This window comes from Osmerus mordax, chromosome 6 (assembly GCF_038355195.1).
Source record: "Osmerus mordax isolate fOsmMor3 chromosome 6, fOsmMor3.pri, whole genome shotgun sequence".
NCBI classification, from domain to species: domain Eukaryota; kingdom Metazoa; phylum Chordata; class Actinopteri; order Osmeriformes; family Osmeridae; genus Osmerus; species Osmerus mordax.
In genome coordinates, this window is record NC_090055.1 from 21500745 (window position 1) to 21572087 (window position 71343).

Genomic DNA, 71343 nt, shown 5'->3' on the forward strand with positions numbered 1-71343 from the left:
TCCCCCCCCCCCCCCCCCCCCCAGGCAGATAAGGCTGCTGCTTTTTAGCATTGTTAAAGTTTAGCATCGCTAAAATGGAGGCAAGGGAGGCGCAGAAAAGTTAAGGGAGAAAAATATAAAAAATCTTCAGGCGAATGCCACAAAATGTGCCAAAAATTCGAACATGTTTGGGGGGCCTTTAGCTGCTTCAACATCAGCACCTGTAGAGGAAGGAGGAGAGGTAGCTGTCTCAGAGTGGCCGAAACATACTGACAGGGTCAGGAAAGATGCCAAGGAGGAGGAGAGTGACCAAGACTGGGCCATGGGAGCGAGTGAGGAAAAGATGGAAGAAACAGAGTAGCCTAGTTGACGACGTGGTAAGGAGTGGGCAAATTAAGAGACTCAGGAAGGGAGGCTGTGTGTGTGTTTCTGTATTGTATTTAGCAGACACTTTTGTCAAAAGCGACAACATATGAATCTTACAATTATTAAAATGAACAGTAAACTGTTTTAAAAGTTGCTAAGCCAATATTAAGCAAAATAGTAATAATAACAATACAATATCAAATATCAATATGTATATATTCTTTAATACCATAAATATACAAATCATAACTCTAAGAATTAGTTAATTATTTAAGTGTAAGATCAACAGAAAGTCTTGAGAACCTTCTGGAAGGATCCAGAACTATCACATGAACGCAGAACACTAGGCAACTCATATTTTAGAATGCATGCATATTTTAACGACTGTCTGCAGGGAATGTGTCTGACCAGTCACGATGGGTGTAGGCCGCCTGGGTCAAAAATGCCAGGGCCGATTTTTTGTCCCAGTCCAGCCCTGGCCAAGGTCAAATCATATAATATGACAGTGTCAAAAATCGGCCATTCTGTTAAACAATTAAAATGCTAATTTTAATAATGGATTAAAAATCGATATGCTCAGTTTAATAATGGGTTAATACGACAACGCGAACGTTTGCTGATAACACAAGCCCTCCGATAATTAATGTTAAGTAATCAATAATGGGAGACCAATGCCGGAGCTAAAATGCAGGCTTTAAACTACAGGACAGAAGATAACTTAATCGACTACACACAATAAAGGCAAATTGCTTCACAGTGACAAGTGGTTGTGATCACTTTTGAGGAGTTTAGCTCTACCTTGGATAGTTAGAGATGAAGCGCGAACGTTAGTTGCGCTGCTGCATGCATCCAACACATGACATTCCAGTAACTTCATTCCATGCTGTGTTCAAATGCTTCTTCATATTTGTTGTATTTCCTCCATTCGACGAAATAGACTTTTTACACGCGTTACAAGTGGCGATGTTGTCATTTTGTCGTGTGAAATACAACCAAACTTTAGAACGCTTCTGCCTCTTTGCCATGTTTGCTGCAATCTGTCTGAATAAACTATAAAAGTTTGCGCATGCGCAACGGCACAGAGAACCGAATCGTTAAAGAATTTGGCTATCGGTTAACTGGGAACCGGTTCTCGATACCCATCCCTAACCTCCATTCTTCTCCTCCCCGCATGTGAATAAAAGCTAAAACGGGTCCGTCCGGTTGCGAGGTCAGTTCACCTATGGAGTGACGAGAGTGTGGCGACCCTCCAGGACTGCTTTGACACCACTGACTGGCTGATGTTTAATGAGGCAGCAGATGGGGACATTAACGAATACACGGACACTGTTTCCAGCTACTAAAGAATATATTGTGCTTAGTAAAGTTATGCATTGTGCTTATTAAAGTTCTGTCTTATGAACTGAGAAGTGTGCTCAGGCTTAAACATGGTGTCTCACACAGGGTGTGGGAAGCAGGCTGTTCTTTGTGTCTCTATCTCTTCATTTTCAGAAACAACCTTGAAACCGGGTGGAGACGGCACCCGAGCAGGTGGGACGCGTAGGCAAGAACAACTCCCTGATGCACGAGAGAACAAGCTCAACCCTCTTTTCATCTTTCTGTTTTAATTGCACTGTATAAATATATATGCTGGGGAGGGACGGATAGCGAGTTGGACTTCGTGAACCAACCCAAACTCTGTTGCGGGTAGGGAAACGTAGACAACCCCAGAGCTCTGTACTTATTGATTTCCAACTGCTGCATTAAAGCTGATATTATGGGACCTCTGCGACTCCAGACCACTCTTTCTAGAACACAGATTTGTGTCATTGAATACCATCATTACATATTGGAATAGACACAAAATAATTCAATCCTTCACTACATCCAACACTGCATTGATGACGTCGTGCCCAAGAAGGTTGTCTGGTCTTTCCCCAATCAGAAGTCCTGGGTTGATTCCGCGGTCCGGGCCAACCTGAGAGCCCGGTCTGTTGCCTTTAACTCTGGGGACCCTGATCAATACAGGAAGTCCAGATACGACCTACTGAAGTAAGTAAGACTTTATTTATATAGGTCATTTTCCAAGCTGAAACTGATCAAAACATATCTCATAAGCTCCATGTCACAAGAGAGGCTGTCAGGTCTGGCCATCCTTAGCATAGAAAATGAATGTGCGCGCAGTTTAGATGTAGAGTGTGGTAAAAGACTTTGCACACAGATGCGCTAAAAAACGCGCACATGTGTAGGCTATTCACCTTCAAACCGTTTGAGCGTTTTTTTCTTATTGAATAAATTTCCCTCACAAGCTTGAGTTTTGATATCTTGCATTTATTACACGGCTCATCAGAATGTTCCAAAAAGTTCAGTTGATCGCGTCGGGGTCCTGTTCGTCCCGTCGGTATTTGTATTACATTATCCGTTACATATGTGGTGGTGGTGGGGGGGGGGGGGGGGGGGGGGGGGGGCTCTCAGGCTTATTCTGCGGGGGGGCCTCATGTGTTTCCGTTACGGGCCTGACCTTGTGCTATGCGGAATTAGTTTACTGTAGGAGTTCTTCCAGTCTGAAATACCACCTAAACACAAAGCATCCCTTAGCTAATGCGGAAGATGCCGGGCCAAGCACTGATGTAGCGCAGGGGAAGAGTCGTCGTCAAACTACGATGTTTGAGTGCAACCGAGGCAAGCCCGTCAGCACAGCTCTATCAGCCAAGCTAACTAATCTAATAAACAGTTAATAAACACAAGTACATCTTATTGAACATAATTTATTTTCCTCACCAATTATCATAGTAGAACAGCTTTCTCAAGCAGTTTGTGATGCATTTTGGAAACAGGAGATGAGCTCCTGGTCTAATGCGCCACCTGGCTTGAGAAACCCGTTCTCAAAGACTTACTTTTAGTCATTATTTGGGTAGCACACATATTCTGAATGCCTTTGGCGGAATTCAAATGAGCCATTTTAATCTAGGTTAACGCCAAGATTACAGTGAGATTAATCTAGATTTAAAAAATTAATCTATGCCCACCACTAAACGTAACTAAGTTACTTTTTCAAAGTAACTGAGGCAACACTGGTAAACACAACGATGGTTCGTTATGAACCTTTGGGTCATGTGAACTTAGGCAGCACAAGGGTTAAAGCAATTAGAGACTACAAAGGGAGAGGCTACAGTGAGACCCAGTCCTCTGTCCTACTGCCAGACGAGTTGAATTCCTTTTACGCTCGCTTTGAGGGGGACAGTGACCCCCTTGCAGTGGAACTACCTGAAGGCCTAGCCAGTTACCGTATAGTAACGCGAACCAGGAAATATACCCGAGTATGATTACCAAAAGAAATGTATTTTGTGTAGCATTCTCAAAGTATTTCACATGGCTCTTCATACTAATGTATAGGTTCAAAGGCATGCGATTTTAATGCAGTTAGCCTGCGCATAGGGTGGGTTACTCAGACAGGTCGAAAACAACAGCCTTCTGATCCAGAATTGATTTGATTCACATTACGTCACTGTAGCTTTGCGCCGCCATGTTACCTACCTACTCGGCCTTAGAAATGCCTGCAATATGCCTGATTTTTTCCTCTGTTTCGGTGAAGTTCATCTTGGTGAATTCTGCTCAGGTCAAGGAGGACAGCATTTAAGAGAGAACGCGATTCCCATTGATCTGTCGCATCAGAATTTTGATTTTGGTCACGAAAGTCTTGCAATTTGAGTGAGAATGCGTCGCCCGCATAGTAGTAGGCGGCAGCCATGCCTTGGTCCCCCGGTTTTGACGTTAGCCTCAGAGTCAGACTCGGGCGCTCACTGGCAGTGTTCACAATGTTGTATTTCACTCCATTCGACACCACAAACGTCAGGGAGGACTGCTTTTGGTAGATATGAGCCTACCGAAGATAGCCAGAATATTGGATTTCTTTAACCGAGCCTGTTTCATTCGTCATTTGCCTGAAAAAGCGACCTCCGTTAGCCAGGCTAGTTTTTCCCGTTTCACTAGGTCAGGCTATTTAAAGGTTTTGGACAAATGGCTTTTGTGCATAGAACGTAAGTGCCTCAAAAAGTTAATGTCGAGCCCTGCATCTGACATTAAAGAACATTGTCAAGATTAATGACAGCTAGCCGTGAGCTTAAGTGGCACTAAGATGAGTGCTAGCTAGCTGTTAGCCACTTAGCTAACAACTCGCTACCTAGTCAAGAGTAAACTGCACCAAAAACATACATTTGATTTCTTTCAAATAATAAATAACTTTCCCATGATTAAATATAAGTCCTTGGTGGCCATGTGCCGCACTTTCACGTCATTCACCCATCCAGCCACAGCATATTGATAAACATCCGTACTCTTGAAAGCCTTCAAGCTATCCCCACTGTATGGGGAGGGTTATGTACAAGATAAATGTTTATAGCTAGCTCTGTCATGGTAAGCCAATTGGGACAAGCCTGGGGCAGATAATAAGGAACCAAAGAAAACTGGGGGTAACAAATAGGCTATGGATCGGAGCTTAAAATTGATTTTTTCCCGACATATCTCTGTCTCACTTTCTCATTGAAATCGGCAGTACGGGCGGCCATGCTGGGCGAGATCGGTAGTGCATATGGCGGCGGTCTGTTTGGAAGTGACTTAGGTGGCATCTATGAATAGGCTATTCAGCTGTCCTGAAAAGGGACCAAAGGTTCACATGCCTACAGCCTACAAAAGACAAGTACTAAAACGATGTAGGCTATCAACTATGTATCAACATCAAAAGAAATGTTCTCACCATCCAATCCTTTTTTAAGATAGGAAATATTACTCTTATTGTTTAAGTCAATGAAATAAATGAAAAAATAAAACAAATATAGCTGCAAGCAGCGATGCGGGTTCCTTCGCAAATTGGCAAAATATTATAAACATGTACACTGTTGAAGATGGAAAGTTGGACAACAAGAGAGCAAAACTACTTCATGTTTGGCCAACAACAATAGGCTGAATGGGGATTTGAACTCATGAGCATAAGGTCACAAGTCAGTCTCTCTATCCTCTCTGCTACACACCAACTGCTGAGATGGCATGAGTAGAAAGGGCAGAGTATTAGCTTTGGTCAGCTTTGGGACAAAGGTTTAGAAACGGTTGACATTTCAAGGTAAAATTGCATAAAATTGCGCATGGTACATCAGAATGATGTCACCTTGAAGCCAATGGAAAAACCATCAGTCAAAATTATATTTGATTTATTGACACAAAGATATTGAGGCAATGTGGACACTTACATAAATACACCTCTTTCAGACATTTTGTATTGCATTTCTCATTCCATTTCACCCTATATAAAGACATCTGCCCGCACACTATCCCCATCCATGCTGTTTCCCTCTCTCCCAGCGCTGGTCATGCCAAAGCAGAAATGCTGCAGCAGCCGCATGAGGTTTAGATGTAGTCCAAAATGTTCTCCCACAAGACGTATCAACCGCAACATTTTTTTTCAAACTTGTCAAAAATGGCTTGAGAGGCACAGATATTGGCTTTCTTCAGTAGATCTCAAGATAAGCCTCATAGACGACTGGCTAGGGTATAGCCCATGTCCAGCTCCTTCCAAGTGTAGCCTCTGCAAGTTTGGTAACCGACTCTCTATTCCCATTAAACTACCCGACATGCACACTCAGGGTGACCAACAATATTATATTAACTAATAAACAATAACATTACAAACATCTAACTGAACGAACACAACAACTGAAATCCCTCGCATGGCCGTTGTAACCAAACAATTTTCCACAAGTCTTTGCGTTTTTTGACATGCCGCACTGCATGCTGGGTACTCAAGAGCGCTGACAGCTGATTATCTAGCTGTGCGCTGACTGCGTGATATGACGAGCTGCTAGTGACGTGCTAAGGTCTCTGAGTCTCCTGCATTAACAAGTTCTGCTCGATTAGCAAGGTATTTTTACTACTAGGTGTGTTCGACTTCATGCGGCGCCTGCAGCCGCCTGCCTTGAAGCTGAGAATGCCATTGGTTGCTTCAAGTCAGCCGGGCTGCAGGCGGCTGCAGGCGACGCCGGCGCCGCATGAAGTCAAACGCACCTAATGTTTTGTTAGCTATTGAATGGTAATGCAAGCTAGCTAAAAACAATGTTAGTTAGCTTGGCTGGTTTTCATAGCAACAGAAATCAACAAATCAGATCAGTCGAACTTTATTCAGAAAGGGGGGGGATCTGTATTTTTTACTCTACTCTTAACGCATGACTATGTTTAACTTAATGTCTGCACCTCTCTGTCACCAACTGTCTCTGGAGTGGAGGGTGGGGGCTTCATATCCAACAAATTACACCCCTGAACTTTTAAAACAGATCTAATGGCCTACTACAATTGTAAATATCCTATGGCTTCTTCTCCAATTGGGCCTCGATACAATGTCATCTAATATTTTCTGCCTATTCTGCACAGTTTTTGTGGACTTTTCCACCCCAGCACCCGTCTGCCCTACTACATGTGTTTTCCAACACCAGTTACAATCAACCCTGGGCAGGGACGGCACCAGATAATTTTTAATACAGGTGCTGAGGAGGTGCTAGATCATTGACAGGGGGAGCTGCGCAATTATATATACATAAATACTATTAATAAAGAAGCAGTACTTCTCGAGTGGTTTTTATTCAGATGAGTAATCATTGGATTCAGGTCAAAGGTCTATCACTTGAACTGGTTTAATCACTTAAGACACTCAGTCAGCAGCTTGGCATACTGGGACATGGAAAGGATTAAACATTTAGACTTTCATCAAAGTAAAAAGTGCTGGTTTGTCCTTTTTCATCAATGTCCTCAAAAAAGCAGTCTGCAGAGCTACTGTGTGTGGGGTGACTGTCTCTGGAGGCCTGGCAGGCAGGGGCAAGCAGGGCCTGCAGGCAGGCAGGCAGGGCAGGCCAGCTGAATGAAGCTGTCCAGCTAAAGAGGGATAGTCCAGAAAGGGGTCTGTGATGCTCTCAGCATTCTCTGTTGTTGCTCTCAGCATCCTCTATTGAACTCTGTTGAGCAGGCCTCTGCATGACCCTCCAGACCTGTAAAAGTGAAGAAAGGATCCATGTCAGTCCAGTTACATCCATCTACACTTGACATAAACTACAGTTTTGACTGTGAAATGCAGTGGCATTACTTGAACTTGAATCCAAATGTGTTGACCTGATGGAGACCCATGCAAAGTCACTCAAAACACGGGTTCGATTCCAGGCACTGGAAAGAGTATTTAGCTCTAAACTGGTCAATATATACACATCTGACAAAAGATTAGCTCGACCTTTGCCTGTTAACTGTGATTCTGACTGTCAGAGACCTTTAAATAGCCTGACTTACTGAATTTGGCATAACTAGCCTGGCTAACGTAGGTCGCTTTCTCAGGGCATATGACGAATGACACAGGCTCGCCTTGAAAAATCAGATATACTGGCTATTTTTAGCAGGAGTAGAATTGAGTGAAATACAAAATTGTTTACACACTGCCAGTGGGCGAGCCGAGCCTGACTCTGAGGCTAACGTCAAAACAATGTACCCCCGGGACGCAGTATCACTCCAATTGCAAGTCCACAAATCACAAAAATAATCAGAGCATCTGGCTAAAAGCACAATTCCCACATCTCCTAAAGGCTGCCCTCCTCGACCTTTTTCGTGTAGACCTAACTGTAAAATGGTGAACTTATGAACATGACGCGACCAAAACATGGCTGCCGCCTAAGCCTATGCAAAGTCACTCGTGTGACTTTCACGACCCAAATCAAAATTTTGAGCCTACAGGTCTGTGGGGAATCGCTTTTTCTCCGAAAGGCTGCCCTCCTCAACCTTTTGGGTGAAGAATTCGCCGAGATGCAAAATGATTCACTAATTATAAACACAAAGGGGAAAAGCTAGCTACTTTCCGAGTTCGGTTTTCCGTCACCTCAAACTCACGATCTAAAGGTCTAAAAGTGCTCAAACCTTCACCATAATTCAATAATAGTATACTTTCACAAACCCAATCATTGATTCTATCTTAAAATGTGTAAAAATAGGACTTACCGAACGTGGCTGCCTCCAACACGGCTATCAGGCGACTCCAGTTGAAATCAACAATGGCCGCCGAAAAAGAATTTCTATTCGTAATGGCGAGCTGCGATTGGAAGCAAAATGAAACAGGAGCTAAGAAACCGAGGGTGGGGGCTTGGTCAGCACACAATTTTCAGAAAGCATGTGTGTGTGTATGGCCATGCTCGCGTATGTGTCAAGTAGGGGTGACCACCTGTCTCCCTTTGCGCTGTATCTCACAGCATTTTCAATATGTGATGTGCGGGGCAAGGGGTGATAATGCTGTGACACAACGCAAAGCGCGACAGGTGGTCACCCTAGTGTCAAGGGGCAGGATGAGTCTGAGAATTTGGAGCATGCGCGCTATGGAGCAATTCAATTGAATTCAATCATATATTGACATATCAAGGTGAAATTGCGTATGGTACTTCAGAATGATGTAATCTTGAAGGCACAAAGGTTTGAAAAACCATCAGTCAAAATTATATTTGATTTATTAACACAAAGATATTGTGGCAATGTGGACATTTACATAAATACACTTCTTTCAGCCATTTTGTATTGCATTCCTTATTCAATTTCACCCTATAGAAAGACATGTATTCTACAAATCTACAATTTTCAAGTCGATTGTATCTATGGTTCAGAGGAGTATGGTTTTGAAGGCTGTACCAAATGTGGACAGTACAGCAAAATCTATCATGGTGGACCTTATGGGTCCTTGAGGCTTTTTTGTTCCCCATGAGAAATAAAGCATGTATACCAATTTTCAGGCATTTTGGAATAATGGGGCGCTGGGGAAATCACAGACTTTGGGCGTGGCCTATAGCGCCACCTATGGGCGTACATGGGCCATTAGCGGCCTGGGAGTAGTGAGTGACCTGTTGTATCATTGGGCCAAATTTGAAAAAATCGGGTCAAGGACTTTTTGAGCTATTGGGCCATTTAGCGGAGAAATATAATAATAAGAATACTAACAAAAACAATAGGTTTCCTGCTACTGGAGGAACCCTAATAAGAAAAAGAATAAGAATAATAACAAAAACAATAGGTTTCCTCCTACCGGAGGAACCCTAATAATCCCACACCTACCATGGACTATTCTGATTTCAGACCCGTCCACCCTATACATACACATGTATCGGTATTACATTTCTGCTATTAAATGTACATAATGCTGGAGTAGAAGGGAAGAAACACATGCAGGGGTAGAGCATTTCATCGCAGGCCTTGTTTTCCATTTGATGTAAGTGCAATGCACTCCCTGCTAACACTGACTAGGAAAGGGTTACATGCCTGAAACCTACTGTGGTTACTCATACTAGTGCCCTCAGTGTACAGTAAGAATCATTTGATGCTGGAATATACAGAACAGACAATAGAGGGGGGTGCATTTCACGACAGGTTTGTTGTATTCCTTCTTGCCATGAAATGCACCCCCTGCTAACTCTGACTATGAAAGTGTCACATGCCTGAAACTTACTATATGGATAGCGGTTCATAGTTTGGTCCAGCAGACTCCAAAGAGCTGGATCTAGTGATCTGCTTTAACAGCAGGATCTGTGCCTAGTTAGTGCTATGTAATGTTAATAATTGTGTCTTAAAACCAACAATTTCATCTCACCTTACAATAACAGCAGTTTTTTAGTATTTTATGCTTCTCTGCAACTCTGTGGATTACAGCTACTGTGTCCAAAGCCACAAGTACATCTTTTTTCAATGTTGATTTGTTTAGTCATTATTATCGTCGTTGTCGTCATAGCATGTGCACTAGCTCCACAGATTTATGGCTCTAGGCCACGGCATCTGACTCACAAGAAACAGATGAATGAGGGGGAGGGGTGGGGACTTGTAAGATAAATTATTGTCTTATCCCAGTGTCAGCATATAGAAAGAACCAATGTTGTCCCTGGTTCATGGGCTGGTCGATGGGAAATTTATTATTCTGTTTATTAAGTTTTTATTTTACACAAGCCCAAAAGGTGTAAAATAAAAAGCATTTACCCAGTACGACAGATTACCAGTCCAGGCCTATTTGACTTTACATTTATTCATTTAGCAGACTCTCTAATCCAGGGCGATTTACAGTAAGTACAGGGACATTCCCCCGAGGCAAGTAGGGTGAAGTGCCTTCCCCAAGGACACAACGTCAACTGCCCCGGACGGAATCAAACCGGCAACCTTCTGATTAAGCGGTTAGGGAATGTTAGCTCTACAATTTACCGGGGCTAAGTCTGAATGTTCAACTTCATTTTTGTATGCCTAAAAAATATTAAAAACACATAACATCCTAACTAAGGTTGTCATCATGGAGATCAACATCCTAACTAAGGTGGGGTTAGGGTTAGGTGGTCATCATGCATGCATGAAAGGGTTAACAAACACTGATTCAAAAACTCAGTGGACAGAATCTCTGTGGAATTTCACACATTTCAAAGTCATGGATCAAAAAGACAATTTATAAAATGTCATTTGTTTTTATTAATCAAGTCACTTTAAAAGGACAGGTATTTGAAATGAAATACATTAGGGGTAACCAATTACTCAACACCACAGTTACAGACTATTTAAAAGTGCCTTTTCACTCTCCAAGCCTGAGATTCTTTAGAAATAGAAATAGCGAAGACCCACATTTTGGCCACAATGACCTCAGTCATTCCTTCAGCATTGGCACTTTCACATCTGGGTAAGAAACAAAATGTGTCCCTGACATCTGCAATAAATTAAATTATTAAACCTTTTAACCGCTTAACCTGTATGTACAACTTACACTTGTTAGTTCCCCCATCCACTCTCTTTAAATATAATTGAAACAAACACAGTCATTATTTATAAAAATATGAATTAAAGGGACAGGAATGTCGTTACTGCACAAGGGGTGTTGGACAGGGAGTAAAATATTGCACTTTCATCCAGTATAAGAAAGATACTGGTGGAAAACCACCATCAAAGCACTTCTTCCCCTGCAATCCTGTCTACCATGGAGTACATTCATACAAACATACCCCTGTGGTCTGCTGTGTGTGAAATACTCTCACACACAACTAATGTCCACATACAACTTGAACTGTCTGCAGTCTCTCTGTCTCTCTCACACTCTGCCTCCCCCCCCCCCCCCCGTCCTGCTGTCTCCCCCTCTCTCCAAACACACAGACAGCTAAACACCTGCCATTTTCATATTCAGGCTCATCAACACTTCAGGGAGGCACAGAAGCATTCCAAACCTGTGACCATCTCCAGGTTCCCCTGGGGTGAGGTGTTGCTGGGGGCTGGACGGTGGAGGTGGAGGTGGGGGCTGGAGGGTAGAGGTGGAGGTGGGGGCTGGAGGGTAGAGGTGGAGGTGGGGGCTGGAGGGTAGAGGTGGAGGTGGGGGCTGGAGGGTAGAAGTTGGGGCTGGAGGGTAGAGGTGGAGGTGGGGGCTGGAGGGTAGAGGTGGGGGCTGGAGGGTAGAAGTGGAGGTGGGGGCTGGAGGGTAGAAGTTGGGGCTGGAGGGTAGAGGTGGAGGTGGGGGCTGGAGGGTAGAGGTGGGGGCTGGAGGGTAGAGGTGGGGGCTGGAGGGTAGAGGTGGAGGTGGGGGCTGGAGGGTAGGGGTGGGGGCTGGAGGGGGGTGCCTGGGCTGGAGGTGGGGGCTGGAGGGGGGTGCTGGGGCTGGAGGTGGGGGCTGGAGGTGGGTGCTGGAGGATAGAGGTGGGGGCTGATCAGAACCCAGGGAGAAGTAATACTGACCCCAGGATGACAGGAGGCTGGGAGGGTGGAGGTTGGGAGGGTGGAGGCCTGCTGGTCAGAGCCAGACAGCCAGGCCTTGCAGGGCTGAAACATGCCTCATTTCCTCCAGGCAGTGCAGATGATCTCGGTACAGCCCAGTTCTGCCTTCAGATGCAGTTTGGTAACATGGGACAAAGTACTAAAAATCAGGCATTTAGTCCAAAAGCCAGAACACGTTTGGTTTGATTGTGTTATGTTGACAGCATGACAACGTTTCACCCTCTATAGTTTCTCTCGAAAGGCGATTGTGAGTATCTGAATTTAAGAGTTTGTTACATCTTGAAGTGTGTGTTTACAGTAGTGTGTGTTTACGGTGCCATTTTAACTTTTCTTTAATATGATTCTAAATGTCGGGTTGAAAAGGCAAAGTATTTTAGAAAAAGAACATTCCCTTTGTCCCACAATGCTTTGTGGATCAAAAAGACTGTGTTGGTATGCTTTAACATCAATTAATACTTAATGTAAAAACAAAAGTGTTTATCTGATTGTGTGTATCTGTGTGTGTATATATATATATGGTTCTGTGTGTATCTGTGTGTGTGTATATATATGGTTCTGTGTGTATCTGTGTGTGTGTGTATATATGGTTCTGTGTGTGTTGTGAGTGTGAGCGCCTGTGTGTGTCCAGGCAGATCAGGAGTGTGTGTGTGTGAGAGAGAGATCAGGAGTGTGTGTGAGAGAGAGAGATCAGGAGTGTGTGTGAGAGAGAGAGAGATCAGGAGTGTGTGTGAGAGAGAGATCAGGAGTGTGTGTGAGAGAGAGATCAGGAGTGTGTGTGAGAGAGAGATCAGGAGTGTGTGTGAGAGAGAGATCAGGAGTGTGTGTGAGAGAGAGATCAGGAGTGTGTGTGTGAGAGAGATCAGGAGTGTGTGTGAGAGAGAGATCAGGAGTGTGTGTGAGAGAGAGATCAGGAGTGTGTGTGTGTGAGAGAGAGAGATCAGGAGTGTGTGTGTGAGAGAGAGAGAGATCAGGAGTGTGTGTGTGTGTGAGAGAGAGATCAGGAGTGTGTGTGTGTGTGTGAGAGAGAGATCAGGAGTGTGTGTGTGTGTGAGAGAGAGATCAGGAGTGTATGTGTGAGAGAGAGATCAGGAGTGTGTGTGTGAGAGAGAGATCAGGAGTGTGTGTGTGTGTGAGAGAGAGATCAGGAGTGTATGTGTGAGAGAGAGATCAGGAGTGTGTGTGAGAGAGAGAGAGATCAGGAGTGTATGTGTGAGAGAGAGAGAGATCAGGAGTGTATGTGTGTGTGAGAGAGAGATCAGGAGTGTGTGTGTGAGAGAGAGAGATCAGGAGTGTGTGAGAGAGAGAGATCAGGAGTGTGTGTGTGTGAGAGAGATCAGGAGTGTGTGTGTGAGAGAGAGATCAGGAGTGTGTGAGAGAGAGAGATCAGGAGTGTGTGAGAGAGAGAGAGATCAGGAGTGTGTGTGTGTGAGAGAGATCAGGTGTGTGTGTGAGAGAGAGATCAGGAGTGTGTGAGAGAGAGAGAGATCAGGAGTGTGTGTGTGTGTGTGAGAGATCAGGAGTGTGTGTGTGTGTGAGAGAGATCAGGAGTGTGTGTGTGAGAGAGAGATCAGGAGTGTGTGTGTGTGAGAGAGAGAGATCAGGAGTGTGTGTGTGAGAGAGAGATCAGGAGTGTGTGTGTGAGAGAGAGATCAGGAGTGTGTGTGTGAGAGAGAGATCAGGAGTGTCTGTGTGAGAGAGAGATCAGGAGTGTGTGTGTGAGAGAGAGATCAGGTGTGTGTGTGAGAGAGAGATCAGGAGTGTGTGTGTGAGAGAGAGATCAGGAGTGTGTGTGTGAGAGAGAGATCAGGAGTGTGTGAGAGAGAGAGAGATCAGGAGTGTATGTGTGTGTGAGAGAGATCAGGAGTGTGTGTGTGTGAGAGAGAGATCAGGAGTGTGTGTGAGAGAGAGATCAGGAGTGTGTGTGTGTGAGAGAGAGATCAGGAGTGTGTGTGTGTGTGTGAGAGAGATCAGGAGTGTGTGTGTGTGAGAGAGAGAGAGATCAGGAGTGTGTGTGAGAGAGAGATCAGGAGTGTGTGAGAGAGAGAGAGATCAGGAGTGTGTGTGTGTGAGAGAGAGATCAGGAGTGTGTGTGAGAGAGAGATCAGGAGTGTGTGTGTGTGAGAGAGAGATCAGGAGTGTGTGTGTGTGTGTGAGAGAGATCAGGAGTGTGTGTGTGTGAGAGAGAGAGAGATCAGGAGTGTGTGTGAGAGAGAGATCAGGAGTGTGTGAGAGAGAGAGAGATCAGGAGTTGTCCACCACCTGGTGAGGTAGGGTGACGGAGGAGCCGTTGATGAAGGAGCCATGTTTGTCCCGCCCCTTCAGGAAGTAGGTGAGCAGCTCTCCCTTGCCCTTCACAAACACGGGCCCCCGCCGCACGAAGCGGAAGCCGTACCCCTTCAGGATGATGTAGCAGTCCTCCACCACCTAGGGGCAGCAAAGACAGCTGTATTGGTGCTTCATAATGTGTGACTGTGTGTGTGTGGTGTGTGTGTGTGTGTGTGTGTATGTTGTTTGTGTGTGAGCCAGGTTCTCTAACACCAGTACTCCCAGATTTGCTAATCCAATTGAAGCCTCTCCCTGATGTTGGGGGACCATGGTTAGGGTTAACCCTATAACCCTAATCCTGGCCGATCTGTCACCAGACAAGCTTGGCTTAATGCAGTTGTTATTGTAATGATGTAGGAGTTCTTCTCTGCAAGCTCTGCTTCTTCCTCAACCGACACCACCACACTCTCCCCTCCCTCCCCTCCAGTCCTGTGTCTCCCTCTCCTTTTTTCTGTCCCATGTTTCTAGTCCTCAGTATGTAACCCAGCTCTAGTTTTTCTCCTCACCTGGATGTTCCCCATCACCCCAGTAGACTCCATCCTGCTCGCCACGTTCACAGTGTTGCCCCAGATGTCGTAGTGAGGCTTCCGTGCTCCAATCACCCCCGCCAGCACCGCCCCCTTATTCAGACCTGGCAGGGGGTTCAGAACACATCAAACTGTACTCACATACACACACACACACACAGACACACACACACTCACAGACATACACCTACACACACACACCCAGACATACACACAAACACGCACACAGACACAATCACATACCATAAATCCCAGTGCGGCTCAGTCCTCACCTATGCGTAGCATGAAGTTGTTGAAGGACTGGTAGTTGATGTTCATTAGGGTGATCTTCATGGCCAAGGCAAAGTCTGCCAGGTCTGCCAGGTGCTGCCAGCGCTCGTGCTCACACAGCTCCTCCTTCTGGTCACAGTAGGAACTGCACTCAACACCCTTGTGTACGTTCATCTTCACCATCATCATCACCAATCCCACTATAACCTCTAAATCATGTCCTCATCCTTCCAGCCCACTCAATGACCTCTGGATGACCTCTGCCTAACCTGAAGGAGAACTGTGGATGTTCTGCTTGGGAACTCTGGATACTTTTGATTGGTTGAGATGCGGTTCTAAATAAAGGGATCATCCTCATCAGCTGGGCATCTCACGTTAGTAACCCCTATATTTGACATGTTTACATTATTTTAGCCCACGCTTTGATCCAAACAGACGTACATCTAGAAAGTACAGCAGAAGACCATTAGAAGGGCAGAGATCTACAGTAGTTTGTGGTCTGAGTCAAGGAGGTGAGTATTTATCATCAAAGAACAGTTTTGGCTGGTCCTCACTGACCCTGCGCAGGCTTAAACTAGTACACATTGATTTATACCATGGTCTGGGTGAATACTCGATTCTGATTGGCTGCAGGGGTGTCCATTATCAGGTGATATATGGACACCAACTAAGTAGTTTCAGCAAAACTGTATTTTCACCGTTCTAAATTATTGCGCATGCTACATAGTATGAGCCTATACAAAGTGGCTGAAATAAGTAACCATAACAACAGGACACAGTCAAAGCCTCCATTTACAATTTTGAAAGACTTTAACAAGCTAAAATGTAATTACAACAATGAGGGACTTCAATATTTCTTTCAACCTATCAAAAATGTTACTTTTCTGAATTTTCTGTGTCAGTGTCACATAACCGCTCATCTCACATCCCATTCGCTATTCACTTCGCTAATCAAACTAGCGTATTTCTTCGATTAAACGCCGCCCTCAAATAAACGCTGCAACAAAAATGAACATTGTGTAATAAACGCTACCCTCGATTAAACGCTGCACCAAAAAAAGGAAAACAGTTATTTAATTGGATAAATTAAAACACAGTATTTATTACACAAGGAAATCACAAGTGTGATTTCGCGAATTCACCTTTCATCACTAGGCTTTTTGTTTCACCTCCTTGTTTATTCTTTGTTTGTCTATGGCCACACTGCAGCTACAATTCACTAAATCTCTCTTACTATTTAAACGCCGCCCTCGAATAAACGCAAAGCGTTGGCAAATGACCATGGTATAAGCGGGATAATGCCCTTCGAGGTGTACAATATCATCCGCTGCGCGTCGGACGCTTCACGCCTCCACATCGTCCATTATTGGATGATATCATACACCTCGTCGGGCATCATCCCTAACTTGATTTATAAGATCATGTACATTTGTCTTGTCTGAAACACTGTTAAACCTGTTGCGGTTGAATAAATATGAAATATCTCACACACGCAAATCATGAATAAAGACGTGAGCGGCAGTATTCCAGGACGTATCCTGTACCTTCAGACCCGCGTATCCATAGCTGGCGTCCGGGGTAACGCCAGAGGCGGCCATGTAGGTGCTGCCGATGGTCTTGATCTTGGTGATGCAACGGAACTGAGACTCGTCCAGGAGCTGCGGGGACCAGAGATTAAAGGGTTAGGGTTAGAGGTCACGTCTTAGTTAAAAACATGACAAATCAGTTCCTATTCCTGAGAGCGAAGCTACAGTCTCTAAGGACGACAACATCACTGCTTACGCTGTCGAAGTCAGAGATGATCTCGTTGAGGAAGCGGAGGCACTCGATGCCCCCGTTGTTGATGCTCTCCTCCGTGTAGAAGTCTGAAAAGTTGGGGATGGAGGCAAACATCACCCCGATCTCGTCGTACGACTGGCTGTACAGCTCCTGGAGGGGTCATTAGGAGGGGAGTGAGGAGACTGCTGGAGGGGTACAGCTTAGAGTATCTGACTTCAGATCAAGGGTTGCAGGGTTTAAATCCCTCCCATCTACACTGCAACCTTAATCTCAATGAATACATTATTATTATTATAAATGTCATGTTCAGTCAATTTCTTTGTTTCTGTTTTGTTGAAATAAATATAAGATCTTACAGCTCAGGGGCCCGTTCTTCGTACATTGCTTATTACATCCAAGATCAAATGACACATCCAAGATGACATCATCTTGCTAATCATGATCTGGCTAATTCGGTTCTTCGAACACCCTTGTTGTTTATAATTAGTATAGCTGGATTGAGTTATGCGTTGGTCTAAAAGGGGGTATGTATCGATAGTAGAAACCTTGATCAGCAACGCTGCTATTGGCTGCTCACATAAGTCTATGGCTGCTCACCATGGCCAAAAAGAGCGCCCCGTGTTTTCCGCAACAGAGCAACAGCTTGCTCGAAGGTTACTCCGAAGTTGAAGATTTAATCAGAATGCCAGGGAACACCTCAAAGTCTGCAAAATCCAAGAAAGAGGGCTGGCAAAACGAAGACCAAATTAAATGTATAGTAGTGACCACGTTAGATGTTTTATCGCTTAGAAGCTAGGCCTATGTTTTTTTATTTTCATACTTTGTTTATCATCTTTAATGTCATATAATGTGGTTTCAACAAATGTATGATGTAAATGAACAACGATAGGCTATCTCTCAAAAAGTATAGGCGAGTAGCATATCGCGCTGTACTTAAGGATCTATCTATCACGCAATGAGCAATTAATTTGGTTTCATGTTAAATTCTGCTTATTATTCTTGCACCTTCCGCAACAGGTTGTTGTCGTAAAAACGGAAAAGACATGTCTGTGACAGACTTCCTGTATCACCTCTGCTTATATAGTAGCAATCAAATCATGTTTACATGAAATAAGCCTGCTCCCGAGCATGTTTAAGCTAAAGGACTTGTTGCTATGACAGCAAGTCCAGAATGAGCTTTGAAGAACCAAACAATCCAAGATCATGACAACTCGTCAACAATCAAATCCAGTTAACAGTTAGCGACGTACGGAGAACAGACCCCAGAGCTCCAGTAACCTCCCTCATCCCTCCCCCTGCATGTTCACATCCCTCCCCCTGCATGTTCACATCCCTCCCCCTGCATGTTCACATCCCTCCCCCTGCATGTTCACATCCCTCCCCCTGCATGTTCACATCCCTCCCCCTGCATGTTCACATCCCTCCCCCTGCATGTTCACATCCCACATCCCTCCCCCTGCATGTTCACATCCCTCCCCCTGCATGTTCACATCCCACATCCCTCCCCCTGCATGTTCACATCCCTCCCCCTGCATGTCCACATCCCTCATCCCTCCCCCTGCATGTCCACATCCCTCATCCCTCCCCCTTCATGTTCACATCCCACATCCCTCCCCCTGCATGTCCTCATCCCTCATCCTGCATGTCCTCATCCCTCCCCCTACATGTCCTCGTCCCTCCCCCTACATGTCCTCATCCCACGTCCCTCCCCCTTCATGTTCACATCCCTCCCCCTGCATGTCCTCATCCCACGTCCCTCCCCCTTCATGTTCACATCCCTCCCCCTGCATGTCCACATCCCACGTCCCTCCCCCTACATGTCCACATCCCACATCCCTCCCCCTGCATGTCCACATCCCACATCCCTCCCCCTGCATTTCCACATCCCACATCCCTCCCCCTGCATTTCCACATCCCACATCCCTCCCCCTACATGTCCACATCCCACATCCCTCCCCCTACATGTCCATATCCCACATCCCTCCCCCTGCATGTCCACATCCCACATCCCTCCCCCTGCATGTCCACATCCCACATCCCTCCCCCTACATGTCCACATCCCACATCCCTCCCCCTACATGTCCATATCCCACATCCCTCCCCCTGCATGTCCACATCCCACATACCTCCCCCTGCATGTCCACATCCCTCATCCCTCCCCCTACATGTTCACATCCCACATGCCTCGCCCTGCATATCCACATCCCACATCCCTCCCCCTGCATGTCCACATCCCACATCCCTCCCCCTGCATGTCCACATCCCTCATCCCTCCCCCTGCATTTCCACATCCCACATCCCTCCCCCTGCATGTCCTCATCCCTCCATCTGCATGTCCACATCTTAGTTAGAGGGTCTATAAAGAGAGTAGAGTTAGATAGTGTATACAGAGAGAGGAGATAGGTTGTGTATACAGAGAGGATAGTTTATTTATAGAGAGTAGAGTTAGATCGTTTATATATAGGGAGTAGAGTTTATACATATAGAGAGTAGAGTTAGATAGTGTATACAGAGCGAGTAGAGATAGTGTATACAGAGAAAGGAGATGCAGTGTGTACAGAGAGAGGAGATAGTATATACAGAGAAAGGAGATAGTGTATTCAGAGATAGGAGAGTGTATAGAGAGGAGAGCCCCGCCCACCTCGTCCCTCTTCTTGGAACCGAGGAAGTGTTTGGCCACGTGTTCCGGCAGCATGTTGGTGACCAGAGCCTCGTTCCAGCGCCGCATCTCATACACCTTCTCCTTCTGCTCGTGGACCTCGATCTTCCACAGGAACAGTGTGCGAGCCAGCTTCTCCACCTGGGGGGGAGAAAAATGCCAGAAGCACAGTGAGCTCGTACACAGACCCACCCTGCTGAGGACCCACCCTGCTGAGGACCCACCCTGACGAGGACCCACCCTGACGAGGACCCACCCTGCTGAGGACCCACCCTGCTGAGGACCCACCCTGCTGAGGACCCACCCTGCTGAGGACCCACCCTGCTGAGGACCCACCCTGCTGAGGACCCACCCTGCTGAGGACCCACCCTGCTGAGGACCCACCCTGCTGAGGACCCACCCTGCTGAGGACTCACCCTGCTGAGGACTCACCCTGCTGAGGACCCACCCTGCTGAGGACCCACCCTGCTGAGGACCCACCCTGCTGAGGACCCACCCTGACGAGGACCCACCCTGACGAGGACCCACCCTGCTGAGGACCCACCCTGATGAGGACCCACCCTGCTGAGGACCCACCCTGATGAGGAGCCACCCTGATGAGGAGCCACCCTGATGAGGAGCCACCCTGATGAGGAGCCACCCTGATGAGGAGCCACCCTGATGAGGAGCCACCCTGATGAGGAGCCACCCTGATGAAGAGCCACCCTGATGAGGAGCCACCCTGATGAGGAGCCACCCTGATGAAGAGCCACCCTGATGAGGAGCCACCCTGATGAGGAGCCACCCTGATGAAGAGCCACCCTGATGAGGAGCCACCCTGATGAGGAGCCACCCTGATGAAGAGCCACCCTGATGAGGAGCCACCCTGATGAGGAGCCACCCTGATGAGGACTTACGTGGCGAGAGAAGTAGTAGAGGCTGGCCATCATGACGAGGATCATGGAGGTGGTGGAGTACCTGGAGGGCACCTGCCCCGACCTGGCAGAACACAGGCTCGTCTGAGGGGGGGTAAACCACACCTGCACCAACACTGCCATACCATCATAATACACTCACCGGTAGTCCTGGAAACGGGCCATGTCGTAGCGGTCGAAGATGTCCTTCCAGCTGTAGATGTTGACGATGCCAGTCGTCACGGTGATGAGGAGCATGAGTGTAAGCTTGACCATGTGACTGACCTGGACCAGCATGGTGGTCGCCATGAGCGCCAGCACAGACATGTAGCTGTAGTATTTTGGGTTCTGAACGCAGCCCTCCGCACCTGACAAGATGGCTGCCGAAGAGACGGTGGCGTTCCCCGGAGACACGCAGCTCAGCTGTGGGGGAAGGGAGGAAAGACAGGGAGCGACAAGAGCGAGAAGGAAGGGAGGGATGACTCAGAAAAGCAGACACATCACTAACATATTTAGTGACTAACATAACACATTTACCACCACCCCACTATGGTAATACGACTAGAGCTTCTCACCATGTCCACGATGTCGGCCATGGTGAGAATGAAGATGGCAGCCATGGCCCAGGTATTCCTGGCCCAGCGCGTGTGGTCCATCCAGGTGGAGAAACACACCAGCTTCTTAGGGAACACCTGAGGTAAACAACATCAGAGGTAAACATCCTGAGGTAAACAACACCTGAGGTAGCATCCTGAGGTAAACAACAGCCTCATTCACCTCAAAACCCATAATACTTCTAAATAACACCACGATGGGGTAGCCAGCGAGGGAGAGACAGAGAGGGATAGACAGAGAGGGAGAGAGAGAGAGACCAAGATACAGAGGGAGAGACAGAGGGAGAGAGACAGAGGCAGAGAGAGACAGAGGGAGAGACAGATGGAGAGGGAGAGACAGAGGGAGAGAGACAGAGGGAGAGAGAGAGACAGAGAAGGAGACAGAGAGGGAGAGACAGAGAGGGAGAGACAGAGAGTGAGGGAGTGACAGAGGGAGAGAGAGAGATGGAGAGAGAGATGGACAGAGAAAGACAGAATGAGCGATAAAGAGAGAGAGTTTTTGTATGTGCTGACGTGTATGTTCGTCCATTATATTCATGGACTTCAAAAGCCTTGAGGCATGAGAAAGATAGCGAGCATTACAAGCTAGGGGCACAGTACCAATCAATACTTGTACGTAACAGCTGCATCAATCAATGCTTGCCCATAACGGCTGCATCAATCAATGCTTGTACATAACGGCTGCATCAATCAATACTTGTACATAACAGCTGCATCAATCAATACTACAATACATTGCTGTTGTCAATACATTTAACATTTCCATGAAGTTCCTGGGCTCTGGTGTTTCAGGGTACCAAGCCCTTCGTCAGCACCACGCTCCACTATGACAAGGCACGTTACACTTCCAGTCTGCTGCACACGGCACAACATGGTTGTTTCACAGCTGTTCGATGGCGTTGTCGTAAGCTGCCTAAGCAGAATTCAACAGACCCTGACTGTGATGTGCATTTCAGGTCATATTTCTCTGTCAACAGACGACTGGCCGACTTTTGCTCTCTGATCGGTTGTTCTTAAGGAAGAGGAGGAGGGAGAGGAAATGGATGGGGGAGAGGCGGAGAGGGGGAGACGGAGGGGGGAGACTTCTCACCCGAGGGAAGATGGCCGCCAGGGAGCAGATGGTGAGGATGAGCAGCAGGATCTCTCCCACTGCCAGGGTGACATAGTTGGCTATCAACCTATCAGGAGACAGAAGAGAGAGGTGAGAATGGAACGTGTGCAAACACAGAGAGAGAGAGAGAGAGAGAGAGAGAGAGAGAGAGAGAGAGAGAGAGAGAGAGAGAGAGAGAGAGAGAGAGAGAGAGAGAGAGAGAGAGAGAGGAAGAGAGAGAAGGAGTCAGAGATGGAGAGACAGAGAGGGAGAGAGAGGGAGGCAGAGAGAGAAAGCAGCTCACTGTGGGTCTATGAGGGCCTCCATGGCTGCAGTGAAGAGCAGCACCACACAGGAGCAGCTGAAGGCCGCGCCGCTCTGCTTCTCCTTCTCCACAGAATACCTGGTCTCCAGCTCTGGGTCCACGAAGCGCAGCGACAGAGGGTTGGTGTGTCTCCCCTTCAGGCTGACGGAGGGAGGGGGGGAGGGAGGGAGAAAGAGAGGGAGAAAGAGAGAAACAGAGGGAGAAAGAGAGGGAGAAAGAGAGGAACAGAGGGAGAGAGGGAGAAAGAGAGGAACAGAGGGAGAAAGAGGAACAGAGGGAGAAAGACAGGAACAGAGGGAGAAAGAGGAACAGAGGGAGAGAGGGAGAAAGAGAGGAACAGAGGGAGAAAGAGAGGAACAGAGGGAGAAAGAGAGGAACAGAGGGAGAAAGAGAGGAACAGAGGGAGAGAGGGAGAAAGAGAGGAACAGAGGGAGAAAGGGAGAAAGAGAGGAACAGAGGGATAAATGATTGAAAAAGAGAGAAAAGGGGAAATACGTTGCTGGTCCTCTAATGAGACTCACACACACACAGACACACACACTCACGCCTGGATGGTCTCTCTCTCCAGCAGAGCCTCGTTGAGCAGCTTGTTGAGCTCCTGCTCGTTCTCCTGGGCATCGATGACACGCTCCGCGAGATCCCTCAGCCTCAGCCTCCGCCGGGGGTTAGGGAAGGACGGGTTCACCACCTGGGGGGGAGGTAGAGAGAAAGAGGTGGAAGAAATATGGAGAGACAGAGGGAGGGTGAAAGAAGGTTGGGGGAGGGAGAGAGGGTGGAAGAGAGAGACACAGAGAGAGACAGAGAAAGGGAGGGAGAGAAAAAGTGAGTATGGCACAGGTGTACTGGACACTGTGTGTGTGTGTGAGTGTGCATGTGTGTGTGGGTGAGTGTGTGTGTGTGTGAGTGAAAGACTGTGTGAATGAGTGTGTGTGTGTACCCGTGTGTCCAGGTCCTCTGGTTCCTCAGGTGTGGTGCAGGCTGTGTTCACACTCCCGTTACACTCCCTGGTGTTGATCAGCAACGGAGAGTTGCCATTGGACGAGGTCACAGACAGCTTCTGATAGGAGGAGGGACAGGAGCTGTGAGGTCATACATCAGGTGTGTGAGTTTGTGTGTGTGTGTGAGTGTGTGTATGTTGTGTATGTGAGTGAGTGTGTGAGTGTGTGCGTGTGTGAGTGTGTGAGTGTGTGAGTGTGTGAGTGTGTGAGTGTGTGAGTGTGTGTGTGTGTGAGTGTGTGAGTGTGTGTATGTGTGTGTGTGTATGTGTGTGTGTGTGAGTGTGTGTGTGTGTGTGTGAGTGTGTGAGTGTGTGAGTGTGTGAGTGTGTGAGTGTGTGTGTGGGTGTGAGTGTGTGTGTGTGTGAGTGTGTGAGTGTGTGAGTGTGTGAGTGTGTGAGTGTGTGTGCTCCTCTCACCACTCCATTGATAGCATTCCGCCCCATGGGGTCCTTGGGGACGACCACCAGGTAGGTCTGGATTCCTCGCTCCTTCAGGTAGTCACACCTCTCCCCCCCCTCCCCCGGCTCCACCTCAAACTCCCCCTGCAGACACTGCATGGTGCTCTCCGAGATGTGCACCCGCCTGGTGGGAAGAGAGGCGGGGAGATCTGGATGTTAAACCTGCCATCTCTTTCCAGGAGCTAACTAGGCTAGCTAGCTAGGGGTGGTGGCTGGTCGGCAATGTCTCACCCTGGAACCCCTCCAGCCTCCATCTTGTTGGCAACGGTGACGTCAGTGGACCAGACGTCATACTGCCATCTCTTCTGCCCCAGCACTCCCCCCAGCACGGTGCCACTGTGGACCCCCACGCGCATGTCCACCTGCGTCTGGGTCTTCTCACGCACATACCTGGGGACACACACCTGTCACACCACACAACACTACCTCCCTCCTCCGCCTTCCTCCTCCCTCCTCCTAACACCACACACCTGTCACACCACACAACACTACCTCCCTCCTCCGCCTTCCTCCTCCTAACACCACACACCTGTCACACCACACAACACTACCTCCCTCCTCCGCCTTCCTCCTCCCTCCTCCTAACACCACACACCTGTCACACCACACAACACTACCTCCCTCCTCCGCCTTCCTCCTCGCCCCCTCCTCCTCCCTCCTCCTCGCCCCCTCCTCCTCCCGCCTTTCTTACGAGATGGCGTCCACCATGGCCAGTCCCATCATGATGGAGCATGCGGCGTGGTCGTCACGGTAATCAGGCAGGCCGCAGATGCAGTAGTAACAGTCTCCAAGGATCTTGATCCTCAGCTGGTGGTGTTTCTACACACACACACAAGTACACATGTACTGTATGTCAGTGTGTGGGTGTGTGTGAGTGTGTGTGAGTGTGAGACTCACGGCGGCCAGCTTGTCGAAGCGAGCGAACAGCTCGTTGAGCAGCTTAACCAGCTCCTGGGCGCTGCAGGAGGAGGAGAGCTGGGTGAAGCCCACGATGTCTGCAAACAGGATGCTGAGGAAAGGACACATGTTAGCCAGGAGGCTCCTCCTGCCCCTCCTCCTCATGCTCCACCGGGTGCCCCCCACCTGGTGCCCCCACCTGGTGCCCCCCACCTGGTGCCCCCCACCTGGTGCCCCCCACTACCTGACATTCTGGTGGCGGTACATGTACATGGTGTTGAACTGCTGCATCTCCTTCTGACTGGCCTCCTTCTTCATGTCCTGCAGCATCTCGTCTGCGATGTGCTTCGGCAGGATGGACAAAAGCAGGCGCTCCTGGGGGGAGGGGGGAGTAGGATAAATGGATCCAGGCTTAAAAACGACACACACAATCAAAACAGATATTTGCACTCAGGCCTAGCTACAGAGCATGCCTCAAACTGCTTCCACCCAGGCCAAGCTTCAGAGCCTGCCTCAAACTGCTTCCACCCAGGCCTAGCTACAGAGCCTGCCTCAAACTGCCTCAACCCAGGCCTAGCTACAGAGCCTGCCTCAAACTGCTTCCACCCAGGCCTAGCTACAGAGCATGCCTCAAACTTCTTCCACCCAGGCCAAGCTTCAGAGCCTGCCTCAAACTGCTTCCACCCAGGCCTAGCTACAGAGCCTGCCTCAAACTGCTTCCACCCAGGCCTAGCTACAGAGCCTGCCTCAAACTGCTTCCACCCAGGCCTAGCTTCAGAGCCTGCCTCAAACTGCTTCCACCCAGGCCAAGCTACAGAGCCTGCCTCAAACTGCTTCCACCCAGGCCTAGCTACAGAGCCTGCCTCAAACTGCTTCCACCCAGGCCTAGCTACAGAGCCTGCCTCAAACTGCCTCAACCCAGGCCTAGCTACAGAGCATGCCTCAAACTGCTTCCACCCAGGCCTAGCTACAGAGCCTGCCTCAAACTGCTTCCACCCAGGCCTAGCTACAGAGCCTGCCTCAAACTACCTCCACCCAGGCCAAGCTACAGAGCCTGAATCTAAGTGATTAAACACCAGCAATATGAACTTGAACGTGTCAAGCAAACAAAGGCTTAAATACACACACCACATACACACACCACACCAACATACACACAACACACACTACATACACACGCCACACACACAGATACACGTACACACACACTCTGACGCATGCTGATGAAGACACATGACTGTGTATCACCCTCACACACACTCCCAGTGAGAAGAGGTTAAACACAACAGTGAGAGAGACAGAGAGAGAGAGAATGAGTGAGAGGGAGGGAGAATGAAAGATACAGAGAATGAGAGACGGAGACAGAATGAGAGAGACAGAGAGAGAATGACAGAGAGAACTGGATGAGCGAGTCAGCACTTTGATTACAGCTGACATCGTCTCAGGAGACTGGTCACCATGGTAACCTGCAGCAACCGGAGGCTTCTTGATTGGCCAGATGCCCTCTTCTCCCAGAAGCCTCTGCTTCTCTATTAGTATTCTGGGACTTCCTCCCCTCATGGTCTTATCAGTCTCTCTGTCTCTCTCAGTCTCTCTCTCAGTCTCTCTCTCAGTCTCTCTCTCAGTCTCTCTCTCTGTCTCTCTCTCTGTCTCTCTCTCTGTCTCTCTCTCTGTCTCTCTCTCTGTCTCACTCTCTGTCTCTCTCTCTGTCTCTCTCTCTGTCTCTCTCTCTGTCTCTCTCTCTGTCTCTCTCTCTGTCTCCGTCTGTGTGTCTCTCTCTCTCTCTCTCTGTGGGCCTCATGTACTAACGCTTTTGCGCCCACTTCAGGCGTATTTGTTTCACAATTTGCACATAAAAGCATGGTGAGGTATGTTGAAACTTGAGCACTGAGGTAAAAGCGCAGACTGCCTGTCGCGGGAACTGAAAATGGCAAACTGCGCTTTTCCGTGTCATGCATATGCATTCACGGGAGGGTCAAGAGGAAAGTGGGAGTTTCCCATAAAGAGATGGGAGGGGATGCGTAAAGTGCGCCTAATTATGTATTCCGCAGAATAGCCACGGGAACATATTTTATCAGTGGGGTGCGGGGGCTTAATGTTGCGGGGCGGCAGGGATGGACTGGGAGTAAAAAATTGTCCATGGACTTTGATCCAGACATGCCCACCAGAACTGGTCCCCGTATACGCCACCACAGCTGCCCTGCTAATGCATGCACAGTCTGTGTTTGATGTGATGCTAGTTTGGGAGTTCTATCATTAATGCGAGCTAAACATTTTTGGCCTTTATTTGAGCGCAAAATAGTTGAGCTTTATGTAAAATAAACAGCAGTTTTTCAATTGGTAAAACCTTGTCTAGTGAAGGTGATGTCTTTTTGTCTCAATGTTTTCAGTCCCACCCTTATGTTTCTTAGCCTGGTTCTCCATCGTTATTCTTCTCCCGGTGCTCCTGATGGCCAGTCCGCTACTACGGCGCTGTGCCAGGGTGGTGGATTTTTAAGTCATATTATTTTAAATTATTGTGCTGTCAGGGGCTGCTGCAGCACCCTCTGCACCCCTAGCGGTATGTACAAAAAACGCACGTAAAAGTGTGCCTCTATTTTGCGGAGAAAATACTGTGCATCTTAAAAGCAGGTGTAAACCTGGATGTACGCGGGTTCCCTCGCATATGCCTCCTGGTGAAATGACAGCAGTAATCCGAGCAAAATTAAGACAGGCCGAGGAGACGATCTGAGAGGATTTTTGCCACAAGGATCACACTTTTTCAGTTGAGTGAACACTAAATCATTACGTGTTACAGATTAAGCAGCCATGCAATATTACAGTTACTGGAATTTGTAATTGGTCCAGATGGCATTTTTTGGTGTCGGTGTGGAATTCTGGCCTTGTATAATATTTAAATTAGTGTGTGACACACACAGTCACACACACTGCTGCCTACCACACACACACACACACTGCTGCCTACCACACACACACACACACTGCTGCCTACCACACACACACACACTGCTGCCTACCACACACACACACACACTGCTGCCTACCACACACACACACACACACACTGCTGCCTACCACACACACACACACACACACTGCTGCCTACCACACACACACTGCTGCCTACCACACACACACACACACACACTGCTGCCTACCACACACACACACACACTGCTGCCTACCACACACTGCTGCCTACCACACACACTGCTGCCGACCACACACACACACACACTGCTGCCTACCACACACTGCTGCCTACCACACACTGCTGCCAACCACACACACACACACACACTGCTGCCTACCACACACACACTGCTGCCTACCACACACACACACACACACACTGCTGCCTACCACACACACACACACACACACTGCTGCCTACCACACACTGCTGCCTACCACACACACTGCTGCCGACCACACACACACACACACTGCTGCCTACCACACACTGCTGCCTACCACACACACACTGCTGCCTACCACACACATTCCTGACTACCCCACACACACACACTGCTGCCTACCACACACACACTGCTGCCTACCACACACATTCCTGACTACCCCACACACACTTCTGCCTACCACACACACACACACACACACACACACTGCTACCTACCACACACATTCCTGACTACCACACACACACTGCTGCCTATCCCTTTCTTCTCCTCTCTCTTTACAAGCCACATTATGACCTTCCAGTACTTCCCGTCTCAGTCCGTCCCTCCCTCCATCCCTCCCTCCATCCCTCCACCCTTCCCTCCCCCCTTCCTTCCCTCCCTCCCTCCACCCTTCCCTCCCTCCACCTTTCCTTCCCTCCTTCCCTCCCTCCCTCCACCCTCCCTCCATCCCTCCCTCCCTCCACCCTTCCCTCCACCTTTCCTTCCTTCCTTCCCTCCTTCCTTCCTTCCCTCCCCCCCTCCCTCCTTCCACTCTTCCCTCCCTCCCTCCCTCCACCTTTCCTTCCCTCCCTCCACCTTTCCTTTCCTCCCTCCACCTTTCGTTCCCTCCTTCCCTCCCTCCCTCCACCCTTCCCTCCCTCCATCCCTGCCCCCCATTCCCCCCCCCCCCGTCTCTCACCTGCTGCTGACTCTGCTCCTCCAGGTTGAGCTTTACCTCCAGGGATTGGCGCGCCTCCAGGAAGGCCTTGCGGTGCTTGCGGTCGGCCATGTAGTAAGACATGACTCCCACAGTGATGGAGCACATGTAGATCACCAGGTTAGCCAGGAGCTGTTCAGAACACACACACACACATATAAACACGTACACACACATATATATACACACGTACACACTCACTCATGTCATGGGGGGGCTGAGGCAGGGTCCTGTGGTCCCCTGGCCTGGCAGCTATAGTGTCCTGGCCTGGCAGCTATAGTCCCCTGGCCTGGAAGCTAGTGTCCTGGCCTGGCAGCTATAGTGTCCTGGCCTGGCAGCTATAGTGTCTTGGCCTGGCAGCTAGTGTCCTGGCCTGGCAGCTATAGTGTCCTGGCCTGGCAGCTATAGTCCCCTGGCCTGGAAGCTAGTGTCCTGGCCTGGCAGCTATAGTGTCCTGGCCTGGCAGCTATAGTGTCTTGGCCTGGCAGCTAGTGTCCTGGCCTGGCAGCTATAGTGTCCTGGCCTGGCAGCTATAGTGTCCTGGCCTGGCAGCTAGAGTGTCCTGGCCTGGCAGCTAGAGTGTCCTGGCCTGGCAGCTAGTGTCCTGGCCTGGCAGCTATAGTGTCTTGGCCTGGCAGCTATAGTGTCCTGGCCTGGCAGCTATAGTGTCCTGACCTGGCAGCTATAGTGTCCTGGCCTGGCAGCTATAGTCCCCTGGCCTGGAAGCTAGTGTCCTGGCCTGGCAGCTATAGTGTCCTGGCCTGGCAGCTATAGTGTCTTGGCCTGGCAGCTAGTGTCCTGGCCTGGCAGCTATAGTGTCCTGGCCTGGCAGCTATAGTGTCCTGGCCTGGCAGCTAGAGTGTCCTGGCCTGGCAGCTAGTGTCCTGGCCTGGCAGCTATAGTGTCTTGGCCTGGCAGCTATAGTGTCCTGGCCTGGCAGCTAGAGTGTCCTGGCCTGGCAGCTAGAGTGTCCTGGCCTGGCAGCTATAGTGTCTTGGCCTGGCAGCTATAGTGTCCTGGCCTGGCAGCTATAGTGTCCTGGCCTGGAAGCTAGTGTCCTGGCCTGGCAGCTATAGTGTCCTGGCCTGGCAGCAATAGTGTCCTGGCCTGGCAGCTATAGTGTCCTGGCCTGGAAGCTAGTGTCCTGGCCTGGCAGCTATAGTGTCCTGGCCTGGCAGCTATAGTGTCCTGACCTGGCAGCTATAGTGTCCTGGCCTGGCAGCTAGAGTGTCCTGGCCTGGCAGCTATAGTGTCCTGGCCTGGCAGCAATAGTGTCCTGGCCTGGCAGCTATAGTGTCCTGGCCTGGCAGCTATAGTGTCCTGGCCTAGCAGCTATAGTGTCCTGGCCTGGCAGCTATAGTGGCCTGGCAGCTATAGTGTCCTGGCCTGGCAGCTATAGTCCCCTGGCCTGGAAGCTAGTGTCCTGGCCTGGCAGCTATAGTGTCCTGGCCTGGCAGCTATAGTGTCTTGGCCTGGCAGCTATAGTCCCCTGGCCTGGAAGCTAGTGTCCTGGCCTGGCAGCTATAGTGTCTTGGCCTGGCAGCTAGAGTGTCCTGGCCTGGCAGCTAGAGTGTCCTGGCCTGGCAGCTATAGTGTCCTGGCCTGGCAGCAATAGTGTTCTGGCCTGGCAGCTATAGTGTCCTGGCCTGGCAGCTATAGTGTCCTGGCCTGGCAGCTATAGTGTCCTGACCTGGCAGCTATAGTGTCCTGACCTGGCAGCTATAGTGTCCTGGCCTGGCAGCTAGAGTGTCCTGGCCTGGCAGCTAGAGTGTCCTGGCCTGGCAGCTATAGTGTCCTGGCCTGGCAGCTATAGTGTCCTGGCCTGGCAGCAATAGTGTTCTGGCCTGGCAGCTATAGTGTCCTGGCCTGGCAGCTATAGTGTCCTGGCCTGGCAGCTATAGTGTCCTGACCTGGCAGCTATAGTGTCCTGGCCTGGCAGCTAGAGTGTCCTGGCCTGGCAGCTAGAGTGTCCTGGCCTGGCAGCTATAGTGTCCTGGCCTGGCAGCAATAGTGTCCTGGCCTGGCAGCTATAGTGTCCTGGCCTGGCAGCTATAGTGTCCTGGCCTGGCAGCTATAGTGTCCTGGCCTGGCAGCTATAGTGTCCTGACCTGGCAGCTAGAGTGTCCTGGCCTGGCAGCTATAGTGTCCTGGCCTGGCAGCTATAGTGTCCTGACCTGGCAGCTAGAGTGTCCTGGCCTGGCAGCTATAGTGTCCTGGCCTGGCAGCTATAGTGTCCTGGCCTGGCAGCTATAGTGTCCTGACCTGGCAGCTATAGTGTCCTGGCCTGGCAGCTATAGTGTCCTGGCCTGGCAGCTATAGTGTCCTGGCCTGGCAGCTATAGTGTCCTGACCTGGCAGCTATAGTGTCCTGGCCTGGCAGCTATAGTGTCCTGGCCTGGCAGCTATAGTGTCCTGGCCTGGCAGCTATAGTGTCCTGGCCTGGCAGCTATAGTGTCCTGGCCTGGCAGCTATAGTGTCCTGGCCTGGCAGCTATAGTGTCCTGGCGTGGCAGCTATAGTGTCCTGGTCAGACGATAATGTGCCATTATGATAGAGAAACAAGAGAACATGGAGAGCGGAGGACAGGGAGGTAGAGAGCAGTAACTCTGACAACATCTAAGAGGCCTGTTTGGGTCAGGAAACTCCAAACCTTTGCTCTGTTTTCCGCTCTGCTATCAAAACATTTCATAAATACAGACATGCAGCAGGATCAATATGGTTATTTCATGGCTGAGACTGCAGCAGGGGCAGAGCACGCGCTCAGCCACACCTCCATGTGATCAGCACAGCTGCTATGGGAAATCAGCCCACACTTCCTGGATGGCTAGTTATGACATGTTAATGAACGGTCATGTGATTTACTTCCTCTAAATCAGTAAACAAGGAAGAGCTAGCATGCTGCACCTGTTCTCCTTTGGCTCCCATAGGTGTAACTCACCAGGTGAGAAACTAACCCTAACTCACCAGGAACTACTCCCCCATCTTCCCTCCTCACCCGTCTCCCCTCCTCACCCGTCTCCCCTCCCCCTCCCCACCCGTCTCCCTTCCTCACCCGTCTCCCTTCCTCAACCGTCTCCCTTCCTCAACCGTCTCCCTTCCTCACCCGTCTCCCCTCCCCACCCGTCTCCCCTCCCTTCCCCCTCCCCACCTGTCTCCCCTCCCTTCCCCCTCCTCACCTGTCTCCCCTCCCCACCTGTCTCCCTTCCTCACCCGTCTCCCCTCCCCACCTGTCTCCCTCCCTTCCCCCTCCTCACCTGTCTCCCCTCCCCACCTGTCTCCCCTCCCCCTCCTCACCTGTCTCCCCTCCTCACCTGTCTCCACTGTCTCCACTGTCTCCCCTCTCCGCCTCCTCACCTGTCTCCCCAGCGCCCCCTCCTGGATGTGATCCTGCTGCTGCTGTGCGATGGTGACCCCCAGCACCAGGGTGTGAATGCTGCAGGTCACGGCAGTGATCAGCACGATGGGTGTGAGTCTGAGTGGCAGTGTGAGGAAGCAGGAGAAGCTGAAGAAGGCCTGCCAGCCCACCGTGTCGCTGGCCTGGTGGCAGCGGCTGTAGTTCAGTCCCAGGTAGCAAAACACCTGCGCAGCAATCAGCACCCACAGGGCATAGGGCACCACCCTGCGCGTCACACGGCCTGGCAGCAGGCCAAAGCGACACAGCACGTAAAGCAGGATGTCGGACGCCAGCCCCACTGACGCCACCGCCACTGACGCCATCTTGTCGCCGGTGTACACCACGGCACACATCACGATGATGTAGCAGTCGAAGAGCGCGGCGAACACCACCAGCACCAGCAGGGTCTCGTGGCGCTGACGCCGGAAGTATGTCTGGTACAGGTTCTCCAGAGACTCAGGGGCAAAGGTGAGGCGCATAAAGCGAGGCAGGCAGAGGCAGCAGCCAGAACTACGGACCGTTACCTCGTGCGTCCGGCCCACCGCCTGGCCCGGGTCGGACGGCAGCGTCACCGAGCAGTCGGCAGAGTACTCTGCTGAGTACTCCGGCTCTGAGAAGGCCCGGTTGCGAGGCATGGTGAACACAAACCTGCGGCTTGTAAACAACAACAACTCTGTTTAGGGTGACCTTATGATGGAGGAGCAAAATCACCTTCAGAGCCTGTTTTGTAACATCCCCCTGTTCTGTTTATTTGTCAGAGGCTCACCCTAACTGTAACCGTGCTGACAGTCAGGCCCTGTTGTGTGTTGACCAGTCACTCCTACATGCTGGTTTTGTGTGACTGGTCATTTTGGTTCTGGGCCAGGACGAGGCCTCTCCTGGAGGAACAGAACACACATAAGCTTCCAAACACTTCTAACCCTAACACCTCCCTTCACAGTGTCTATCAAGTACTCAGGGTACAAATGTGTCCATAAAGTACTCAGGGTACAAATGTGTCCATAAAGTACTCAGGGTACAAATGGCGGCTGATGCGATTCCTTCAGAAGCACCAGTCCAGGTATAAGGGCAGTAATGCCAACATAGTCCCTGAATTGAGCTCACATGTGCCACATAAATGTCCTTGTTTCCTTTAAAAAAAACCTTGGTGTTTATTTCCTATCTCTGTTCTCGGTCCACTGGAGTCGGCGCCATCGTTCACGCGGGGTTTCCATGGCGAAAAGTAACATAAGAAAAACACCGGGAAGGTGGAATGCAGAAGGGGCACGGTAGTGGGCAAAGCCCCTTCCATTCAACCTTCAAAACTACATATAGTACAATCTCTCACGCGGCTGCGGTCTCTCACGCAGCTCCGGTCCCAATAGTCCAACTTCTTGATGCCCAGCGGAAAAGGAAAAAACGAACCCAAATACCGACATGTAGCCTAGGCTGGGGTTTGACTGTCCATATGAAAAGACGGCATGTAGTTCATAAAAAATGAGTAGATAGCGTCTGTGTTTTAAGAGGATAATATCCCCGGAGCTCTACGCTGGAGTGTTGCTCATTTCATAGAGCGCGTCCAGGAAACAGGCTACATGTTGCGCTCTAAACAACACTGTACTGAACAAGAAAATTGATTTCTAAAATAACATCCAAACGGAATTCTCCATTTAAATTGCACAGGGCTGGTGTGTTCTCGCCCCGAGTATGAATGTAAAGACAATTTTAAATGCTTGACATAACGATAAGAGTCAATTTAAACATAGGCCTCGGTGTAAAATCGGTTTTGCTAAATTTCAGTTTAAGATGAATATGAAGGCTTGGTTTGATATATCCACCAAACCCGATCGACTGGCGAAAAAGGCTCCATTTCACACATGTTGTTAATTTCACACGACTGACAAAAATAGCCAAAGAAACGTGATCTTTCAGTCTGTCATCTTCCGATGACTAGATGTTTGGGATCTGTGAGCTTCCTCTCTAACGATACGCACTCTGAGCCGAGGGTTAGTGCCAGATGCTGTGAAAATCATCGGCATATTGTTGCATCCGCTTACCGAGCCATGAAAAACCGGACACTTTAGGTCCCCTTTAGATAGTTGTCGTCTCAGTGGGGATTAATGTCTCTTTCGATCATGAAATCAGCACCCGGCCGGCATCTTGGTATCATATAAAACCCTGTACAAGCCTCGTCGACACATTTAGTGGCTGTAACGCCGAATACTGCCTTGATCTTCAACAGCCTTCCGTAGAAAACGCGGAACAACACTGCTCTCTGACTGGCTACTATGACACTTTCTCCGCCCGTTAAGCCCGCCCCCATGCACAACCGAGAGCTCTGTCACCTAAAGAAGAAACAAACTTGGAGATCTGAGATAGACATTTAGCAAAGTAGCCTGCATTTAAAAATTTTGCTGAGCAAAATATTGGCGTATGAATAGGACTTTTCGCAAATCATAACAAATTGTATAAAAGTATTAAAACATATTTATAGCCTAGACTTGTTCAAATATTGATCCGAATTGCCATGGGCAAGGGCAGCCTTTATCAGCCAGCAATATCAGACTTTATCTGGCTCACAAAATGAGAGAGAGAGAGACAGAGAGAGAGACACAGACAGAGAGACAAAGAGAGAAACAAAGAGAGAGAGAGACAGACAGAAAGACAGAGAGAGAAACAAAGAGAGACCAGTTGACCAGGTCAGTGTGGGGGCGGTACTGTAATCACTAGCGGGCTGGACCAGGTCAGTGTGGCAGCAGTACTGTAATCACTAGCGGACTGGACCCGTCTGACACCGGCTGTCATTGACGCTGCCATGAGGTCTGTATAGATCCTTCCACTGACACCCTATATTGATTCTCTGATCAATATCCAGACGTCAGGAAATAATTTATCAACACCTAGCTTGTAGGGTTCTGTGGCCTCAATCAACCAATTAAATCCCCTCCTCTCTCCTCCCCAGCAATCAGATGAGTCCATCCTTTGAGGCTAATGTGCTCACATGGTTTTCCCATTTTCATACACACACACTCACCACACGCTCATACACACACACACACACACACATATACGAACAACACACACTCACACACACACAGTTTGTCCTCCTTTGATGTGTAATTCCATCATGAAAGCCTGCGAACCAAAGGCCATGGCAGTGTTCATGTCGCCTTGGAAGCGATGATCCAGAGGATTTGTGGCCCAGAGTCACACCAAAAGAGCTACAGGTGACACTCCAGCAGTCATTGTTCATGATTACATTAGTCCTGTCGAGAAAAGAGAGACCAGCCAACATGTTCATTATTTGCTTACAGAGTTACATAAGGAGAGAGGATAATGAGCTCAATCAAAAGATTGAGATTATGGGATGGATTACATTTTAGTCATTTAGCAGACACTCTTATCCAGAGCGACTTACAGTAGGATTAAGACACGTCATTTAACATCTGGACAGCAGATGAATAAATAATAATAAAAAATGTCACTGATTATGTTCTTGAATTTATTTTACAATAAACGTGGTAAATGATGTGTGGCTGTTGATCTGATGTGCAATTTATGATTACAGACTCATCCTAAAGTGTTTCCGAGAGCAAATCGTTTATTTTATTTGTGTTAAAAACATTAGGTGTATTCGACTTCATGCAGTGCCGGCGGTGACGACAGCCCCCTGACTTGAAGCAGCCAATAGCATTCACTGCTTCAAGTCAGCCAGCTGCAGGCGGCTGTCGGCGCCGCCGGCTCTGCATGAAGTCGAACCTATTGACGTGACCAATCCACACCATGCTAGTCTTTGCTACTGTGGATATTGAATTTCGAGGACAACAATGATAATGTATTTTTAATGCTCCCATTTGTTTTCAATTGTGATGCACCCAGACGTGTTGCTTATCCTTGAAAAATTAGGGGGATAAAAAGTAAAATCCTTATAAAACAGAATCACACGAGATTTGACTTAGGATAAACAATTGAAAAGTATAGGAAAAGGACCGTGATATTAGGTGCGTTCGACATGGACTGCGGCTGCATGAAACGACCGGTGAGAGTAGCCGCTTGCAGTCGGGGAGGAGTTGAAAACGGCTCTGTAAAGTCGGACATTCCAGCTTCTCGTGGTTTGCTGCGTTGACGTCAGTCATGGCCGATCAAGCGCTGTTTGCTTACTTTACTTTATTTATAATTAAACTTAGTCTTTCCGTTAGTGAAGAGGCGGACTAAAACCCTTTCTTCAACACATTTTTAATTCAATTAAACAGTTTGGTCCGGATTTTAGCGTTGGCGAAACTGAAGGTGTCAGAATAATTACAAAACACACGTCAAAGTTGTCGTGTGTGAGTCTGGCCAATCATGAAATAGCTGTGTCGTCATTTGAACCCGTGCAGTTGCTCTTGAGAAAATGCGCTCGGCTACACAGCCGGCAGTTCTCGAATCGATCTCACGGTACTTTGATGGCTACGTCACAGTGACCTAGCCTCGGCGCCGTCTCAAGTCGGACAAAAAGTCTAACCAGAATTCACTGTTTCAAGGCAGCCGCCTGCAGCCGGCTGCAGCGCTGCATGAAGTCAGGTCATGTTCGACATGTGAATTCTGGTTAGACTTTTTGTCCGACTTGAGACGGCGCCAAGGCTCGGTCACTGTCAAAGTAGGCTACCTTGAGATCGATTCGAGAACTGCCGGCTGTGTAGCCGAGAGAGCAACTGCACGGGTTCTAATGACGACACAGCTATTTCATGATTGGCCATACTAACAACGACGCGTGTTTTGGCTTTATTCTGACACCTTCAGTTTCGCCAATGCTCAAATCCGGACCAAACTGTTTAATTTATTAAATATTTGTTGAAGAAAGGGTTTTTGTCCGCCTCTTCAATAACGGAAAGACTACGTTTAATTGAGTTGAGGAGATTGAGTTCATGACGACGTTAACGCAGCAAACCACGAGAAGCAGGAATGTCCGACTTTAAGGAGGCGTTTTTAACTCCTCCCCGACTGCAAGCGGCAACTCTCGCCGGTCGTTTCATGCAGCCGCAGTCAATGTCGAACGCGCCTTTTTTGACGGAGTGACGTAATGACGTTGAGCTGACGCGTGTGCAGCTGACGTGTAGCCTGGGGAAGGAAGTAACGTCAGGTAGCTTTGACACTTGGGTTTCTGCTACTTTAATTGTGTGCATACATTAACAGTTCATAATGTTATTAGCTAAGTAGCTAACAAAACTACAACAGAAGAAAAAACGGAGCAATTCCTACAGGTAACTCATGGCTAGCAAGCTTGCCACCTAAAACGCGGATACGGCTGCTAGCAGTAGGAAGCTAGAGAAGCACATAGCTAACGTTAGTACAGCTGATCATCTGTAGGGCTGTAGTGCCTATGCGCTTTGGTGTAACTGAGCCAGCTGGGCTCCAACACGGCAGGGCAGTGGATCTCAGTTCTGTTTCTGCAGTTGTCTTATAGCGTGCATAATAGTTGTTTCATGAGAATACTGCAAGCTTCTGTACACCCAGTTTTCACGACAAAACAATTGTAGAATCACCCCGTTATTTAGCTAATAAAGCTAGCCAGCCGTAGCTAGCAATTTAGCTCCTTTATACCTTGTTTACTCACTGCTAATAATGGACATGTCAGCGTACGCTGTATCCGCACCGACGTCGATTGACAAACTTCCACTTACAGTTCTGAATCATGTTAATTGCTAGGTCTTCATTTGTTTCTGTGAAGTCAATGTCTGTGTTTTGTCTTGTGGGTCCTATTTCTACAGTGCAGTTAGAATTGGAGAGAGAGCTACCAAACGTTGAGTCATGGGTAGACGGAAGGTACCAGACTTGTACCGAGCCCCCTTCCCCCTCTATACCGTCAAAGTAGATCCTAAAACGGGGTTGGTAATCACGGCGGGCGGCGGAGGTGCCTCGAAGACGGGGATAAAGAACGCTCTGGTAATAAAGAGCCCTTTATGTTGCTCTGATCTGATAGCTCTGTTGGGACGGATAGAGCTCTGTTGTGGAGCATCAGATCAAGATATGTTAAATGAACACATTCTTTATGCCCTGATTGTTCATTCTCCTATGGAGGGATAAGAATCACCCAGTTGTTGTTGTTGCAGCACTTCCTGGGTTTGGGGATGTCAGGGGGCCAGTTCACTGCCACGCTGCTCCACACCCACGACACAGAGACGCGGGCCACCATGAACATGGCCCTGGGGGGCGACGTCATCGCCGCCGGGCAGGACGGGAGCTGCTGCCTCATGCGGTTCAGACGCAAGGAGGAGAAGGAGGGACGCAAGGCTGCAGCCACAGAGGGTAAAGAGGGGCGGCAGCCCAGCAGGGGCTCTTCTAACAGCAGTCCAGCAGGGTCTCTAAGAAGGTCTGAATAGTGCTCAGAATGCTGACATGTTTCTGTGGTTTCCCATGTGTCCATCAGGGGGCAGCAGCGAGCAGGGTGGCACCAGGAGGAGAGCAGGGCGGGGGGCCAGAGAGGGGGCCTCGGGGGCCGCGGGGGGGGACACCAAGGAGGACACGCCCCAGATCTTCGTGGAGGGGGTGGGGGAGGTGCAGTCTGATCTCAACCCCCAGGACCCCCTCCAGAAGGTGGTCAGGTTCAGCCCAGACCTCAGTCTGCTGCTGGTCGGGGGCACGGACGGGCATATACGAGTCTGGGAGGTCAGCTGGGGGGGAGCGGGAGGGAGGGGCGGGGTGGGGGGAGCAGGGAGGGGCGGGGTGGGGGGAGCAGGGAGGGGCGGGGGGACAGGTACAAGACTGTACTACAGTAGTATCTCTTGTTAAACTGTTGTCTGACTGTACTTCCTGCAGTATCCATCACTGAAGGAGAAGTATGACTTCAAAGCCCACGAGGGGGAGGTAGAAGACTTGGACATTAGTGAAGACAACAAGGTAGGACATTAGTGAAGAGAACCTGGTAGGACATTAGTGAAGACAACAAAGTAGGACATTAGTGAAGATAACCTGGTAGGACAGTAGTGAAGACAACAAAGTAGGACAGTAGTGAAGATAACCTGGTAGGACATTAGTGAAGACAACAAAGTAGGACATTAGTGAAGATAACCTGGTAGGACAGTAGTGAAGATAACCTGGTAGGACATTAGTGAAGGTAAAATTGCAGAAGCCTTTCATTAAAATATTCTAAAGTAGCCAGTGGGATTTTATTGTGTGTGATATGCATGCATATGTGTGTGTTCCAGCACCTGGTGACGGTGGGCAGAGACCTGGCCTGCAGCCTGTGGTGTGGAACACAGCTAAACATGAGCCTAGACTGGAGCAGAGCTCTGCCTCAGGTGGCAGAGAGGACCTACAGATACCAGGCCTGCAGGTACCCTCATACAGCCCTACAGATACCAGGCCTGCAGGTACCCTCATACAGCCCCACAGATACCAGGCCTGCAGGTACCCTCATACAGCCCTACAGATACCAGGCCTGCAGGTACCCTCATACAGCCCTACAGATACCAGGCCTGCAGGTACCCTCATACAGCCCTACAGATACCAGGCCTGCAGGTACCCTCATACAGCCCTACAGATACCAGGCCTGCAGGTACCCTCATACAGCCCTACAGATACCAGGCCTGCAGGCCTTTGACATAAGCCTGGCTTAATTGGTAAACTAGCTTTATGGAACAGCCCCCTGATTACCTGTTGTTGTGATGGTGGTGTTTTGATGGTGGTGTTTTGATGGTGGTGTTGTGATGGTGGTGTTGTGATGGTGGTGTTGTGATGGTGGTTTTGTGATGGTGGTGTTGTGATGGTGGTGTTGTGATGGTGGTTTTGTGATGGTGGTGTTGTGATGGTGGTGTTGTGATGTGATGGTGGTGTTGTGATGGTGGTTTTGTGATGGTGGTGTTGTGATGGTGGTGTTGTGATGGTGGTGTTGTGATGGTGGTGTTGTGATGGTGGTGTTGTGATGGTGGTGTTTTGATGGTGGTGTTTTGATGGTGGTTTTGTGATGGTGGTTTTGTGATGGTGGTTTTGTGATGGTGGTGTTGTGATGGTGGTGTTGTGATGGTGGTTTTGTGATGGTGGTGTTGTGATGGTGGTGTTGTGATGTGATGGTGGTGTTGTGATGGTGGTTTTGTGATGGTGGTGTTGTGATGGTGGTGTTGTGATGGTGGTGTTTTGATGGTGGTGTTGTGATGGTGGTGTTTTGATGGTGGTGTTTTGATGGTGGTTTTGTGATGGTGGTTTTGTGATGGTGGTGTTGTGATGGTGGTGTTTTGATGGTGGTGTTGTGATGGTGGTGTTGTGATGGTGGTGTTTTGATGGTGGTGTTTTGATGGTGGTTTTGTGATGGTGGTGTTTTGATGGTGGTGTTTTGATGGTGGTTTTGTGATGGTGGTGTTGTGATGGTGGTGTTGTGATGGTGGTGTTTTGATGGTGGTGTTTTGATGGTGGTGTTTTGATGGTGGTGTTGTGATGGTGGTGTTGTGATGGTGGTGTTGTGATGGTGGTGTTGTGATGGTGGTGTTGTGATGGTGGTTTTGTGATGGTGGTGTTGTGATGGTGGTGTTGTGATGGTGGTGTTGTGATGGTGGTGTTGTGATGGTGGTGTTGTGATGGTGGTGTTGTGATGGTGGTGTTTTGATGGTGGTGTTGTGATGGTGGTGTTGTGATGGTGGTGTTGTGATGGTGGTGTTGTGATGGTGGTGTTGTGATGGTGGTGTTGTGGTGGTGGTGTTGTGATGGTGGTGTTGTGATGGTGGTGTTGTGATGGTGGTGTTGTGATGGTGGTGTTGTGATGGTGGTGTTGTGGTGGTGGTGTTGTGATGGTGGTGTTGTGATGGTGGTGTTGTGATGGTGGTGTTGTGGTGGTGGTGTTGTGATGGTGGTGTTGTGATGGTGGTGTTGTGATGGTGGTGTTGTTGTGGTGGTGGTGTTGTGATGGTGGTGTTGTGGTGGTGGTGTTGTGATGGTGGTGTTGTGATGGTGGTGTTGTGGTGGTGGTGTTGTGATGGTGGTGTTGTGATGGTGGTGTTGTGATGGTGGTGTTGTGATGGTGGTGTTGTGGTGGTGGTGTTGTGATGGTGGTGTTGTGATGGTGGTGTTGTGGTGGTGGTGTTGTGATGGTGGTGTTGTGATGGTGGTGTTGTGGTGGTGGTGTTGTGGTGGTGGTGTTGTGGTGGTGGTGTTGTGATGGTGGTGTTGTGATGGTGGTGTTGTGATGGTGGTGTTGTGGTGGTGGTGTTGTGGTGGTGGTGTTGTGGTGGTGGTGTTGTGATGGTGGTGTTGTGATGGTGGTTTTGTGATGGTGGTGTTGTGATGGTGGTGTTGTGATGGTGGTGTTGTGATGGTGGTGTTGTGATGGTGGTGTTGTGGTGCAGGTTCGGCCGGGTGGATGACCAGGAGGAAGCCCGGAGGCTGTACACCGTCCAGATCCCTCACAAGCGAGACAGGAAGCCCCCACCGTGCTACCTCACCAAGTGGGATGCATCCAACTTCCTGCCCATGCTAGTGGCCCCCTGCGGCACCGAGGTCATATCCTGTCTGGCCGTCAGGTGAGGTGGGGGGGGGGGAGGAGGGAGCGGGGGGGTTCTATTTAGGGCACTGTCTCAGAGAAGTGGGATGAGTCTGTTTATCTGCGGTGTATGTGATGTGTTTTAAACCTAAGTGTTGTTGGTGCTGTGTTACCTTCACAGTGACTCTGGAACATACTTAGGGCTGGGGACTGTGACAGGATCCGTGGCTGTCTATATTGCCTTCTCACTCCAGGTGTGCGCACACACACATTCAAAAAACAAAACCCATCCCACATTGGTTGTAAAGGCAGGTAATCCGATATCCATGGGCGTCACACGACTGTAGTAAACATGACCGATCATTAAGGGCCGGAACTAATGATTGGACGGCTGTCTGTCTACCTCCCGACAGTGGTCATGCGTTTGGATTTTGCAAAACGTACCTATGCTGCCATTAAGTGTGTGTGTGTGTGTGTGTGTGTGAGCAGAAGCTGTACTACGTGAAGGAGTCTCATGGCATTGTGGTGACAGATGTGTGCTTCCTGCCTGACTCTGCTCAAGGCCAGCTGATGCGAGGCAACCACGAGGCCGCCATGTTGAGTGTGGCGGTGGACAGTCGCTGCCAGATGCACACTGTCCGCAGCAGATGTGAGTTCTGGTGCCCTGCAGCCCCAACACCTTGTACACCTGCTACCGATGAAAAAAGTTACCAGCCAATAATATTTTTTACCGGCCAAAATTAAACCTGGCATTTCAGACGTACTCTGAAATAGTTTGACATAAACAACCTTTACCTATGATTTTAATATAATTGTAAATCACTATCAGAATGGATTAAACAAAATCAAACAATTTTACTTTTTGAAATAATGTATTAATTCAGGGGGTTTCAGGGGCCTACTACTCGTGTCGATCAGGTCATCATATATCTCTGGCCACTGGATTTCAGGGCTTGACATTAACTTTTTGAACACGTACATTTACGTTTCATTTGTCCATGAACAAAAGTCACTTGACCCCGATACCTTTAAATAGCCTGACCAAGTGATCGGGCAAAACTAGCCTGGCTAACGGAGGTTGCTTTCTCAGGCAAATGACAAATGAAACAGGCTCGGTTAAAGAAATCTGAGATGCTGGCTATCTTCAGCAGGCTTGTATCTACAAAAGGCGGTCCTACCTGACGTTTATAGTGTAGAATGGAGTGAAATACAACATTGTGCACACTGCCAGTGAGCGACCCGAGTCTGAGGCTAACAACGTCAAAACAGTGTAACGGGGATGCAGTTTCACTCAGATTGCCAGTTTTACACAAATCACAAAAATAATCGGACCAGCTGGCTAAAAGCAGAATTCCCATATCTCTTGAAAGCTGCCCTGTTGGACTTTTTAGGTGTAGAATTGACTGTAAACTGTAAAATTATGAACTTTGTGACATGCTGTGAAGACATGGCTGCCGCCTAATGCGGTCTACCGGGCGACATGTTCACTCAAATGTCAAGACTTTCGTGACCCAAAACAAAATTCTGATGTGACAAATCAATGGGGAATTCTTTCTCTCTTAAATGCTGTCATCCTCTACCTTTTTTGTCTTTTTAAATCTAACTATTTGTATTATCCGTGTCATTCTCTAGCTGTTATAAAGGCTATCTTCCCGGTTTTCTGCCACCTAGATGCACGCACAACTGTTGGTGTTGGCGTTGCAAGCTTTTTTTAAATCATGACGGCGTGGAAGTCGGGAACTGTACTCCGCAATTTCACTCGCCAAATGGCGGAGCATCGGACACAATTTAGTCGCCAGCCCAAAAATCTACACGCCATTGGCGCTTAGCGGGTGCCACTTTCAAGCCCTGCCTTCTACTGACCACCAGCTCTGCTGGGTTAGGGTTAGGGTTAGCTCTGCTGGTCTACTCTACATCATGCATCAGTAACCCCTGGTCTCTCCCCAGGGTCCCTCCCGCTGTGGCTGCTACTGGTCCTGGGGGGCCTCCTGGTATTGGGGGCAGTCCTGCTGCAGCTGCTCCTCCCAGGAGCCCTGTAGCTGCTGACCAGGACCTAGAGGAGCCCTGTAGCTGCTAACCAGGACCTAGAGGAGCCCTGTAGCTGCTGACCAGGACCTACAGGAGCCCTGTAGCTGCTGACCAGGACCTACAGGAGCCCTGTAGCTGCTAACCAGGACCTAGAGGAGCCGACCAGGACCCTGCAGACTTGAGGCTGTGTTCCCGGAGCCTGCAGCAGCAACACCACCTCCACACCTCAGCCTCACAGCCAGCCTGCTAACAGCTGCCTCACCCATTATTGATTTTATTTAATTTCTGAAACTGGTTTGTTTGATCTCTGGTTCCCATGACAACCCTGGTTACCCCACCTGACATACTTGGTTCAACCAGACCTGCATCCATCTTCATATCTAATTCTGTATCAGGGCGAGAGTTAAGGGCCTGTGGGGTTAGCTTAGTGGGAGGTTCTGTATCACCAGAAATGAACAAGGACCGAGGCCTTTTTTATTCAAATATTTAAGGAGTTGTGTAAAATATATAAATCTACTTTAAAATTATGTTTGTGTGGTTGTGTGTCCTTGTCCACTGCAGATAGAGGTGAGCCCTGCTTCTCTGCTCGGCCACTAGGAGGCAGGGTAACCATGTGTAGGTTGATTTACTGTATGTCCATAATATAGGCTACTGCATTCAAATGTATGGATTGACTAGGCCAGCAATTGTGTCCCACGCCAAGACCTCATTCACGCGCTTAACTCAGAGAGTGGACCTAGTCCGAGTTGATTTAACTAATTGAAATCGGCTGTTCTAGAACTGAAAAGTCTGAATTAAATCAACTCAGGATTAGGTTCACACTCTGGTTAGCAGCAGACATGACCGCCAGGCGGCAGCGTAACGACGGCTAGCTTAACTACACGGTCGGTGACGAAATATAGATATCTAACATATGAAATCATAAGTTGTCGTCGTATCATAGTCATTAAATAGATTTTGATAGCTTGTTTAAAAATTCCAAGTGTAATTATTTCACGTGTGAGAAACGTGTTGCATAGCAAGCTTGTTTGCTACGATGTTTGGCTGATGTTCGCCTCAGGCAGCATGCGGCGGAGTAGCCTAAAGTTGTTTTATCAGACATCGTATTTATTTCTCCCATAAAACAGCGACGGTTTTGATCCTGTAGAAATCAGATCAAGGGATGTGAGCTCATCCTTCCACACCGTGACTGTCAGATCCACACCAACTAAATCACGGTGCCTTCGTGAACACAGTACCTACACAGACTTAAAAACTTCAGAAGTACAAACACAGTTACGCACACACCCACAACACCAACAGGTGGCGCCATGTGGGTGGTTTATTGCAGTGTGGATGGAAGTCCCCATTTTGTTGATTTAACCTACATAGAGGCTATTTCAGACACAACCTTTCCACAGATACACGCCTTGGGATATGGTCTGGTGGAGGGTGTGTGTGTGGCTGGTCTCCACAATGATGTCCAAGAGATTCTCACTGTCAGTTTCACATCCTCCCATACATGTAGTCATTTAGCAGACGCTCTTATCCAGAGCGTCTGCCATAGAACTGAGGGTCCTGCTGGCCTTGGTGGATTTGGTGCATACAGTATGTGATAAACCTCCCACCATCCTCTCGCACATTTTAACGGAGGAGGATGGATGGTGGGAGGTTTATCACATACTGTATGCACCAAATCCACCAAGCCAGCAGGACCCTCAAGGTTCTATGGCGACGCTCTTATCCAGAGCGTCTGCCATAGAACTGAGGGTCCTGCTGGCCTTGGTGGATTTGGTGCATACAGTATGTGATAAACCTCCCACCATCCTCTCGCACATTTTAAGAGAAATAATGTAAATGTAATCCACATATTGTAATGTCTCTTTGGACCTAGTTATTCATAATTAACTTAGGCTACATTTATTTAGATTGCTATCAAAGTAGAGATTTTCTAAATTTAAAGAAATCAAGTTCAACTAGAGAGGGTACAATTTCTGGGGAAATTGTAGGGTGTGCTTGCGTTGGTTGTAGAGGGGTTCGTTTATTAACTAATTTGATAACTAACTGATATTTCTGTATATTTTATATAAAAATTGGTGGTGGGCTTGCAAATGGCGGAGCATCCTGTTTCCAAAATGCATCACAAACTGCTTGAGAAAGCTGTTCTACTATGATAATTGGTGATGAAAATAAATTATGTTCAATAAGATGTACTTGTGTTTATTAACTGTTTATTAGATTAGTTAGCTTGGCTGATAGAGCTGTGCTGACGGGCTTGCCTCGGTTGCCCGGCATCTTCCGCATTAGCTAAGGGATGCTTTACGTTTAGGTGGTATTTGAGACTGGAAGAACTCCTACAGTAAACTAATTCCGCATAGCACAAGGTGCAAACAACCTTAGTCTTGTCGAGGTTTCCATTGGGAAGCTTCTTAAAAATACATTTTCCCTGAAGTAAACCAGGCGGCTTCATAGCTGCATCCATGTTATCACGTCACGTTTGATGTGATAATTTCATACACAAGGCATACACACAGGTTCGAAGACTCGTTCTCACCCCATACAGTGCAATTCGGCTAGGTATACATCCGCGCTAAAATATCAAGGTGAAAGTCATCATAGTTTGCGTAGTATAGCCCTCGTGCTGCCTTCGGGTCACATGACCCAAAGGTTCATAACGAACCATTGTTGTGTTTTTTTTACCCAATACAAAAACAAATAAAAATAATTTTCTTTTAACCATTCCAATGTGGGGGGTCTGAGACAGCCCAACAGTTTCACTTTCACTTTGTTTTTGTATGAGGTAAATTTGTCGCAATACGACGGTGGGTCACAATGACTGATGGGTCAGAATGACCCGAAGGTAACACAAGGGATAGACCCAGCTCCCAACCCAATTTTGAGAATAGATTAACGGCGATATTTATTTTTTTTATCGCCGATAAGAGTCGCAGCGCGTTAACGCGCGTTAACGCCAATAACGGCCCAACACTAATAAAAATACTTATTATTTATAAAGGTTGCATAGATTTAAAAGCATACATTTGTTGCTGCTCATTTACAATTCAAAATACTTGTCTCACAATGTGAAAATGTCTCACATTATACTTTCTTTGTTATAGAATTCAAGAGAAGAATGTCAGTTCTGTGTTAATAGCAGATGTTATTCTCAACACAAAAAGTAGTAGTGAACTTTGTTTCGCGTTCGTTACTATATGGTTTGAATTACGAGAACTACTACTTTTTGTGTTGAGAATAACATCTGCTATTAACACAGATTATATGGTTTGAATTACGGGTTTTAATACTACTTAAAACTCGTAATTCAAACCATATAGTAACGCACGCGAAACAAAATTCTTGCTCCACGTAATCGCATTCTGAGGAAATATACCCCAGCTATGATTACCAAAGGAAATGTATTTTGTTTAGCAGGTTCAAAGTATTTCACATGGCTCTTCATCGGGGGCGTTGTTAGACATAAAGCCCTACTGGGGCACAGGCAACTATTCATATCGTCGCGTTAGGGACCGTGTTTAAACTACCCATACAATTTGGAAAAATTATGACCTTTATAATATTTGTATGAATATAAAACCTCAAACGGACACCAGAGTATTCTGGCAATGTCTGGTATACTTCCACAGCCTTTACTTTTTCAATTGAGTTTCAAACAAAATAATAGAAAATCACTAATCTCTGAAAATAGCTTCATCCTCACAAATCTTAATACCTTTTTCAGAATTGTACTGAAAAATCTCAAATATACACCAGATTATTCTAATAAAGTCTGGCCTAGTTCCACATCCTTTATATTTTAAATTAAATTTCAAACAAAATTCGATTAAATCGTGAATCTCTGAAAACAGCATGAAATCCTGGCTAATCTTAACAACTTTTTTAGAATAATAAAGTCTGGCCTACTTCCACGACCTTTCAATTGTAAATAAAGTTTTTTAGAAAATTCAAATAAATCGCTAATCTCTGAAAATAGCATGAAATCCAAGATAATCTTAAAAACGTTTCAAAAATGGTTTAAAAAAATATCCACCAGATTATTACATTTACATTTAGCAGACGCTCTTATCCAAAGCGACTTACAGAAAGTACAGGGACAGTCTCCCCGAGGCAAGTAGGGTGAAGTGCCTTGCCCAAGGACACAACGTCATTATGCATGGTCGGGAATCGAACCAACAACCTTCTGATTAATAGCCCGACTCCCTAACCGCTCAGCCTACTTCCACACTCTTTATCTTTTCAATAAAGTAGCATGAAATCCACGCTAATCTTCATAACTTGTTCAAAATTGTGATAAAAAATCTCAAATTGACACCAGATTATTCTAATCATGTCGAGCCTACTTCCACACCCTTTACCTTTTCAATAAAGTTTGCCGTGAGGAACTCGGAGAAAATGATAGAAAAAGTTAAGGGTGTGGAAGTAGGCCACAGATAATTAGAATAATCTGGTGTATATCTAAGATTTTTCAGAGTAATTTTGAAAACGTTATTAAGATTAGTGAGGATTTCATGCTATTTTCAGAGATGAGCAATTTTCTATCATTTTTATAAAAAAATTATTTAAAAGGTAAAGAGAGTGGAAATAGGTCACAGATTATTAGAATAATCTTGTGTATATTCAGTGGCGTTTTTATATGTAAAAAATTGGTGGGGCAAGAACCATTTCAAAATATAGGATACATACCAGTAAAGCTACAAAACTCCCTCTTGCTACTGATGTGTTTATTTAACACATCAACAAACAGCGTGGCTCCACAAAACACTTTTAACGACAGAGCGGCTTGCTTCTACCAGGTGTTGTAGTACACAAACTGGAGAGAGACCTTTTTGTGTAATTGCTCTCCTTCTCTCTCACACACATGTAAAATTACCACTGTCATATTTACAAACCTAAATTAGAAATGCAACCATGCTCAGAACCAATGTGCCTACAGGGCCATACGCGAACAGCAATGTGCCACTTAAGGCCACAACGAAGCGGAAAGACAACTTTTTAGGGATACAGATCCATTCTATGACAACAACCTTAATAGATAAGCATGGACACACTGACACTTGTCATTATCTATATCTATTGATCCAGCTCAGAAATATGACCAATGCACGGACCAGCACCACAAAGGCAGGATGATAAAACATGCTTTCACTCAACAAGGCTGAGAGCTCACTTGAAGAGAAAGGTGCTTTATTTAGTATGCTAACCGTTAGCCACTTTTTGTCAAAAACCACTCCACGTTAAACCTGCGGTTACTTTTACCAGCAGTTTGAGCAATGACAATATTGTGGCTAATGGGCACCACCAAGTCGCTTTACTTCAACTTTCTCCTCCAAATTAAGGGTTTATCGGGTATATATAAGGGTACTCGAGTATGAAATCCACTTTATTCATTTTCTCAATTTATCTGGAGTTTGTGAAGCTAACAAGCTAGCTAAGACAATCTACCTTCGTTGCTCTTCTTGCCGACTAATGTTGGCGCTAGACAGACAGACAGCCAATCAGGTCTGAAATACAAAATTACGCTGTGGTGGGGCTACCGGCTGCCTGCCCCACTTGGCATCAAATTTGTGTGATCCACATTACATTACATTCTGAGCATGCGTATTAATACTTTCCCAGAAGTTTGAGAGGATTTGAAAGAAAACTCCATTGGAAACCCATGTTAAAAATATTATGAATATTGATTTATATTAATTCAAGCATAAGAGGTACAAAGCTGAAAAGTCATAGCACCCATGGCCTGAAACTGCTGAATTCTTTGATAGCTGAACGGTTTTAATAGCTGAAGATTTGAAGGCGCTGAAAGGTGCCACGGCAGAAATAGAAGAAAAATAATAAGTTGATTAAAGATTCAAAGAATAATACTTGGAATGCTCAAGCAGCATTCCAACAATAAAGAGAAACAGGAAAACAATATATACAGTATGTGAGAGAACAAAGGTTGTGCTCTCGCCGAAGGCTTGAGCACACCCAATAATATAAATGTGAGAGAACAAAGGTTGTGCCCTTGCTGAAGGCAAAGCACACCCAACAATATATCACAGCGAGTACAAAAATTACCAGTTCAGTTACCACTAACCACAAGAGCAACAAGTCTCTAAGCAAGAGTCATTGTGATCCTTGAGGAAACTAATATTGGGTCAAGCAAACCATTCCTAAGTACCGTTGTACTCCCAGAACAAGTGCGTCTTGAGCCTTTCCTTGAGGGTGGAGAGACAGTCAGTGTCTCTGATGGAGGTGGGGAGTTGATTCCACCACTGGGGGGCCAGACAGGAGAAGAGCTTGTGTTGGGACCAGGCGGTCTTGAGCGGTGGGACCACCAGGCGGTTGTCTGAAGAAGACCGTAGGTGACGGGTGGGGGTGTAAGGCTGCAGGAGAGACTTGATGTAGTCGGGTGCAGTCCCGTTCACTGCTCGGAAGGTCAGTACCAGGGTCTTGAATCTGATATGGGCCGTGATAGGTAGCCAGTGGAGAGAGATGAGGAGTGGGGAAACATGGGAGCGTCTGGGTAGATTGTAGACCAGACGGGCCGCTGCGTTCTGAATCCCCTGAAGAGGGCGGGTTGCACATGCTGGGAGACCAGCGAGCAGCGAGTTGCAATAGTCCAACTTGGAGAGGACAAGTGCTTGGACTAGCAGCTGGGTGGATTGCTCAGACAGGTATTTCCTGATCTTCCGGATGTTGTAGAGGGTGAATCTACACGACCGGGAGACTGCAGCAATGTGGACCGTGAGGGCCACATTGCTGCACCACTCTGTGCAAAGAGCACAGAGTGGCCCTCTGTGCTTAGAGGGGGGTCTAATGGGGAAGGGGGGCTTCTTAGTAGACCCCTTATCCAGATTCTCCTGGATAACCACCCTGGATGTTATGTTTGCAGCCAAGCAGACTAGTCCACAGTGTTCAGGCCTGACCTGGTTGCTCTACAACCCACGCTGTGGCGCTCCCAGTACACCTGCACTATTAACTGGCTCATTTGTGGGTATTGTGTTTTTTGCGAGGTTTGGTTCAGGAACGTAAAGGATATTTAAAATGATGGGAATAGGGAATCAAATTGATGCTTCACCGGTTACTGTCCTTTTAGATCTCAGAATGATGAACCTGAAGCCTGAACAGGCTGGTCTGCATCTCTATCAGCTCGTCCAGTGACTGGCACATCACAGCAGCGACTGTCACATCACAGCTTCCTGTTGTTCATCTTGAAGAAACGCTTCATAAAGCCGACCAGTTGGATATCGTTATGAAAAGACTGGATTTCAGAGGTGTGAGACAGAAGTCATAAAACATGGTTGTTTCCACTATAAACACTGTCCCCGCCCCTCACTGTCAGATGCAAGTCGAAGATCAAGCATTTCAAATTAGAGAGAAGAAATGCTTTCTCGCAGATGAAAAGGTTTCCTGGGGTCAGGATCACATAAACTACACTCTTAAATGTAGTGGAGCAAAGCAAGCATGGAGGCTAATGCGAACCAGACTGGCAGACCAAACACTGTACGAGCCTCTGCTACCAGCCTCACAGCCTCCTCCTCCCAGGCTCCTTGCAGCCTCCCCCTTCCAGCCTCCTCGCAACCTCCCCCTTCCAGCTTCCTCGCAGCCTCCCCCTCCCAGCCTCCTCCTCCCAGCCTCCTCCTCACAGCCTCACAGCCTCCTCCTCCCAGCCTCACAGCCTCCTCCTCCCAGCTGCACAGCCTCCTCCTCCCAGCCTCCACCTCTCAGCCTCCACCTCTCAGCCTCCTCCTCCCAGCCTCCTAGTTCTCCACCTCACAGACGTGTCTCAGTCCTTACTAGAGATTTGTGTGAAGGAGCAATGATGTTCTTCAGTCACTTGAGATCTGTTGTTCTTTCCTGGCGTCCAGCATGTCTGTGTCCCTCCAGTGCCCTCTGCTGGCAGTGCACCTCACAGCAGCGTCCAGCTCCCTTTGAATAAAACCTACTGTCTACTGATCCATCCAGAAAGAGGGGCTTTCTAATTGGGTGTGCTTTGCCTTTGGCAAGGGCACAACTTGTTCTCTCTTATATTTATTATTATTTATAATTTTTCCACCCATAAGGATCCCTCAATATTTTGACTACATAGACAACGTTGGTGTCAAAATGTTTGTCTTGGTCATGATTGCGTTTCTTGGATCGAGATTTACGTTCCGTTGCACAGTTTAGGCTTGAATTAAATTTTGGTGGTGAAAAGTGAAGCTAACGGTGGATGACTTGCTAGCCACAGTCACTAACATCACTAGCGTCGCTAACGTCGCTAGCGTCGCCTACGTCGCCAGCGTCGCCAACGTCACTCACCCCCATCACCCTGTGTGACTCCCCAGTCAACACTGTGGAGTCCTTCCGCTTCCTGGGCACTATCCTCTCCCAGGACCTCAAGTGGGAACTGAACATCAGCTCCCTCATCAAGAAAGCACAACAGAGGATGCACTTCCTTCGGCAGCTGAAGAAGTTCAACCTGCCAAAGACAATGATGGTGCACTTCTACTCAGCCATCATTGAGTCCATCCTCACCTCCTCCATCATCATCTGGTACGCTGCTGCCACTGCCAAGGACAAGAGCAGACTGCAGCGTATCATCCGTACTGCTGAGAAGGTGATTGGCTGCAATCTGCCTACCCTCGAGAACCTGCACACCTCGAGGACCCTGAGGCGAGCGAAGAAGATTGTGGCCGACTCCTCCCACCCTGGACACTCCCTGTTTCAGTCACTCCCCTCCGGCAGAAGGCTGCGGTCTATCAGGACCAATACCTCACGCCACAAAAACAGTTTCTTCCCTTCCGCTGTTGGCCTCTTCAACAAGGCCAAGGGACCACACTGACTCAAATGACTTATTGCTTAAAACACTCTGCTTTTGCACTGCACCACAACATGGTATCTTGTACATTTGTATTTTTTGTAATATTTGTATTTTTGTATTTTTATATTGTAATTTACGGCAACTTATATTTATCCCACTTAGTACTGCTAGTTTATGTACCCTTAGTATAGTTAGTCCACATATTTAAATTTTAGGTATATGTTTATTGTATGCACCTTCCTGCCAAAGCAAATTCCTTGTCTGTGCAAACTTTCATGGCGAATAAATCCCTTTCTGATTCTGATTCTGATACTGGCTACACCCCTGCATATGGCAGCGGTCTGTGATACATCTGTTTTCAATCGTTAAAATAAACATTCCTCTCAAATAAATGTTTGTTTTAGGATTTATTATGACATTAGATTACAAGTAAACTATTTGTTGGTGAAATAATCATTACCTGTGGTTTCAAACCAGTGTAGCTCACTGCAACGCTGTATGTGAGACACACTGGTAAGAAAAACTTTTTTCCACTGTGGTTTAACCTAAACTTTAGGAAGCCAAACAAACGGCAACAGACTTTTCGTCACTCCCCTTACTTAAATCAAAAGTCCCAGATTTTTTTTTCAATTGGTGTCTTATATGACTACTAACCTGAACTTCAATGCCACAGCCTTTGTCAATCTGTTCATGAAGGTCTCCTCTACTAAATACAAATTTAGCGTTGTTAGCTACTGTAGTGTATTCCTTTGCGCTGTTGCTCAGCAAGTATCGTGTCGTGGTGTAGGAGGACGGATCGACAAGCGCATCATACATTTAAGCAATTTAAGACTTGCATGTACAGTAGCTAAGTAATGTCACATTAAATAATGTATTTAAACTCAAGCTTGTGTGGTGCGTCGCTGTCTTCAATGCCACAGCTTAAACTTTATGTCAATCTGTTTGTGAAAACGGCTAACATTTTGTTAGCCATTATAAACTACTCTTCGTGTTACAAACTGCCCTTTGCTAGCTAGCACTAGTTAGCTTGCCATGGGCATTTCTCTCCTGTCTGCATCACTAACAAGATATGGACAGATGAGGGGAAATTGTGTCTCGTTTTCGCTCATTTAATCGGTTCGACCTCACAATCCGTTTCCATATAGATGAAACTTAATCCTATATCTACAAATGTGTGGACTCAAATATACATAAAGAAACATTTTTCATTTCCGGCACATTCAAACAATCCTCTCAAGTAAGTTTGGCCAGCATCAGCAGCAGTGACTGACCTTAGTTGCAGGTGTGTGTGTGTGGGGGGTCTATCTATCTTGCTTCCAACTTTTGTTTTCACAACCAGTCATTTGGAGCAGATAAACATCTAAAAACATGCAGGGCTACAGTAGACTCAGGGACCAGAATCAATGACCAGGGGGGTATTCCAGAAAGCAGGTTATGCAGCATAACCGGGTAAGTTAACCCACCAGCTGATTCACAATGTTGCATCAACCTACGGGTGAGTATTGCTACAACGCTGGGTGTCAGCTGGGGAGTTTACTTATTAGGGTATGTTACTTAACCTGCTTTCTGGAATAACCCCCTGGATTGAGAGAGGCTGATACACACACACCCCACACCTCCACACACAACCCACACCACACACACCCCACACCTCAACTCACACCTCCACACACAACCCACACCTCAACACACACCCCACACCTCCACACACCACACCCCCACACACACACACACACAAGGACAGGACACCTCCACACATACACTTCCACACACACACCTCCACACATACACCACCACACAGCTCTGCACACACACACACCTCCACAACCACCTCTATATAGACACCACATACACCTCCACACACACCTGTTAATTCTGGGAGGGTGAGGAGGAAAATTTAAATTCCACAGATAAAATGCAAAACAAATGTACACACGTATTCCAATACCAATAGGGAGTCAGGTGGCTGAGCGGTTAGGGAATCGGGCTAGTAATCATCCCGGCCGTGCCAAATGACGTTGTGTCCTTGGGTAAGGCACTTCACCCTACTTGCCTCGGGGGAATGTCCCTGTACTTACTGTAAGTCACTCTGGATAAGAGCGTCTGCTAAATGACTAAATGTAATGTAAATGTATTCCGTGTGGGGTGTGTACATTTGAGTTGATCTGTATAAATATGTGTGTGAGTGTAGCTATGCTGCGCACATGGCAACAAGGAACAATACTTCTAACAATGTTGTTGGTGGTTGGATGTAAAACACAGCACTCCCTCCCTCTTCCTGTGGTGGGCCAGAGCCACAACACACGAGCCGCTTGAGGGAAGAACTGTTTGTTTAGACTAAAACGTTCTGGGCGTGCAAGAAGAAGGTAACCCTGACTGGGTGTGAGGGACGGTCCCTAATCTGGGATGATTCACCCCTGGTGTCTGACAGGCACTGAGTCATTTACCCTCATTTTCACATTCCCCTGTATCCCTCCCTCCTTCCCTCCTACCTTCATCCCTCCATTCCTCCTTCTCTCTCCTACCTCCTCCCTCTACCCTCCTCACCCTCCTGTCCTTTATCCTCCCAGCGACCCTAGTGGTGACCCCATTGGTGACCCCAGTGGTGACCCCGCCACAAACAGCCAGCCGGGGAGTAACACAGAAGTTCCACAAAGAAAACCCTGTCTACCATCCCACGCATTCACTTAGTCACTCACACACACATTTTCACACAGACACCCTCTCACACACACACTCAAACACACACCACATGCGTCTGCAAGGCCTCTCTGTATGACGTCAACCTTGTGGTTAGAAAGGAAAACTTTGCAGACTTCAGCAGCTAAAACATGGAACCAACACAGCCCCAACACAGAACCAACACAGCTTCAACACAGCCCCAACACAGCTTCAACACAGACCCAACACAGCCCCAACACAGCCTCAACACAGAACCAACACAACCCCAACACAGAACCAACACAGACTCAACACAGGACCAACACAGCTTCAACACAGGACCAACACAGCTTCAACACAGCCCCAACACAGCCTCAACACAGAACCAACACAGCCCCAACACAGCCTCAACACAGAACCAATACAGCTTCAACACAGGACCAACACAGCTTCAACACAGCCTCAACACAGAACCAATACAGCTTCAACACAGGACCAACACAGCTTCAACACAGAACCAACACAGCCCCAAAACAGCACCAACACAGCCTCAACAACCTGACTCCTAATACAGATCTAACACAATGTGTGTGTGTGATTGTGTGAATTTTTGTGTGTGACTTCTGTGTGTGTGTGTGTGTGTCTGAATGTCTCTGGTGAAGGAGGTTGTGGTTGTGTTGGACAAGCCCTGTGTGACGTCAGCGGTCTAACACTGACATGGAAACAACAACAGTCCTAGTAAGACTTTGGTTACTCACAAAAGGCAATGACAGGGGGACTTGAACTGGAACATCTACATCCCACTGTCTGTCTGAGTGTGTGACTCTCTCGCTCTCTTGTCTGTCTTTTTGTACAACCCCCCTTGTCTTTTTCTCTCACTGCCAGTCTCTGTCTCTCTACCTCTCTCTCTCTCTACATCTCTCTCTGTGTCTGTCTGTCTCTTTCTCTGTCTCTTGTGACTCTGACCCCCCTCTGTCGGGCTGACCCTTCAAAAGCTTGTCTACACTTAGAGAGAGGGAGACAAATAGAGAGAGAGAGAGGAGGTATTTACAGGTACTCCCCAGGACTGTCAGAGCAACACTGTATTCTGATAACCTCCTGTTGAATGGGTGAAGGCTGGCAGACCAGGGGCCACACACACACACCCTCCCCCAGACACACAACCTCCTAGAGGACTGTGGTGGGGGAGTCCCCCGTGATGACGACAGCCCTCTCCTCCAGACGAGAGCGGCAAAGTGAAATGATACGTCTGGTCAACGGAGCACAGCAGCCGTCCACATGGAGCGGCCTCCCCCTGCACGGGCTGCTGTGTGTGACTGGGATTCTGGGAAACACAGGGTATATATATATGTGTGGTGTGGTGTGTATGTGGTTGTGTGGTGTGTGTCACAGACGACTGATGAAATCATGTGTGTGTTTCTGTGATGATGTGCTCTGTACCAGGAAGCACAGTTCTGACTGAAGATTCTACCAGGAAGCACAGTTCTGACTGAAGATTCTTCTGTCTATTCATTTACATTTTACGTTTAGTCATTTAGCAGACGCTCTTATCCAGAGCGACTTACAGTAAGTACAGGGACATTCTCACTGAGGCAAGTAGGGTGAAGTGCCTTGCCCAAGGACACAATGTCATTTAGCACGGCCGGGAATCGAACCAACGACCTTCTGATTAATAGCCCGACTCCCTAACCGCTCAGCCATCTGACCCCCATGTATTCACACACACACGGGGACACACACTTGCACAGACTCATACAATCACTCTAATTTCATTTGGAAATGGATAAGTGCAATGTAAATAATCATCTTTAACATATTTACATTTAGTCATTTAGCAGACGCTCTTATCCAGAGCGACTTACAGTAAGTACAGGGAAATTCCCCCCGAGGCAAGTAGGGTGAAGTGCCTTGCCCAAGGACACAACGTCATTTGACAGAGCCGGGGATCGAACCAGCAACCTTCTGATTACTAGCCCGATTCCCTCACCGCTCAGCCACCTGACTTATGAAACACATTAAACAAGGCAATTGCACCCTGTAAAGAATGTATTACATAAGAGGTCAGGCTTTTACTATTGAGACTAAATAAAATCAAATATAAAATACAATTATCTGGTAAAACAATCATCCGCCTGGTAAACAACCCTCTGGCACGACGGCCATCTTGAAAGTCTGTAACAAAACGAAGAACAGACCATCTGAAACGTGCGTGTGTGGTGTGTGTATGGTTTGTGTGTGTGTGTGTGTGTATGTGTGTGGTGTGTGTGCGTGTGTGGTGGGTGTTGGGTGTGTGCGCGTTTGGTGTGTGTGCGTGTGGTGTGTGTGCTTGTGGTGTGTGTGTGTGTCAGGGCTGGACAACATCACCGTGGTAACCTTAACCCACAACGTCTTTTACTGCAGTCAGTCAGACCGTGACTGGCTGAGGGGATTTGTAGAATGAAGTGTGACCTTGTGCTATTAGTCAGGAGAGGTAGGGGGGTGGAGCTACTGGCAGGGTTCGTGCAAGGTGCTTAAAGTGCTTGACATACTTGAATTTACACACAATTAGAATGTTACCTTGTCATATTAATGACAAGGTACTTGAAAAGTGCTTGAATTATTTAAAAACAATATATATGAATTTACAAAGTAATTTTGAAGTTATTGAGTTATTGATATTGATTAGACCTACTTGAGGATGAAACAGAAAATGGTCAAAATGGCCATTTTTGGCGAGTATCCTCGTAAGCACAGTCTTAAATTAAGGTGAAGAAGGAAAACAACCGGATTTGTGTCAGATCCGTGACATGTGCGTCAGGTCTTAAAGAGACAGCGTCTAATAAACCCACTGCTGTCCGTCTCTTTAATAGGTAATCAAAGAACAAAAGAAAAAAGAGAAAATCACTCGCTGCTCTTGACTGAATAACATTTGTAGCTTTAATAAGAATTAATTTAAAGTAAATAAAGTATATGTTGGATAAATGAGATCTCTGATTGTAGTCCTTGAAAACCCCCAAAATAGTGCTTGAAAAATCTTTGAAAGTCCTGGAATTTCATTATACAGTATCTATGCGAACCCTGTAATGGGGACATTGGCTTGTTTATTTGTTTGTTCATAGATTTTCCTCGCAGAAAAAGGCGTTGACTTTCTGGAGATTTTGCTGCAACTTTATAAATATCATATTCACAGAACTCTCTTAAGGCTGAATCAGACCTGAATATTTTTTCTGTAACAATAAAATCTCAGCAGGGGACCAGATGAAACGGCCTCGTTTTCCCGCTCCAATACTCAGAGAGTACACACCCTCAGAGAGTACACACCCTCAGAGAGTACACACCCTCAGAGCTCAGAGAGTACACACCCTCAGAGCTCAGAGAGTACACACCCTCAGAGAGTACACACCCTCAGAGCTCAGAGAGTACACACCCTCAGAGAGTACACACCCTCAGAGCTCAGAGAGTACACACCCTCAGAGAGTACACACCCTCAGAGCTCAGAGAGTACACACCCTCAGAGAGTACACACCCTCAGAGCTCAGAGAGTACACACCCTCAGAGCTCAGAGAGTATACACCCTCAGAGCTCAGAGAGTACACACCCTCAGAGAGTACACACCCTCAGAGCTCAGAGAGTACACACCCTCAGAGAGTACACACCCTCAGAGCTCAGAGAGTACACACCCTCAGAGCTCAGAGAGTACACACCCTCAGAGCTCAGAGAGTACACACCCTCAGAGAGTACACACCCTCAGAGCTCAGAGAGTACACACCCTCAGAGCTCAGAGAGTATACACCCTCAGAGCTCAGAGAGTACACACCCTCAGAGCTCAGAGAGTACACACCCTCAGAGAGTACACACCCTCAGAGAGTACACACCCTCAGAGCTCAGAGAGTACACACCCTCAGAGCTCAGAGAGTACACACCCTCAGAGAGTACACACCCTCAGAGAGTACACACCCTCAGAGAGTACACACCCTCAGAGCTCAGAGAGTACACACCCTCAGAGCTCAGAGAGTACACACCCTCAGAGAGTACACACCCTCAGAGAGTACACACCCTCAGAGCTCAGAGAGTACACACCCTCAGAGAGTACACACCCTCAGAGAGTACACACCCTCAGAGCTCAGAGAGTACACACCCTCAGAGCTCAGAGAGTACACACCCTCAGAGCTCAGAGAGTATACACCCTCAGAGCTCAGAGAGTACACACCCTCAGAGAGTACACACCCTCAGAGCTCAGAGAGTACACACCCTCAGAGCTCAGAGAGTACACACCCTCAGAGCTCAGAGAGTACACACCCTCAGAGAGTACACACCCTCAGAGCTCAGAGAGTACACACCCTCAGAGCTCAGAGAGTACACACCCTCAGAGCTCAGAGAGTACACACCCTCAGAGAGTACACACCCTCAGAGAGTACACACCCTCAGAGAGTACACACCCTCAGAGCTCAGAGAGTACACACCCTCAGAGAGTACACACCCTCAGAGCTCAGAGAGTACACACCCTCAGAGCTTCCTGGGCAAACGACAGTCACACAGACAGGGTGTGAGGAAACACATGAATGGACAAGCAGGTTCCTTAAGGGGGGCTGGGTGGAGGGGGGACTGGGGGAGGGGGGCTGGGTGGAGGGGGGACTGGGGGGAGGGGTGGCAGCCTTGGGTGGAGGTCAGGACATGGGGATAAGGAAGGATGGCTGGGCAGGAGGAGGAAAAGAGGAGGAGTAGGGGGAAGATCAGGGCTGGAGGGGAGGAGGGGAGGAGGAGAACAGGAGGAGGGCTGGAGAGGAGGAGGAGAACAGGAGGAGGGCTGGAGAGGAGGAGGAGAACAGGAGGAGGGCTGGAGAGGAGGAGGGGAGGAGGAGAACAGGAGGAGGGCTGGAGGGGAGGAGGAGAACAGGAGGAGGGCTGGAGAGAAGGAGGGCTGGAGACGAGGAGGAGGGCTGGAGAGGAGGAGGATGTGAGGAGGAGGGCTGGAGAGGAGGAGGAGGTGAGGAGTAGGGCTGGAGAGGAGGAGGTGAGGAGAAGTGGAGGAGGGCTGGAGAGGAGGAGGAGGAGGGCTGGAGAGGAGGAGGTGAGGAGGAGGGCTGGAGAGGAGGAGGACTGGAGAGGAGGAGGTGAGAAGAATTAGGGCTGGAGAGGACGGCTGGAGAGGAGGAGGGCTGGAGAGGAGGAGGTGAGGAGGAGGGCTGGAGAGGACGGCTGGTGAGGAGGAGGGCTGGAGAGGAGGAGGAGGTGAGAAGGATTAGGGCTGGAGAGGACGGCTGGAGAGGAGGAGGGCTGGAGAGGAGGAGGTGAGGAGTAGGGCTGGAGAGGAGGAGGTGAGGAGAAGTGGAGGAGAGCTGGAGAAGAGGAGGGCTGGAGAGGAGGAGGAGAAGGGCTGGAAATGAGGAGGTGAGGAGGAGGGCTGGAGAGGAGGAGGTGAGGAGGAGAACAGGAGGAGGGCTGGAGAGGAGGAGGGGAGGAGAGGAGGAGGTGAGGAGGAGGGCTGGAGAGGAGGAGGAGGTGAGAAGGATTAGGGCTGGAGAGGAGGAGGTGAGGAGGAGGGCTGGAGAGGAGGAGGAGGTGAGAAGGATTAGGGCTGGAGAGGACGGCTGGTGAGGAGGAGGGCTGGAGAGGAGGAGGAGGTGAGAAGGATTAGGGCTGGAGAGGAGGGCTGGAGAGGCCTTCTATGGGCTCTGGGAGGACAGAGCTGTACTGTCTCAGGGTAGTAAGGAACTTATAATAATATATATGTTGGAAGAAGGCCCAGTGTTAAAGCTTCCTCCAGGCTGCAAGCTGAACTTCAGAGGGCTCTTTCTGTCCCTGTCTGAGGTAGAGGACTCTGAAAAGCCTCAATTGAATCACTGTAATAGACCAGAGTGGATATGGGAAACAAAAAGATACATGAAATTAAATTTCCTCCACCGATATGGTTTCAAGGTTTCACTTTCAAATGAGAAGCAGTCATTTTTTGACAAGACAAAGGGGGAAAAAAGCTGTGGTATTTTATGACTTGATCACGCTTTAAAAAAAGTAATAGGGTGAAATCTTTATGTGATCCCTCTTTAAAATAAGCAAGGGAAGCGAGGGGCATGTTGGGATTGGAGGGCTGTGTGTTTATCCTGTGTTTGGGCCCCAGTGTCTGGGTCTGGACGGTTTCTGTGGCTGGGAAGATCTGGACCAGCCCGGGTCAGCACCGGAACCTTCTAGAATACTAAGAGAGTTCCTGTCAGCCTAAACGTTCCAGACGCTCCACCCCCTGAACATGGTCGCCCCCAGGGGTTCAGAGTCAGCATGGCCTCCTCCCTCCTTCCCCGTCCCTCCAGGCTCCTCCCTCCTTCCCTCACCCTCCTCCCTCCTCCGTCCTTCCTCCTCCCTCCTGACTCCTCCCTCCTAACTCCTCCCTCCTGACTCCTCCCTCCTAACTCCTCCATCCTGACTCCTCCCTCCAGTGCCCTCCCTCCTCTCTCCAGATTCCTCTCTAATCCCTCCAGACTCCTCCCACCAGACTCCTCTGTCCCTCCTCCCTCCAGACTCCTCCCTCAAGACTCCTCTCTCCTCCCTCCAGACTCCTCCCTCCAGACTCCTCTCTACTTCCTCCCTCTAGACTCCTCCCTCCAGACTTCTCCCTCCTCCCGCCAGACTCCGCTCTCCTCCCTCCAGACTCCTCTCTGCTCCCTCGTCCCTCCAGACTCCTCTCTCCTCCCTCCAGACTCCTCCATCCTGATTCCTCCCTCCAGACTCCTCTCTCCTCCCTCCAGACTCCTCCATCCTGATTCCTCCCTCCAGACTCCTCTCTCCTCCCTCCAGACTCCTCCATCCTGATTCCTCCCTCCAGACTCCTCTCTCCTCCCTCCAGACTCCTCCCTCCAGACTCCTCTCTCCTCCCTCCAGACTCCTCTCTCCAGACTCCTCCCTCCAGACTCCTCTCTCCAGACTCCTCCCTCCAGACTCCTCTCTCCTCCCTCCAGACTCCTCTCTCTTCCTTCCAGACTCCTCTCTCCTCCCTCCAGACTCTTCCATCCTCTCTCCTCCCTCCAGACTCCTCCCTCCAGACTCCTCCCTCCAGACTCCTCTCTCCTCCCTCCAGACTCCTCCATCCTCTCTCCTCCCTCCAGACTCCTCTCTCCTCCCTCCAGACTCCTCTCTCCTTCCTCCAGACTCCTCCCTCCAGACTCCTCTCTCCTCCCTCCAGACTCCTCTCTCCTCCCTCCAGACTCCTCTCTCCGCCCTCCAGACTCCTCTCTCCTCCCTCCAGACTCCTCCCTCCAGACTCCTCTCCCTTCCCTCCAGACTCCTCTCTCCTCCCTCCAGACTCCTCTCTCCTCCCTCCAGACTCCTCCCTCCAGACTCCTCTCTCCTCCCTCCAGACTCCTCTCTCCTCCCTCCAGACTCCTCTCTCTTCCCTCCATACTCCTCTCTCTTCCCTCCAGACTCCTCTCTACTTCCTCCAGACTCCTCTCTCTTCCCTCCAGACTCTTCCCTCCAGACTCCTCTCTCCTCCCTCCAGACTCCTCTCTCCTCCCTCCAGACACCTCTCTCCTCCCTCCTCTCTCCTCCCTCCAGACTCCTCTCTCCTCCCTCCAGACTCCTCTCTCTTCCCTCCAGACTCCTCTCTCTTCCCTCCATACTCCTCTCTCCTCCCTCCAGACTCCTCTCTCTTCCCTCCAGACTCCTCTCTCCTCCCTCCAGACTCCTCCCTCCAGACTCCTCTCTCCTCCCTCCAGACTCCTCCATCCAGACTCCTCTCTCCGCCCTCCAGACTCCTCCCTCCAGACTCCTCTCTCTTCCCTCCAGACTCCTCTCTCCTCCCTCCAGACTCCTCTCTCCTCCCTCCAGACTCCTCCCTCCAGACTCCTCTCTCCTCCCTCCAGACTCCTCTCTCCTCCCTCCAGACTCCTCTCTCTTCCCTCCATACTCCTCTCTCTTCCCTCCAGACTCCTCTCTACTTCCTCCAGACTCCTCTCTCTTCCCTCCAGACTCCTCTCTCCTCCCTCCAGACTCCTCCCTCCAGACTCCTCTCTCCTCCCTCCAGACTCCTCTCTCCTCCCTCCAGACTCCTCCCTCCAGACTCCTCTCTCCTCCCTCCAGACTCCTCTCTCCTCCCTCCAGACTCCTCTCTCTTCCCTCCAGACTCCTCTCTACTTCCTCCAGACTCCTCTCTCTTCCCTCCAGACTCCTCTCTCCTCCCTCCAGACTCCTCCCTCCAGACTCCTCTCTCCTCCCTCCAGACTCCTCTCTCCTCCCTCCAGACTCCTCCCTCCAGACTCCTCTCTCCTCCCTCCAGACTCCTCTCTCCTCCCTCCAGACTCCTCCCTCCAGACTCCTCTCTCTTCCCTCCAGACTCCTCTCTCCTCCCTCCAGACTCCTCTCTCCTCCCTCCAGACTCCTCCCTCCAGACTCCTCTCTCCTCCCTCCAGACTCCTCTCTCCTCCCTCCAGACTCCTCTCTCTTCCCTCCATACTCCTCTCTCTTCCCTCCAGACTCCTCTCTACTTCCTCCAGACTCCTCTCTCTTCCCTCCAGACTCCTCTCTCTTCCCTCCAGACTCCTCTCTCCTCCCTCCAGACTCCTCCCTCCAGACTCCTCTCTCCTCCCTCCAGACTCCTCTCTCCTCCCTCCTCTCTCCTCCCTCCAGACTCCTCTCTCCTCCCTCCAGACTCCTCTCTCTTCCCTCCAGACTCCTCTCTCTTCCCTCCATACTCCTCTCTCCTCCCTCCAGACTCCTCTCTCTTCCCTCCAGACTCCTCTCTCCTCCCTCCAGACTCCTCCCTCCAGACTCCTCTCTCCTCCCTCCAGACTCCTCTCTCCTCCCTCCAGACTCCTCCATCCAGACTCCTCTCTCCTCCCTCCAGACTCCTCTCTCCTCCCTCCAGACTCCTCCCTCCAGACTCCTCTCTCCTCCCTCCAGACTCCTCTCTCCTCCCTCCAGACTCCTCTCTCTTCCCTCCATACTCCTCTCTTCCCTCCAGACTCCTCTCTACTTCCTCCAGACTCCTCTCTCTTCCCTCCAGAATCCTCTCTTCTCCCTCCAGACTCCTCCCTCCAGACTCCTCTCTCCTCCCTCCAGACTCCTCTCTCCTCCCTCCATACTCCTCTCTCCTCCCTCCAGACACTTGTGGTGATGGCGGCAGCCGACGACCCAGGGAGCCGGAACAAAGTCACCAGGTGGCGACGGGGAGGTGGAGGGTCGCGCACTTTCGTAGCATAGACAAACTGAACAGGGAGAAACACGTATTTAAAGGCACGGCGTCATTATGATAGGCTGGCAGGAGGGGAAAGTTCTGTCACCGCTAATTGATAGAGAGAGCGGCTAATCGACTGCCTACTGAACCCAGATGACAGCCCGACATGAGAAGAGGGAAAGGAGAGAGCGTTCATAGCGGAGTGAATAGTGGAACATATTGTGTGAGCCCGAGTGCAGGGTTCGGTCTTGCCTGACTGTCTTGCCTGACTTCATTTTAATCAGGAGAGACCTTGATGAGTAAAGTGATGTTTATTTACAGATGATAAACTTACTACAAGTGTTTGGAGCTTAGACCCCATGGGAAATAAATGATCAAAGGGCATCTGCCCCGCATCCGAAGAGAAATCCCCAAAAGTAAGAGGTAGGCTACAAACCCTGAGAACAACATACTCACCGACCGGAGGAAACCATGACGACGCTGAGGGAATAAGCAAACACAACAGAAAAGAGAGTGCCGTGGGTGAGCATCCCGACAGCTGTTGCAGACATGACGAAAACTGCAATTGGCGAATGTGCAAACACCTTGCATGTCTGAGGTGGAGGGTTCGATCCCAGGTACGGGCGAACGACGGCAGAGTGTACCTCCGACGGGTGCGTGGCCACGTCTTTTACACACATACAGATACAGGGAGAGGGTTCCTAGGGAGGGTGGAGAGGGACCATGTGCAGTCACGATAAGGTCAGTCCCTGAATGTCGTCTGTATGGTTGTGCCTCCACAGAGCTGTGGTGTCTGCTGGAGAAGATCCTCCACAGAGCTGTGGTGTCTGCTGGAGAAGATCCTCCACAGAGCTGTGGTGTCTGCTGGAGAAGATCCTCCACAGAGCTGTGGTGTCTGCTGGAGAAGATCCTCCACAGAGCTGTGGTGTCTGCTGGAGAAGATCCTCCACAGAGCTGTGGTGTCTGCTGGAGAAGATCCTCCACAGAGCTGGTGTCTGCTGGAGAAGATCCTCCACAGAGCTGGTGTCTGCCTGAGAAGATCCTCCACAGAGCTGTGGTGTCTGCTGGAGAAGATCCTCCACAGAGCTGTGGTGTCTGCTGGAGAAGATCCTCCACAGAGCTGTGGTGTCTGCTGGAGAAGATCCTCCACAGAGCTGTGGTGTCTGCTGGAGAAGATCCTCCACAGAGCTGTGGTGTCTGCTGGAGAAGATCCTCCACAGAGCTGTGGTGTCTGCTGGAGAAGATCCTCCACAGAGCTGTGGTGTCTGCTGGAGAAGATCCTCCACAGAGCTGTGGTGTCTGCTGGAGAAGATCCTCCACAGAGCTGTGGTGTCTGCTGGAGAAGATCCTCCACAGAGCTGTGGTGTCTGCTGGAGAAGATCCTCCACAGAGCTGTGGTGTCTGCTGGAGAAGATCCTCCACAGAGCTGTGGTGTCTGCTGGAGAAGATCCTCCACAGAGCTGTGGTGTCTGCTGGAGAAGATCCTCCACAGAGCTGTGGTGTCTGCTGGAGAAGATCCTCCACAGAGCTGTGGTGTCTGCTGGAGAAGATCCTCCACAGAGCTGTGGTGTCTGCTGGAGAAGATCCTCCACAGAGCTGTGGTGTCTGCTGGAGAAGATCCTCCACAGAGCTGTGGTGTCTGCTGGAGAAGATCCTCCACAGAGCTGTGGTGTCTGCTGGAGAAGATCCTCCACAGAGCTGTGGTGTCTGCTGGAGAAGATCCGGACTCTGACAGGGCTGACCTCACCTCAGAGCTGACCACGCCTCAGAGCTGTGGTGTCTGCTGGAGAAGATCCGGACTCTGACAGGGCTGACCTCACCTCAGAGCTGACCACGCCTCAGAGCTGTGGTGTCTGCTGGAGAAGATCCGGACTCTGACAGGGCTGACCTCACCTCAGAGCTGACCACGCCTCAGAGCTGACCACACCTCAGGGCTGACCACACCTCAGGGCTGACCACGCCTCAGAGCTGACCACGCCTCAGAGCTGACCACGCCTCAGAGCTGACCACACCTCAGAGCTGACCACACCTCAGGGCTGACCACACCTCAGCGCTGACCACACCTCAGGGCTGACCACACCTCAGGGCTGACCACACCTCAGAGCTGACCACACCTCAGAGCTGACCACGCCTCAGAGCTGACCACACCTCAGGGCTGACCACACCTCAGAGCTGACCACGCCTCAGAGCTGACCACACCTCAGGGCTGACCACACCTCAGAGCTGACCACACCTCAGAGCTGACCACACCTCAGGGCTGACCACACCTCAGAGCTGACCACGCCTCAGAGCTGACCACACCTCAGAGCTGACCACGCCTCAGAGCTGACCACACCTCAGAGCTGACCACACCTCAGAGCTGACCACACCTCAGGGCTGACCACACCTCAGGGCTGACCACACCTCAGAGCTGACCACGCCTCAGGGCTGACCACACCTCAGAGCTGACCACGCCTCAGAGCTGACCACACCTCAGAGCTGACCACACCTCAGGGCTGACCACACCTCAGGGCTGACCACACCTCAGAGCTGACCACACCTCAGGGCTGACCACGCCTCAGGGCTGACCACACCTCAGAGCTGACCACGCCTCAGAGCTGACCACGCCTCAGAGCTGACCACACCTCAGAGCTGACCACACCTCAGAGCTGACCACACCTCAGGGCTGACCACACCTCAGGGCTGACCACGCCTCAGAGCTGACCACACCTCAGGGCTGACCACGCCTCAGAGCTGACCACACCTCAGAGCTGACCACACCTCAGAGCTGACCACGCCTCAGAGCTGACCACGCCTCAGAGCTGACCACACCTCAGGGCTGACCTCACCTCAGGGCTGACCACACCTCAGAGCTGACCACACCTCAGAGCTGACCACGCCTCAGAGCTGACCACACCTCAGGGCTGACCACACCTCAGAGCTGACCACACCTCAGAGCTGACCACACCTCAGGGCTGACCACGCCTCAGGGCTGACCACACCTCAGAGCTGACCACACCTCAGAGCTGACCACGCCTCAGAGCTGACCACACCTCAGAGCTGACCACGCCTCAGAGCTGACCACACCTCAGCGCTGACCACACCTCAGGGCTGACCACACCTCAGAGCTGACCACACCTCAGGGCTGACCACACCTCAGGGCTGACCACGCCTCAGGGCTGACCACACCTCAGAGCTGACCACACCTCAGGGCTGACCACACCTCAGGGCTGACCACACCTCACTACACTCTAATGCTCTTTTCTACCACTATAAAAAAAAAGCTAATTGTACGAGTTTGTAAAAATGGCATTAGGAAACCCTCCCAGGGTAAAACCACGGTCTGTAATTAGTATTTTGTTGTCAGTCCTTGTTGCCAAACAGTAATGTTCGTTTATGTGGTTGAAGCTTGAGCTAGGTTTTTAAAGGTCTCATTAAGATTGTGTTAACGATTATAAAAAGCCCTCTTTTAGCAACAGGAAAAGACTAATTGAATTAGAAGGGTTCTGATGAGCTAAGCTAAAACAACATCCTAATGATGTCCTGTTGAGAGAAAACCCTAGAGATAGAGAGCTGGGCTGGTGGGGGTCTGTTCAGGGGTAGGTAGTGTTGCAAGGGATGGGGGGGAGAAGTAGTTAATATATTTTTTGGGTGGGGTTAATTTATGTTTTTCGGGATGGGAGGTACAGTAAAGACGTTCACATCTTCCTACTAAACTATGGAGGAGGAAGAGGAGGAGGAGGAGGAAGAGGAAAAAGAGGGGCTGGAGGTGAAAGGTCAGGGTTAGGACATTATGTTAGATTGTCAAAGAGATGAAACATGTTTATAAAATACATTGTGAGAACCTCTGTGACCCCTGACCCCTACTTCCTGCTGACTTCCTGTTCAGCAAAACACATTATGAAGAGAATGTCTCTTTCTGCTATAAAGAGCACATTTGTTGAGTAGCATTCTGTGAGATCATCACAACCTGTTTCCTGATTGGGATTTCTGATCTGGTGAAAGATCCAATGACTCATGAAAACATGAGACATCATACTAAAGTACAGAGGTCAGCATCCTAACCTGATTATGGGCTGGCTCCCATGACGATGGTCTGGATCCATACAGCATCACCAGCGCCCAATGGAGAGGTGAGCTTGGGGGGGTGTGGCCAGATGGTATATCTGGAGAGTGTCAGTGCCTCAGATCCCCCCGGCCCCCCTCCCTTATTCCTCCCTTCCCAGCCCCCCCAGCCACTCCCCTCACAGCCCCCCTTCCCATCCCCCAGCCACTCCCCTCACAGCCCCCCCTTCCCATCCCCCAGCCACTCCCCTCACAGCCCCCCCTTCCCTCCCAGCCCATCCCCCAGCCACTCCCCTCACAGCCCCCACTTCCCTCCCAGCCCATCCCCCAGCCACTCCCCTCACAGCCCCCCCTTCCCTCCCAGCCCATCCCCCAGCCACTCCCCTCACAGCCCCCACTTCCCTCCCAGCCACTCCCCTCACAGCCCCCACTTCCCTCCCAGCCCATCCCCCAGCCACTCCCCTCACAGCCCCCCCTTCCCTCCCAGCCCATCCCCCAGCCACTCCCCTCACAGCCCCCACTTCCCTCCCAGCCACTCCCCTCACAGCCCCCCCTTCCCTCCCAGCCCATCCCCCAGCCACTCCCCTCACAGCCCCCCCTTCCCTCCCAGCCCATCCCCCAGCCACTCCCCTCACAGCCCCCCCTTCCCTCCCAGCCCATCCCCCAGCCACTCCCCTCACAGCCCCCCCTTCCCTCCCAGCCCATCCCCCAGCCACTCCCCCCCCACATCCACATGGAAAGCTGCTCAGTGGAAAACTGGCAGGAAAAACCAGAGTCCATGGCCACAAGCGTTCCAGATTTACATTCCTTCCCCCTGACACATGCGCTCTGAGCTGACAGGAGAGCCAGCTCAGGCCCTTCCTGAGGAGGGGAGGAGGGGGGGAGGACAGGAGGAGGAGGAGGGGGAGGGGAGGAGGGGGAGGAGGAGGAGAGGCGGAGGACGGGAGGAGGGGAGAAGGAGAGGAGGAGGGGGGGAGGAGAAGAGAGAGTGGAGAGAGTGAATGACAAATTAATGATGAGTCACTCTGGAGGATCTACAGTATTATGGTCATCTATTCCCTGCCTGAGAAACTATACATGAGAGGGATTAAAGTAGAAGTGCTGAGGGGATCCCAGAGTATGGTGAAGGAGAGCTGTCATGGGCGGACATCTTCAGAGCCAAAGACTCTTCCCCTTCCTCCTCCCCTGCCTCCCCCCTTCCCTGCCTCCTCTCCGTCTCCAACTGAAGGGAGACAGGAGGTGAAGGAGAGAGAGGAGGTGAAGAGGCAGGGAGAGGAGGTGAAGAGGGAGAGAGGAGGTGAAGAGGGAGAGGAGGTGAAGAGGGAGAGAGGAGGTAAAGAGGGAGGGAGAGGAGGTGAAGAGGGAGGGAGAGGAGGTGAAGAGGGAGAGGAGGTGAAGAGGGAGAGAGGAGGTAAAGAGGGAGGGAGAGGAGGTGAAGAGGGAGAGAGGAGGTAAAGAGGGAGGGAGAGGAGGTGAAGAGGGAGAGAGGAGGTAAAGAGGGAGAGAGGAGGTAAAGAGGGAGGGAGAGGAGGTGAAGAGGGAGAGAGGAGGTGAAGAGGGAGGGAGAGGAGGTGAAGAGGGAGAGGAGGTGAAGAGGGAGAGGAGGTAAAGAGGGAGAGAGGAGGTAAAGAGGGAGGGAGAGGAGGTGAAGAGGGAGAGAGGAGGTGAAGAGGGAGGGAGGGGATATGAGAGGTGAGAGGGAGCGAGGAGGTTAAAGATGCTGTAAAGTGGAATTGAAAATGAGTTTTAAGTTCATAACACCACAGAAGAATGTGTTGTTAACTATTAGTGCTGTCAGTTTAACGTGTTATTAACGGCGTTAACACAAACCCATTTTAAAGGGGTGATTGACTGTTTTTTGGGGTATTTCACACTGTTCCTTAACGTCTCCGAATAGGGTATGTAACATTGGTTGGGTTGAAAATGGCCCGGGTGCTGTTCTATGCCCCCTGATAGATCCTCTGATATTTGTGTATTACGTGTTTTGCTCTAGTGCGCTCGAATCCCACTTCCTGCAAGCCTGCAAATGTTTTATTTTGTCTCCATTTATTTTGTTGTTAATGGTAATGTAGTGCGTACGCAGCTTATACTTTCATATTCGCCGCAGCAAATATGAGATCCGACTTGAAAATAGCCAGTAATATGTTTGTGAATTTGTGACGAATCTGGTGATAGAGGCAGACTGATAGGTGCACACACCGCTGGGAGACCAGTTAGTTCGGAAACCAGTAGGGACACAACACTGGGATATTCTCATAGACAAACAGCAGCCATGCCTGTCGAATGTTTGGCTCCTTGAGAAGACTGAGTGTTACCCTTCCCTGTACAGCCTGGAACACAGCATTTACGACCGTGGTCCATTTTCAATATCCTTGTTATAATTCAAAACGTTCTTCTTTGTAATTCCTTAGAAGTAGCCTACACAGAGCAGCGCGCAGCTAAACTAGCATCAGAGATCTACGCTACCTTGGACGCAGGGTTGCCAGGTCTGTGTGACAAAACCAGCCCAATGGCCAATCAAAACCAGCCCAAAACCAGCCCAATGGCCAATCAAAACCAGCCCAAAACCAGCCCAATGGCCAATCAAAACCAGCCCAAAACCAGCCCAATGGCCAATCAAAACCAGCCCAAAACCAGCCCAATGGCCAATAAAACCAGCCCAAAACCAGCCCAATGGCCAATCAAAACCAGCCCAAAACCAGCCCAATGGCCAATCAAAACCAGCCCAAAACCAGCCCAATGGCCAATCAAAACCAGCCCAAAACCAGCCCAATGGCCAATCAAAACCAGCCC

The 71343-nt window shown here is 49.3% G+C and overlaps 2 protein-coding genes across 3 annotated transcripts; one reads left to right on the forward strand and one right to left on the reverse strand.

The window, feature by feature from the left end:
* Positions 1 to 14332: 14332 nt before the first annotated feature.
* On the reverse strand, positions 14333 to 34607 carry adcy3a (adenylate cyclase 3a). The gene is made up of 20 exons (XM_067237525.1): positions 32424 to 34607; positions 29054 to 29203; positions 25197 to 25327; positions 24953 to 25064; positions 24747 to 24874; positions 24287 to 24445; positions 24014 to 24179; positions 23537 to 23656; positions 23145 to 23287; positions 22579 to 22740; positions 22275 to 22362; positions 21146 to 21262; positions 20734 to 20993; positions 20574 to 20655; positions 19660 to 19818; positions 17022 to 17168; positions 16784 to 16897; positions 15242 to 15368; positions 14949 to 15073; positions 14333 to 14541 (listed from the first exon to the last, which is right to left on the reverse strand). The coding sequence occupies exons 1-20, from the start codon at positions 33096 to 33098 to the stop codon at positions 14359 to 14361; spliced, it is 3348 nt and encodes a 1115-aa protein (XP_067093626.1). The 5' UTR covers positions 33099 to 34607; the 3' UTR covers positions 14333 to 14358.
* Positions 34608 to 37534: 2927 nt separating this feature from the next.
* preb (prolactin regulatory element binding) lies at positions 37535 to 44442 on the forward strand. 2 transcript variants are annotated; one of them, XM_067237903.1, is made up of 10 exons: positions 37535 to 37685; positions 38193 to 38367; positions 38535 to 38730; positions 38852 to 39090; positions 39241 to 39321; positions 39630 to 39757; positions 41760 to 41933; positions 42075 to 42147; positions 42383 to 42542; positions 43841 to 44442. In XM_067237903.1, exons 2-10 carry the CDS (start codon positions 38233 to 38235, stop codon positions 43930 to 43932), a joined length of 1278 nt encoding a protein of 425 aa, XP_067094004.1. In that variant the 5' UTR covers positions 37535 to 37685; positions 38193 to 38232; the 3' UTR covers positions 43933 to 44442. The 2 variants fall into 2 exon arrangements, with proteins under 2 accessions (XP_067094004.1, XP_067094005.1); XM_067237904.1 differs by lacking the exon at positions 42383 to 42542.
* Positions 44443 to 71343: the final 26901 nt, after the last annotated feature.

Bases quoted from the DNA above. Each gene is read 5' to 3' on its own strand.
- adcy3a (XM_067237525.1), bottom strand. From the start codon at position 33,098: ATGCCTCGCAACCGGGCCTTCTCAGAGCCGGAGTACTCAGCAGAGTAC. The intron at 24,446-24,746 runs GTAAGAAAGGCG...GTGTGTCCCCAG, and splicing joins GCCATGGTGGACGCCATCTC to GTATGTGCGTGAGAAGACCC. The intron at 14,542-14,948 runs GTGAGGAGAAAA...TGCTGCCCCTAG, and splicing joins GGGTGATGGGGAACATCCAG to GTGGTGGAGGACTGCTACAT.
- preb (XM_067237903.1), top strand. From the start codon at position 38,233: ATGGGTAGACGGAAGGTACCAGACTTGTACCGAGCCCCCTTCCCCCTC. The intron at 38,368-38,534 runs GTAATAAAGAGC...TTGTTGTTGCAG, and splicing joins CGGGGATAAAGAACGCTCTG to CACTTCCTGGGTTTGGGGAT. The intron at 39,091-39,240 runs GTCAGCTGGGGG...TACTTCCTGCAG, and splicing joins GGCATATACGAGTCTGGGAG to TATCCATCACTGAAGGAGAA.